This window comes from Diadema antillarum, unplaced genomic scaffold (genome assembly GCF_040938485.1).
Source record: "Diadema antillarum isolate AM-2024a unplaced genomic scaffold, OU_Dant_1.0 scf00000120, whole genome shotgun sequence".
NCBI lineage: Eukaryota > Metazoa > Echinodermata > Echinoidea > Diadematoida > Diadematidae > Diadema > Diadema antillarum.
The window spans coordinates 1,162,285-1,234,373 of record NW_027271009.1 but is presented as its reverse complement, the minus strand read 5'-3'; the positions used below and the strand labels follow the sequence as shown (position 1 = coordinate 1,234,373).

General features: G+C 38.0%; 3 protein-coding genes across 3 annotated transcripts; 1 reads left to right on the top strand and 2 right to left on the bottom strand.

Moving 5' to 3' along the window:
• Nucleotides 1-3,959: 3,959 nt before the first annotated feature.
• LOC139720042 (UDP-glucuronosyltransferase 1-2-like) lies at nucleotides 3,960-11,964 on the bottom strand. Its single transcript, XM_071631417.1, has 5 exons — nucleotides 11,089-11,964; nucleotides 8,504-8,560; nucleotides 7,564-7,729; nucleotides 6,454-6,673; nucleotides 3,960-5,137 (listed from the first exon to the last, which is right to left on the bottom strand). The coding sequence occupies exons 1-5, from the start codon at nucleotides 11,941-11,943 to the stop codon at nucleotides 4,858-4,860; spliced, it is 1,578 nt and encodes a 525-aa protein (XP_071487518.1). The 5' UTR covers nucleotides 11,944-11,964; the 3' UTR covers nucleotides 3,960-4,857.
• Nucleotides 11,965-18,552: 6,588 nt separating this feature from the next.
• Nucleotides 18,553-28,247, bottom strand: LOC139720077 (2-hydroxyacylsphingosine 1-beta-galactosyltransferase-like). Its single transcript, XM_071631447.1, has 6 exons — nucleotides 28,034-28,247; nucleotides 24,122-24,306; nucleotides 22,466-22,522; nucleotides 21,098-21,268; nucleotides 19,793-20,010; nucleotides 18,553-18,739 (listed from the first exon to the last, which is right to left on the bottom strand). Exons 1-6 carry the CDS (start codon nucleotides 28,245-28,247, stop codon nucleotides 18,553-18,555), a joined length of 1,032 nt encoding a protein of 343 aa, XP_071487548.1.
• Nucleotides 28,248-39,860: 11,613 nt separating this feature from the next.
• Nucleotides 39,861-63,337, top strand: LOC139720076 (snake venom 5'-nucleotidase-like). The gene is made up of 16 exons (XM_071631446.1): nucleotides 39,861-39,960; nucleotides 41,523-41,617; nucleotides 42,957-43,107; nucleotides 49,148-49,234; nucleotides 50,944-51,083; nucleotides 52,363-52,488; nucleotides 53,689-53,811; nucleotides 55,009-55,174; nucleotides 56,104-56,199; nucleotides 57,312-57,479; nucleotides 57,860-58,032; nucleotides 58,559-58,761; nucleotides 59,345-59,604; nucleotides 60,741-60,940; nucleotides 61,615-61,776; nucleotides 63,098-63,337. Exons 1-16 carry the CDS (start codon nucleotides 39,861-39,863, stop codon nucleotides 63,335-63,337), a joined length of 2,490 nt encoding a protein of 829 aa, XP_071487547.1.
• The last annotated feature ends 8,752 nt before the right edge of the window (nucleotides 63,338-72,089 follow it).

Here is a 72,089-nt window from a genome sequence, read left to right as displayed (position 1 = left end):
GAAGAGGAAAACATTGGAGAATGGAGTTGAGAGAGGAAAGTGAAGAAGATGCAAAATTCCAACAGATGTATCGTGAAACAAAGTGAGAGAGAGAGAGAGAGAGAGAGAGAGAGAGAGAAGTCTGTTCGCAACACAGTATGCAATGTGAAATCAAAATCAAAACTACAAAGTGCAAATGAGCTTGTTGAAGAAGGAAAATGGGGGAGATGACAAATGCAAATGTATTAGTGAAAGGGAAAGGAGTCAGAAGAAAAAAATAAAAAGCACTGAAAAGATGGTCCTTTTAGTGTTCCTGAAAAGGACCATTCTGGCTTGTACGCAAAGTACGTATTAGAAAACAAAAAGAGAAAGAAAAGATGTATGTAAATGCCTATTCATGAATTCAAATGCAACTCTGATAAAACTGAGCAGGAAATTTATACAGTGTATTATTATCATATTGACTAAGTGTCAAATAAGCATATCCCCATTTTCCCCCTCTTCCTCCATTTATCGATAGAGATCAATAAGATATGTTTTGATCCATACCACTTTGACGTCGTGATCATCAGTCGTATTGTATAGGTACATGTGTGGAAGAAAGTACAGTACCTGGATACAGTACTTGATAGAGTACTTCCCAGGCAACATGTATGTTACGTGAAAGAGCTAATAGTGTGAGTATGCATTCTCTTCATGTGTACATGTACTTCTTCAATAGTCATTCGTTTCCTTTTTCCCAATCGATTAGTGAAAATATTAAGATCATTTATATATATTGCATTTCTGCAATAACGTTTAGTCATTTGCATTTACATGCATATGTACGAAAGAAAGCTTCATAGGGATCAGCACAAAATGTGCATGTACACATACATCCGATGAGCTCGACACTTCTAGGGATATAAGGCCTGTGAATGCCACGGGTATCGGCAAACAAGACCCACGACTCCGACACTATAGGCAAAAAAAAAAGGCCCACGAGTCCGGCACTAGGCAAAAAAGGTCCATAATAATGTAAGGAGTGTCAGACTCGTGAGCCTTGTTTGCGTAGTTTATCCAAGGAGGTTTTATACATGGAGTTCCAACTGGCTGTAATTATTTAAACAGTTGTCAGATTTCTATTGATGTACAAAAGAATTCCGCAGGTGCACTTGTGCCTTTGATGATCGATGTTCCAGGCTGCCGTCTTGCTGAGCAATCTGAAGATTCATTTTGAACGTTATCATAATGTTGGCCATATTTTGCTTATTTATTTATTAAATGAAATGAAATTTCACTTACTAATAAAGCATGTAAAACAAAAGTCAATTCCGTTCAGAAATTTGCGCAAAAGTGTAAATCAGAGCTGTATTATGTGAAAATGTTTAAAACTGTACCATCCTGGAAAGCTGGTTTTATCACTTTTCCACTTAATTCCCCCAAATAAAACTAATATGTAATAATCTTCAAGTATAATTCTTTATTGACAGATATATCAGATTAGTGCCAGGGTATGCCCAGTCGAGTAATTTTCATCTTCATTTCAGCATTTTTTCCTCAATTTCTGTTCGTGCATCCTCGTGTCTGTACCACCTACCTTTTATAAGAAGGAATAGCGAAAAGTAATTACCATCACAAAGACATATCTTCGTTTGAAAGTGGCTGGTGATTATGCAATGAGACACGAGTCAATCGTCTACGTATCGGCACGGCAGATCCTGTTTGGCACATGCTTCAAATATTTTTGAGCAGCGGCTTCAAACATAGATCAAAGGGAATAACTCTGTTGTTACTCCATCTCTTCAACCTCCTTGGTTTATCGGACTCATCCCCATGGGCCTTGCCTAAAGTGTCATGTTCGTGGGCTGTATTTTGACTCGTGGGTTGTATGACTCCGTGGGCTGTATGGCTCATTAACATGGGCGCCGGGTCTTGTGACGTGCACCCGTTTTTACAACGGCCGAGGTGTCTGCATTTGTGTACAACAATTTACATGTATTTAATACAATACATTTGATCATCTCATCATTCACTCTTTCGCAGTTGCATGTCAATTAAAGGAATGGTATAGTTTTGGTTGAGATGGGAATTCAGTTCCAACTTTTCGTGAGGTAGACCCCTAATATTAAACCACTTACATTAATTGTACATGTTTAAGAAGAATCAAAGTTTATTTGATTTGAAAAAAAAAAGAACGGTGTTGATATGGCCAATATATCCACACACAAAAAGCGGAACAAACTGGTCCTAACAAAAGGTGGACTGCGCTTGAAATGTGGATTGAAAAATAGAATAAGCAATGAAATGTAGTGTTTTATATCTACTCATCAATCAACACAGCCTGGAACATTATCAATAAGGCAACACGCATGAAGAGACTATGAAACTACACACTGATACTAGTATGAAGTCGTTATTGCACAAACGTGATATTCAACCATGCATATCATTTTTGCAAACTTGTTATTGATCGCTCACAATCAAACGGATGAACCTTCCATAGTGAATCTTGTAAACTGATAATGAAATTAATCCTTTCTTATCTTAAATTTATGTTTATCAGAAAATTAAAAGCATGGGCCCAGGATTAAACCCGATAATATTGTTTGGGGGATCAGATGAATGCCCTTGATACACAGAAAACTGTCTCCGGCGCCGCAAATAAATCTATTAAAATAAGAATGGAATACGTGTATACATGTACGTCTTGTTCTATTATACTACTACTTTGACAAAAATATATAGAGCGTGACAAAGTATCGAAACTAGCCTTGAAGTCTGATAAGATGGCAGTTAGCATTCAAGATTTGATCATTATATTGATCGTACATACAAAATGTACACACCCATACAAAACAAGAATGTAAAAGTAACATTTGTTGTTGTGACAGAGGAAAATTAAGTTTTTATTAACAGAATTGATTCACAAACGTTATATGCTTTGCTTCCTAAGCAAAACGATGAAATGTATTGAAAGTCTAAACAATAATAACAAAAAAGTGAAAATGCATCCCATGAATTGGGTAAAGGTGTTGTTTGTGTGTTTGTTTGTTTTTTGAAGAAAATTATGTACAGTGGACTCCCACTATAACGAAGTCCTCGGGACCGGCAGTTTTTTTTTTTTTCGTTATATCGGATTTTCGTTATAACTGAACAAATAAACAATAGAAATACATAGAGAATATGACATTGCAGCCCAAATTTGTATTTCGTAATAATCGGAATTTCGTTATAATTGTGTTCGTTATAACGGGAGTGCACTGTATAAAAATGGACAATTGTACTTCAGCAATCAAGGTAAGAGTTGTAGTTGATGGAATACATAAAAAAAATTATAGAGATATGAGATGTTTATATATTTTCCTATGTTTTATGGGTAGAACTATAGACAACACAACAGTGAACACAACAGGAATTCCATGACTTAGACGTAAGCCTCAGTCAAGATTACAGGATTAGAGTAAGTTTAAAGGACAAGTTCACCTTTATAAACATAAGGATTGAGAGAATGTAGCAATATTAGTAGAACACATCATTGAAAGTTTGAGGAAAATCAGACAATCCGTTCAAAAGTTATGAATTTTTAAAATTTTTGTGCAGCAACCGCAGGATGAGAAGACTACTGCAGTGTATGAATAACTTGCGTACAACAATATAAGGAAAATATAAAGAGAATTTCACAAAATTCCATCTTTTGAAAAAAGTACACATTCCCCTGACTCGTTACCGACAAATGTTATGGGCAATATTATTCCCCCTGCCTTTAGAAAGAGGCAAGTCAAGAGCTCTTTTATTATGCGAAAAAAGTGAAAATATGTTGAATTTTCTTTTACATTTTCTTTATACTGTTGTACACATATGACTCACAAGCTGTAGTAGTCTCCTCATCCAGCGGTTCCAACACAAAAATTTTAAAAATTCATAACTTTTGCATCGATTGTCCAATTTTCCTCAAACTTTCACTGATGTGTTCTACTAATATTGTTGCATTCTCTCAATCCTTATGTTTATGAAGGTGAACTTGTCCTTTAAAGATAAGTGATGGTTTTGTTTACACAACACACTGATCGTATAATTATGTAAGAAGTTAACTTCAAGAATGATCGGGGTGTGTTGAAAATAACTTGTTTGCTTTGTCTCTCATTTCTCAAAGATGGCATTTATCTTTGTACACGTACTTCGTTATTTGCACTTGATATTGCAATTAAGCTGTTTTAATTTCGAATTCACAAACCTTGCATTGATTTGCAGAAGTTATTGGTTTAGTGTACCATATGATATCAGGGACATTAGAAAAAAGCTGAAGATAATGGTTGTGCCCATAGGTCCTGAAAAACAATATATTATTTTGCTAATATTTTCCTTACATCTTTATTTCAGTACACTGAAGATATGAATGCTTGATAATTCCTATTACATGTAGCAAATTTTCATATTAGCAATGCAGGTCATGCAATTGCTCTGTATAACATTTCACAAACACTGCACAATTTGGAAAATTATGTCATAAACAATGACGTCATTTTTTTTTTTCCGAAATAAAGTACAATGCAGGGGCAGACCCAGGAATTCCGTATAGAGGGGGCGCCTTTACAAAATTGAAGGAAGGCACATGCACCCCTCCCCCATTTTTTGCTTTTGCTTTAAAAAAATAAATAAGTAAATAAAAATAAGGGGGTGCCAGGTGCGTTCCCCCTGGATCCGCCACTGTCATGTAGTACTAGTATCCAATATATAGTGTGTCACACAAGCCAACAACATATGATACGCTACGCACTAAATTTGTAGTTGAAGGTACGTCTTGTGATCACGTGAAACCCTTTCGACAAATCACTAACGGACTATGTTTGTTTGTTTGTTTTTCAACCAAGACATATATTTTAAATTGTGCTATACCTAATCTCTTTTGGTTTTGAACCTTGCGCCTCGACAGGCGCAACAACATACTCTGGCACAGCATCTAACAAGCAGATAAAATGTTACTAGGGTTATGACCATGCAAAATACGATGACGTCAATATTGTGAAGCTGAATGAAGCCGAGTTCCGTAGCTCTAGTCTTGAGATGAGCCCCGCCGTATTTGATGACATGTTCAATCCAGAACACAGCGGTTTCTGTCGGCTGGAACATCCTGTCGCGATGAATTCCCGAATAGAGCCTAGCTTGGTATGTGTAACTGCAAAAGTAAATGAATACATATGAAAACTAGAAATGTCCCTATGGCGACTGGTATGCCTCCGCCATAATGCATGGTTCTCCTAATGCGTGTATAGTACAATTTCTTCACTATGTGTGATGACAGTTTCACATAACTGGCAAAATATTGAAATGACAGACACGTTGTCACAAATTTGTTGAATGATCACTTTCCTTTAACTATAGGTTTGCTATACTGCCCGAGAGTGCAGATACACACTTTGTTGATTTGAGGTTCTTTACTTGACTGACCCTGTTAAGTTTATGCATTGAGTAATTTTCAAGGTATGAAGAAAAGTTGTAATTTTAGTGTGAAATAGAAAAAAAAATGCATTTTAGCCTGGCCTTTGACCCTTAACCTTTGACCTTTTGGCAGGAAATTTTCTAGAGAATCTCTACTAGGTAATACATGTATACATGTATATTAAGTTTCAAGAAAAATCCTGAAAGCATTGCATATACAATGTATATAATATATAAGGGAAATACATTATAGTGAAATTTTTAGTTGACCTTGACCTTTGACCCCCCCTGACTTTTGACCCATAACACCTAAATTCTCCAATAATCCCTATCAGTCAGTACATGCATATGTACCAAGTTCCATGAAGATATCTTGAACCATTTGCGAGATATGGTAAAAAAAGTGAAATTTTAACATTTCACCTGACCTTTGACCCTTTGACCTCATGACCTGAAACTCTCTCTGGAGAATCCTTATTCAGTAGTACATGTCTACACTTAGTTTCAAGAAAATACCTTCAGGCATTGCATAGATATAATGGGAGAAATATCGAAAAATTTTAGCATTTGACCTTAAATTTTTGACCTCTTGCCAATTTCACTCAAAAACTACTTAATTAATTGCCCAATCATGCGTCATCCTTGGACTAAGTTGGGTGAAATTTGCTTAATCCAGTCTTGAGTAAATGCACTAACGGATACAATTTAAATGACTTGACCTTGACCTTTGACCTTTGGCCGCTGGTCGATCTCACCCAAAATCTAATCAAGTACTTGCCCCATTTGGTAAAATTCCACTCAGTATTACTCAAGTAAACGCACACACACACACACTGGAATTCAAAACTCATGACCTTCCGGGGTGGAAGAAGGGCATTGACCCTTGACCCTATAAAGTCATGAGCATATCCCCATCACTATACGTTGTACATGTATGTTTCACGGCCCCTGAACAATTAAAGAACATCTTTTTGACAATGCCGCATATAGTCATACCCGATAGTCAACACAGTATCAAGCAACCATTACGAGACTTAGATGCAACTTCCTTACCTCTGATCATCAAGGACTCTCCTGATTGCCCTGCCGACAGTCTCATACGAGACGTCTTCCTTGTTCACCACTTCCCCCATCCCCTTGGCTTTGACTTTCACTCCGATAGATTTCTGCTCTGCGAACAAAGGTATAATCACCATGGGAACGCCGTGGTAGATCGCTTCAAACACGCCATTGGCCCCTCCGTGATAGACCATGAGACGGGCTTTTGGATGTCCTGCACAATAATCAAATGCAGATAATGTGACACGCAGAGGAGAGGAGATGGGATGTGCGAAAATGATAACGTTAGTGATAACAAATGACAATAATCATCTTCATTATCATTATAACAATAAAAAAAAAGATACTAAAAGACAGTTATATTGCGCAACAATTACGATAATATGCTCTACTGCGCACTACAAGTAATTGTCATGATTCAAACTAGGTACAGTGTATCATTTTTAAGTAGATAAGTTTTCACATCAGATTCTTATGCTATTAAGACAAATCTACAGGTTTTTTTTTTTTTAGTTTTTTTTTACACCCATCAACTGCAGCTGCTTGCCTTACAATCAGAGAGAAAGATGGCTTTTCCCTTACGATTTCAGAGCAGCAGATACAGTACATAAACGTGTTTTTTTTTTCTGACGAATATTTTAACAATGTTTGATCTTGACGATTTCGGAAACGGTAAATATTGTTTGGGATGATGATTTTAACTCTTCACATTTCTGCATGGTATACGCTGGTGCTAGTACCACAAATGATAATGTAACTCCATTTGTATATACATTTGTTACATTTACGTGGTCGATCAAACTCTCTACAGTTGGAGGGAATGGATAGAGAGTTAATGGTTTACGGGAGACTGGAACTTGAAATAAGCTGACCGAAGTTGTTGACGTTGCAGAATGGGGATTCAAATTATCGAACTAAAATGAGCTGAGAAAATATCTGATACGTGGTATAATGATTTTTTTACCAAGCACTTGGGTGTTGTCATTTCTGTTAAGTAAACGGTAATCTACTGTATAAGCAAGTTCAAACCACAATGTAATAGAGCCGACAATACAGCAACTATAAAGGGAGAAGAAATGTAAGTACAAAACAGTATGACCATACCAAGAAGATCGTTCTGTGGCAGCCAATCAACCAGTTTCGTGTTGTTGCCAAGGAAACGAGGCTTGGGTCCAGAGCATCTCCAGATGACTCTTTGTGGCAGCTCGCTGAAGACTCGGGCGAACGTCTCCACCATGGACTCAATGGGGATGCGAGGAATCATGCTTCCCTGTATGGTTGATTAGGAAAAATGGAATTTACAGTCAATAATGTCTTTACCAGTTTAATGGATCCCTTTACCAAAGGACCGATTGAACGTATGTGAAAAACGAGCAGCGAGGGAGCGGGAAATTAAGTTAACAAGACGTATAACCACTCATTTTCCAACATGGAAGAGATTTCAAATAAAGATTCAAAACCAACGCGGTATATTGGAAATTATTACCTTCGTTTTCGAACATGTCTCACACCACTTAATTCATCTGAATGCCATAATTACTTCAGTTTCGGAAAACCGCCTGGAATAAACGGTGATATTATGGATAACTTGATGTTATAGTGTAAATCCTGAGACAAATTACTGCTGTGTCATTGACCGTCAATAGGTGTCAAGATTCGCTGGCCCAAACACTACAATTCGAGTCTCTATATATCTCTCTTGAAGTGCATTTCCAACAGTCTATCTACAGACATCCTCGAGCTCAGCACATCAATAGCTGAGTCTTATATAAAAAGAACTAAATAAGAAAAGTCATTTAAGTTCATTCCGAAGCGATTGACTGTGCAGTTATTGACTCAGTAGTGCAATGTCAGAAATACACAGGTCAAAGACAAATTTGAATTTGATTGTCCGTGATAAACTATACAATGCCGTTGAGATGGACACACATGGAAACACATCCACACCCATGCCTATCAAAAGAAATTGCGGATTATATTGTGAATCAAATTAGTGTTTTGAACTATTTGAGTACCATGGCCCTTAATTAACCTTAATTCTCACCAGTGAGAAGATGATGAAGCCATGTTCTCCAGCTCCGTTCACAAAATCCTCATATTCCTGCACAAATAAAAAAGAAAAGGAAAAAAGACATAATTCATATTTCTCACCCATTATTGTATTCCTTGTACGAACCCATGGATCAGCATCGTCATATTGACAAGGCTGAATTTGGGCAAGCCATCCGCGCTTTTTTTTCCATTGCTATACGGAAAATGAGTGGAGTACATACATGACATTGCAATTATAAAATGTACAGTGAAAGGCGAAACGCACACCATTCACAAACACAAAGCATCGCCGTATTGATTCCTCCCCCGCAATGGGAATATCTCCGACTGATTAGTCGTCGTGACTCATTCTATTCAAAAGACAAAACAACAACAACAGCAACACCCCCCCCCCCCCCAAAAAAAAAAACCAACAACAACAACAACAAAACAAAACAGAACTAAAACAAAAGGCTTGCGCTCTTCGATTACTTTGAAATCGAAATGGGGTTGTACAAAGAGAAATATGATGGGACCTATACATGTAAGCAAGTTTGTTTGGCTTCCGGGTTCTTGCTTGCTTGGTTGTTATTTTGGCCGCCAGTTAGGCACAAAACAAAGATTTTCTCCCTCTCTTTTTTTTTAACTCAGGAAATAGATTACAAAAAGTGAAAACATTCTGCAGTGTTGTACGAACATGATCACGATTTTCCTGCTAGCAGGTTATGACTTCCTTTCCCTTTCCCCTCTTCTTTGGTACACTGTTATAGGCAGTGAACTTTCACATACATAATTGGTCATGATAAGTGAATACACTAATAAGCGAATTCACTTATTGTGTATTGAAATGTTATAATCATATTTGTTGGAAATAAATAAATGAAATGAAAGTGCAATATGCTATTTGTGAGGTACCGCCAGGAAATAATATCTTGGCAATATAAACAATATTAAATCAGTACTGACTTCTACAATGTAACCCTAATCAGGTCGAGCTTTCTTGGCTAGGAAGATACTAAATCAGGGGAGCCCGCCATCCTGAGGTCTCGGTCATCATTGGGGCGATCGCGACGAAATTTAACACGCGAACACCCATGTCGCAATGTACAAGATTGAGATTTCTTGAAATTGTTGATTAGTGTTTAATCGTAATCAATTAATTATGCAAATGAGCATAAGCCTTAGATTTTATTTCATTCTGTTAAACATTAATAAAAAGCATTGAGAATCCAATATTTGGTTTGTATATCCTTTGTAACATATTCAGCGATTGTAAATAAATAAAACTATACAGGAAAGTCATTTCAATTCTTTTTATCATTGTTTCGGAATTTGTTACGGATTTTTTTATTCTTTAACTTTTGGTGTTCTTTATTGGAAATTGTCAATGTCGACTTTTCTACTATAATTAGCAAAGAAATAATAATTCAAAATGATAAATAGTAAAAATAGTCTTTTTTATGAGTTTCATGATAGGGCACTATTATAGGCCTACATTGTATATATGAGAGCTTGCTTCCAAAAGGCGCTAAATCCATCATTTTTCAATGGATTTAGTGCCTTTTGATTGCAAGCTCTTTATATTGTCATACATGTATATATATATATATATATATATATATACATATATATATATATATATATATATATATATATATATAGCAATAGAACAACAACAAAAGAAAGACGCATATGAATATCAGCACGGGAAATTTAATTTCCTTCTCGTTCGACTGGAGACTAATTCCGGCTCACTGAAATATGTTCTTATTGATTAATTGAAATGTTTTCCCCAAGCCAAGCCCCCCCCCCCACAAGTCCAGTTCAACTTAAAAAAAACAACAACTCTAAACCACTTTCAACAGAAAATCAAATGAAAGTGGAACGAAAAGCTGAGAGCAATGCATGCAAAATGAAGGGGGAAAAATCCCTATTGCCAGAGGAAATATCAGTCAGAAGATTTAAAATACATTATATTTTTGAAAAACTCATTTCGGTCAGTTATATATATATATTTTTTTTTTCTATATGAAAATGTGCTTGCTTATTCCACTCACTCACTTTGATATATTGATTTTGTTGTCATGACAGTCATGTCTCATATGCCCAAAACACGGAGGGGCTAAGTTATCATAGAGCTGCTAATATTACCTAATACCTGATGTTTTTGTTTTGGCGCTACGGGACTGAGGTAACATAAATGCAACATTTTTACAGCTTGCTGACTCCAAAAGCGCCCGTAGACATCAAGCTGCTAGCTGTGAACACTGATTATACATGTATTGACTTTACGCGACTTAAAAAATAAATCGTACAAGTCGCAACACCCAATAGAAAGCTTATATCCACATTATAATAATTGAAGAAGAGCAGATAGGCCCTATACTCACTTTGCTGAGCAATGATTTGAGAAAATTGTTTTTTATTTTCATATTTTTCTGCATGAACCGTTACACTCCCTCCAGATTCAGTTCACATGTTGGCAATGTACATGTAACGATATCCAGTATGTGTGTGTGGGGGGGGGGGGGAGGCAGATGAATTACTTTATTCAATGAAGCGACAAAAATTACAATGCTGACCGAGATATACCTTTACCTGAGTCAATGGTTTGCTAGGCTTGTTGAGCAATCCGCCTATGGGTATCCAGTTTGGAATACTTGGACGAGGAAAGTCGAGGGAGAAATCAGTCGCACTGAGCCACAACTGGGCTTCGGCTAGGAGGCTTTGGACGGATTTGTCGGGACGGATGCCCAATTCTGATTTTAGCTGCTCCAGTGGTCGAGTTATCATTGTTCCCACGAGTGGAAAGATAATGTGGTGTTCGAAAAAGGACAATATTCTCTCAAAGAACGACATGCGGTCAGAGAAAGAGAAGAAATCCAACGAGATGTACGATGATGGCGCTGGCATGCCAAACATTAGTTCATGGAAGACCGGGTACCGCATTGACGTTGTCACCACAACAAGAGGAACATCCTTGAGGTAACCGTAGACCAGCGCATCGCCACCATCGAAGCTGTCCGCGATCATGAGGTCGAAATGAGAACTGCGAAGCTTGGCGAGTGCTATCTCATCCCTGAACAAAGCTCGACATCCAACACTGCCGAGATGGAACACATCTAAAAGATGCTGAATCATTTTGAAATCATCAATTAACATCGTAGGATTTTCGTTGAACAAAAGGCTCAGGAAATCTTTGGGTGTTCTCCTCACTGTTTCGAGGCTTTCTTCGTCAAGCTCGTAGAGGATCGCCTGTTTATATGTATCGTTTTTAAATCCTGTCCCACCACGATTCGAGCCGGTTAGGAGCGTGACGTTATGGCCGTTTGCGGCTAAGGCAGTGACAATGGCCGCCATGCTGCTGACATGACTGGTATGCAGCGGGTAGGGCATCGATAACAATATGTCGGCTGCGTATCCGTGAGAGATCAAGCTGTGAAGGTAGATCATGACAATAAGATATGCCGAGATAGCCCCAGAGAGAGACCAGCTGATGAAATACGCCATGGTTGCGTGTCCTTGAGAAACTCGATTGGTATTACCATGGAGCTACGTAGCTCCATGGTATTACTTTGTCCATCGAACGATGCAAGAAAATATCAATGCATAATTATCACACAGAGGGAAACGGTTTGAACAGTAGGCCTCTTGTATGAATGCAGTCCAAATTCCCTCGAGGAAGTCCGCTCACAGAATATTCTGTGTAATGTTGTAGTCTATGTCTGTAGGCCTAAACATATGCTTTCAAAGTACATGCACGTACATTATACTTTTGATTCAAAGCGTACTCATTTCTGGCACAAAGGTGGTATCTCTCATCACAATATTATCGACAGCAACGGCATGAGGATGAGCAGCATCGGCATGGGAGCGTTTTACGATAATTCAGTATGTTTGTTTGGGGTGGGGGTGTAGGGGACGTACGGCAGAGGAAGAAGGGGAGTGCATGTGGGGAGGAGGGGGTATTGTCAGTCAGGGGTCAGTCCCTCCCTCGATCCCCCTCCAATCCCTCACTCATGTCCCTCTTCCCCCTTCTATTGCAAGAAATGGGACGGAGTCTTCGGGTATAGTTATGGGTATTATAAATTATGTTTGTTTTTTTAATTCATTCCTACAATTTTCAATTGTGCCTCAAATTTTTCTGAACAGCCGTAAGTATGTGTAACCCCCCCCCCCCCAGTCCTTTGTCCTTTACAATTTATGCTCTGTCGTTCACACCGTGGTCTAAAATTGTCTCTCTAATCCACTTCGCATCTTTGATTATCATTACGTCATTAACCGCAGGACGTCCCCCTACATGCATCGTTAGTGCAGGCTCGCCACGCTACAGAGCATTCTGCCTTTGAAACAAACGCAACATGATACTGGTAAGTGGAAGGAAACGGTACTCGACAAGCAACCTTTGTCACTCACTGAAAAGCAAATAGAGTATACTTTACAATCCCGGAATCCATCTTCAAGGGATGATACCGTTTTGGTAAGATGGCCTGCGGGTTTCCAACTTTGTGCATGTGGGTGTTTGTGAGATAATGAGACACCTCTTATGAATAAAAATATGAAAGAACATGTAATTCTTTGAAGAATTCACAGTATGTTTATTGAAAATTGGTCTTTAAGCATCTGAGATATATAAAAAAAAAGAAAGCTATCCAAATAAATGTGACAGCTAGGCTACAATTCTTAGGATCTCTTTGTTTTACCTTGTTTTGGGATATCTACTTCATTTCAAACCGATTTTTTTTTTCAAATAAACTTTAAATTCCCCGTAGTATTTTATGCTCTTTAACATTCCATACTCCAGTAGTGTTTTCTAAATACGTATGTACATTTTGTATCTCGCAAAATGTCAAAAGCCGAATCCTCGCCTTAACCATCAAGACTATCCATCCCATTTAAAGGTGTATAGAAACGCACTGACAAACCAAAACGTCATATATGTACTACCCATTTAAACATCATACAGGTTTATTTGCCACTGTAATTTTGTCGAGTTTGAAATACATGAGATGATTTTAACAGTGGCTCTATATACAGTATGTGTTCGAATGGAGCTATCCAAAAGGTGGCTGAAAAAATGTGAAATGCATCACAAAATTGTACAAAAAGATATGAACACTGATGACCAACCAAAGCTGACATACTCAACTTTTCCCGTATACAGTTGTTGAAAGAGTAAACCAATAGTAGGGATATGGGTATGTTTTTAAACAAACAAACAAACAAACAAACAAACGGATAAGTTAAATATACATTTTTAGTTTTCTAACCACAAATACAATACAAAAGGTGTTCATGAACAGTAAACGGAAAGTGGAAGAGGATAGGGTCTAAATTGAAAAGTTAGAAAAATGAACACCAGTGAACTTGTAGAGTCAATAAAGACATGTTCTTTTGTATAATATTGATCTATTGTCTTTTGTTCTCATTTCAGTGGTCAGTTAAAATGCCAATTTCAACAGAATTTTGGATTTGATATTCAAGCGTTCAGATGGTGCCCTGCCAGAAAAGGTTGATAGCTTATTATTTTTGTATATTTTGTTGTCCACATGAGAAAACATGAGAAAATGTAAACAATCATTCAAAACAAAAGAACATAAAATTGTTTATTTGTTATTGTTGTGAGAGTTAAAATTGAGTTTTCTAAAGTGAAATAATTCACATTGTATTGTTTTATGCTCCCACATGGTAAAAAGACTTACTAAGTAAAAGTTAGAAAACAATAAGACATGTCAAATATCTAAACAATCTAACAATTTAAGAACAAAAGATTCGAATGAAAACGTATCACAGAAGAATAAAAGTGATTTTCAGAGGAAAAAGAAGCTTTTCGAATTCAATGATACTTCAGCAATCAAGGGAAAATGTGTAATTGATGGAATATGCCTCCCTAAAAAGATATTACAACTGCATAAAGATAGACCTATAAGATGAATACAGTTGAATTTTTATTTCTTTTTGCTATTATATTTTGTAACAATGAAATGTACACAAGTACATATATTCAGTATTTTTCATGCACTTTATATCAGCTACAGAGAAGTCCATAGTTTCAGTCAAGTTTGCACGATCACAGAAAGTTTATGGAGAAGTGATGCTTTTGTTTACACAACTCACTAATCCTGTAATTATGTAAGAAGTTAATTAAAAGATAATGTTTTTTTTTAAACATTGCAAATACTTTTATTTTGCTTCTTCTCTCATTTCTCATAAGGTATACTCGTTCATCTCTGCACACCTGTACGGCTACTTCGTTTTTGCACTTGATATTGCAAATAAGCTATTTAACCCAAACTAGGCCGGGCTATTTAGGTAGATGATAGAGCCGGGGGGGGGGGGGGGGGGCCATAGGCGCCGGAAGTGGGGGGCAAAACGCATTTTTGCCCCCCCCCCCCCAAAAAAAAAAATAAAATAAAATAAAATAAAATAAAAATAATAATAATGATAATAATAATAATAATACATAAATAAATAGATAAAAATAAATGAAATAAAATGCAAATATATATATGAATAAAATACAAATAGGGCAATTTATTAGCTAAGACTAGTAATTCTAACTCTCATAAGTCATAAATGTTTAGACGTTCATTTTTTCGTAGCGTGTGAGCAGATTATCTCAACCGCATTCAACGGTAACCGTTGCAGTTTTTAGAGGCCTTTGGCTATGGAAAATCGTGTAAATATCAAAATGTTAGCTTTAAGCACTGGCAGATTTAGAGGCGGGCACAACTGGCCCATGCCAACCCTCCTTTTGAAGAAACTTTTTAAAAATTCTTATTTGTTTTGTAATTGTTATACGTGTGCCCCCCCCCCCCCCCCCTTGAGAAAAAAAAAAATCTTCCATACGTCCCGCTTCCACCGCTAGTTGTTACTAATGTGATACCTGACGTAGGTAGCGCTCCCGGAAAATAGTTTTAACCTCCCATCCCCGCTCATCTGTTTTAATTGTTATACGTGTGCCCCCCCCCCCCCCCCTTGAGAAAAAAAAAATCTTCCATACGTCCCGCTTCCACCGCTAGTTGTTACTAATGTGATACCTGACGTAGGTAGCGCTCCCGGAAAATAGTTTTAACCTCCCATCCCCGCTCATCTGTTTTTTCCACGAGTTTCGACTTGGGGTAAATCCAGAGGCTGGGAAAGTACAAAAAATTGCGCCACCCCCCCCCCCCCTCCTTTTGAAGAAACTTTTTAAAAATTCTTATTTGTTTTGTAATTGTTATACGTGTGCCCCCCCCCCCCCCCCCCCCTTGAGAAAAAAAAAATCTTCCATACGTCCCGCTTCCACCGCTAGTTGTTACTAATGTGATACCTGACGTAGGTAGCGCTCCCGGAAAATAGTTTTAACCTCCCATCCCCGCTCATCTGTTTTTTCCACGAGTTTCGACTTGGGGTAAATCCAGAGGCTGGGAAAGTACAAAAAATTGCGCCACCCCCCCCCCCCCCCTTCTAAAATCCATATCACTACACTCGTCAGTCGTCATTCTCCAGCTTATAAAACACAAAACAAATGGGGTGCCTCCTCCCTTTACGCAAAAGGTAGGGTCAAAACGCAGCCCCCCCCCCCCCCAAAAAAAAAAGAAAGAAAGAAAGAAAGAAAGAAAGAAAGAAAGAAAGAAGAGAATGAGTGAATGAAAGTAAAAGAGAACGAAAAAAGAGAGAAATAAAAGATAGAAAGAAAGAAAAAAGAAAGAAAGAATGAATTTCAATGAAAGAACGAAAGAAAAAAATAATAAAAAAGAACGAACTTTATAAAGAAAGAAAGAAAGGAATGAAGGAAGGTTAATTGTTCCTTAACTTATAAAATAGAAGCTACAAAATTAATATAAGTCAGACACTCATGATGAAAATACGAGTCTATCTGTCAGATGTTGCAGACAGGGATCCCGTGGGTGTCCACTGAATTCAATTGAATTTATTGTAATCAGGAAAAATCGACATGAACCTCGGCTACAAGTCATGTAGAGAATTATCAAGTTTTGTCATGTGCAGTGTTACTCGAACTTGCAAGAAAAAGCAGCAAGATTGGTGTGAGTTACACTACAGTAATACATTTGTTGTTAACATGATATTTTATTTGATAAATGTCATAAACAAATATTTCACTGTATTTCTTTCGTAGGTACAGAATTATAGTATTTTACTGACTTACTGTCATACGAAACGAAAGCTAACTCTAAAGTTTTGTGTGGTGACTTGTGAAATAACACCATCCTATCAAGTTGACTTGAACATTGACGTCTATAGTGCAGTAGTGCACTTTATATTTATCTTTTAAACTCTTCATTTGTTGATATATTTTGTCAAGACTTATTTCGTTGTTGAAACTTATCCTTCTTGTCAATATTTTTCTTCTCTATAAACAGCTTAAAGCAGGAATATGTAAAACAAAAATGTTATTTTGTTTTACTGACAGGTGTCCGTCACAAAGACTGGTCGTCTTCATGTTTGGTTTCATCTTTGTTCATGATTTATTGTTTCACTGCGCTCGCTCGCCAAAATTTATCACAAAAAAGATTAGAACAAAACGCGATGATGACGTGGAAATATAAAATTTTCGTCTATTTATATACTATTTTCGAGTATTTTTTCAAGTCTTCAGTTTGTTGGTATAAATCGTTATCTATAGGGCTGTCACTATATCTTGACTAGAATTGTAAGATTTAATAAGCAAAAAAATGACAATAATTCCATGTTTTGTAAGCTGAAATACAAGAATGTTCGGCTCGCTCGCTGCGCTCGCTCGCCAAAATTTATCAAAATTTATTACATTTAAATGACTTTCGAAAGTGTTATTTCCTTCATTTGATATAAACAAACAGTGCATGTTTAATTTTAATAAATATATAGATATTATACATATATATGAATATATATATACATATATATGTATATATATACTCTCTAAAAAAATCGAGTGAAAATTTTCACTCTATAAGGAGTGAATACAAAAAAGAGTGAATTTAGAGTGAAATTGGAGTGAATTTCGAGTGAAAATGTTTATTTTTACTCATTTTGGAGTGACCTCAGGGATCACTTGAAGATTTTGGAGTGATACCTGACGTCACTCTAAAACGAGTGAAAATGAACATTTTCACTCTAAATTCACTCTTTTTTGTATTCACTCCTTATAGAGTGAACATTTTCACTCGATTTTTTTTAGAGAGTATACATATATATGTATATATATACATATATATGTATATATATACATATATATATATATATATATGTGTGTGTGTGTATGTGTGTGTACGAGTGTGTATGTGTATATTGTGTATGTGTGTGTATGTGTATATTGTGTAACATATGTATGGTCTATCGTGAGCCCCCTCCAATATTTGCCCCCCCTCCCCAAATCTCGGCCGTCGACCGCGCGATCGCGACGAAAATTGGCACACACATTGCCTATGATGTAATCTGAAATACCTTGAAGTTAATTTTTCAAACAATTATCATTATTATTATGCTAAATTATGCATAATGATGCATGAAATCAGACTATTTTGTATAAATCGGAGGCCCCTCCGGCCTAGTTGGGGCTAAAAAATAAAAAAATTTGCATAAATTCGCATAAATTTTTTTGTTTTGTTTCCAATATCAGGGGCAATAGCAGACAGCTGAAGGTGATGGTAGTGCCCACGTGTCCAGTAAAAATACTATTTTGCCAATATTTTGCTTACATTTTCATTTCAGTATACTGTAAATATGAATACTACGTGATAATTCCTAGTTGTTAAACAATATTATGCAATGGTGATTTGTGACATAATCATTTTCACAAACGTCACAAAATTTGTCGTCATAAACACTGACATCATATTCAGAATAGCATACCATGGTGCGACAAACAGGCCAACAGTCTGAAATATTTGAAAAAGACATATGATCACGTGAAGCCTTTCAACCAATCACATAGAGGACTGATTCTTTTTTTTAATCCAAGACATAGTAGATTCGCTATACCTAAATTAATCTGGCTTGTTTTGAAGCTTCCACCTCGGCATGCGCAACCACATGCTCTAGCACAGCATCTAACAAGCAGATAAAACGTTACTATGGTTATGAACATGCAAAATATGATGACGTCAATATTGTGAAGCTGAATAAAGCCGAGTTCCGTAGCTCTAGTCTTGAGATGAGCCCGCCGTATTTGATGACATGTTCGATCCAGAACACAGCGGTTTCTGTCGGCCGGAACATCTTGTCGTGATGAATTCCCGAATACAGCTTGGCTTGAGATGTGTAACTGCAAAATAAACAATCAAAAAATCAGCACTGGTAACTTTATGAAATGAATCAGGACATGTTGCCATGTCGGCCTGAATCACATGATCTGAATTCACGCAAAATTAAGGAAATTTTCAGTGTTACTTTCCAACAGACGTATTCAGTTTGGGGACAAGAAACAAGTGTAAACTTCAGAAAGATGTATTAAGTATTATAAACAAGAGAAGGATACTATAGGCTTACACCAGAGCAGAAAGGACGTATCACAACGACTGCAGTCCATTGGTTACGCTAAAATGCTATGATAAAGGACTTGAGGACGACATGCAGAGTGTAGCAATTTTCTTGTCTCCATCAGTTGGTGCTCAAAATTTATACTGATCTCCTGCTCTTGGTATTTGTGTATTTTTTTCCGCGATCGCATAACTCATTATCTACGATTAATGTTTTTAAGGTACTGTAGTGTGTACTACTTTATATTGCGGACATTGAATTACATCAATGGTATATACTCTTGAAGCGGACTTCTCTGCAAGCAGGGGCATTTATAGGCCCTACTGTGAGGATTCGCCAAGCTCTGCTGCCATGTCTTATGCAGAGTGCGATATCACCCCCGCCCTGCCCCGCCTTAACAAGAAAGAAAAACAAAACAAAACGAACAAAATACAATAACGAAAACAAATAAACAAATCGGGGGTGGCTGTTTTATGGCTCTTAACCTTTTTTGGACGGCCCTGGCGCTGTTGGAAGTAGGTACATGTGTAGCAAACCGAGGACCCCCCCCCCCCCCCCGGGCCTTTTGGCTCTTCTTACAAATCATCGAAACGCACGCACGCAAACACACACAAACACATAGGACCTACACGAGAAATAAAAACCAATGAACTTCAGAGGAGGAAGACGTGCACTCACTAACCCCTCCCAGTCAATAATTAAATGTTCAATGGCCCCCGGAAAAAAACAAACAAACAAACAAACAACAACGACAACTTCAAGAGTACTGTTTTAAACTGGTCCCCCGTAGTCAAGATCAAGCAAGTAATATGAGACTTGATAGATACAACTTCCTTACCTCTGATCATCAAGGACTCTCCTGATTGCCCTGCGGACAGTCTCATACGAGACGTCTTCCTTGTTCACCACTTCTCCCATCCCCTTGACCTTGACTTTCACTCCGATAGATTTCTGCTCCGCAAACAAGGGTATAATCACCATGGGAACGCCGTGGTAGATCGCTTCAAACACGCCATTGGCCTCCGTGATAGACCATGAGACGGGCTTTTGGATGTCCTGGGCATGCAGACATCGTGAGATGCAAGGTGGAGGAGACGGGTAGTGGGAAATGATAACGATAATGATAACAACAACAATGATAATAATCATTCTCATGATCAAAATAATAAAAAGTACTAAAAGACAGTTTATTACACAGCCATTATGATATCAATAGGCTCCACTGCGCCCTATATACAAACTGTCAAAATATAGCATTATAATAAACTATAATGATTCCAACTAGGTGTAGCATTTTCAAGAAGGCCTAAATGAGTTTTCAAAGTAAAGTTTCATGCTATAAACACACGTCTACGGTTTTTAACCTCGTCTTACAACCATTAACTGAAGCTGCCTGCCTTATAATCAGCACACTTGAGAGAGAGAGAGAGAGAGAGAGAGAGAGAGGGGGGGATTTTTTTTCCACGATATCGGAGCAGCATACATGAACGCCGTGTCACCAAGGGTATTTTAGTGTGTTTTCCCAAAAAGGATAATTCAGCAATGTTTGATCCCGAGAACTCCTGAGACAACAAATTGTTTGAGATGACGACTTTAACTCTTCGCGTTTCTACACTGCATGGTATACGCTGGTGCTGATATCAGTATGACTCTGCATGTATACTAAATGATAAGTTCATTTGTCACTCTTACATGGTCAACGAAACTCTATAGTTATTGAAGTTGGAGGAAACGATTCCTGGGAGTTAATGGTTTACGGGGGACTAGAACTTTAAGTTGACCGAGGTTAATAACATGGTCTGGCCTACAAACATCTGCTTGTACTAATTTCTTTCACAGAATACAGTAATTATTAACGCCCTAACGACAAACGTCGCGGGCGGCGAATTTGTCGCCGCGGAGGGCCCGTTTGTAAAAGGAATACAGTTGGCAAAGGGTCTATTAACCAGACAATTAAAACGGCAGAATGGGGATTTAAAAAAAAAAAACAAACATCTGAGTACATAATATTACAGAGCCTTATGTGTTTTCAATTCTGAATTTTAAGTTAATAGTATTATATCAGCAAGTTCAAACCACAATACAATAATAAAGCCGACAATAAAGAGCAACTATAGAGGGAGAAGAAGTACGAAACAGTCACCATACCAAGAAGATCGTTCTGTGGCAGCCAATCAACGAGTTTTGTGTTGTTGCCAAGGAAACGAGGCTTGGGTCCAGAGCACCTCCAGATAACTCTTTGTGGCAGCTCGCTGAAGACTCGGGCGAACGTCTCCACCATGGACTCAATGGGGATGCGAGGAACCATGCTTCCCTGTATGGTTGATTAGGAAACATGAATTTATAGTGATTGATATTTTGAACATTACGATGATCCCTTAAACCACCAAAGGTCTTATTGAACACTCATAAGAAAAACGAAGAAAATCAAGTTAAAGCGAGCAGCGAGAGAGCAGTAAATATGAAAAGACAAATAGCCATTCATTTTCTAACACGGAATTAAAGAAATTAGAAATAAGGATTCGAAACCAGCGCGACGTATATTGGAAATCATCTTTGAACAGAATGTCACATCACTCAATTCATCTGAATGTTGTAAACACTCGGGAAACCGCCTGGGATGATTATTATAATTGCGATATTACGGGGTAAATTGCTGCCTCCTATTATTAGTGTAAATCCTGAGACAAATTAATGCTGTCTCATTGATCGTCGATAGGTGTCAATAGGTTCGCTGGCCCAAACACAATAATTCGTGTCTCTTTTACTCTTGAAGTTTCATTTCCAACAGTCTATCTACAGACGACTTCAAGCTCAGCACATCACTAACTTATTTAAAAAGATCGAAATAAGAAATGTCATGTCAGTTTCGTTCCGAAGTGACTATGAGCAGCTGTTGATTCAATAGTGCAATGTCAAAAATACACAGGTATAAGTCATACAAATTTGAATTTGACTGTCCTTGATAAACCACACCCTACAGGACACACGTGGAAACACACCCATACCCATATCGAATGAAATTGCAGATTAAATCTCATCGGCAACCAATAATGTAGTATTTTTGAACTGTTTGAGTGTCATGCACCTTTTGGCACTTAACCTTAAAGTGACTTTACAGTACTGGTCGACGTGGGGATTCATGGTTTGAACATTCTTCATTAAGTGAGATAATGAGAAACCTCTTATGAAATATGAAAGAACATGTAATTTTCATCAGGATTCAATGTTTATTTGATGAAAATTGGTTTTCAAATGGCTGAGATATCCAAAAAAAAAAGTGATAATAATAAAAGGCGACAGGCCACAACTTTATTAGGATCTCTTTGTTTCACCTTGTTTTTGGATATCTCAGCCATTTCAAAACCAAATTTCATCTAATAAACTTTTGATACCCCTTAGAATTGCATGCTCTTTGACATCTCATAGAGTGGTTTCTGAATATCTCACAAAATGTTAAAAGCTAAATCCTCATCTCGACCAGAACTGTAGACACCCTTTAAATCCTCACCAGTGAGAAGATGATGAAGCCATGTTCTTCAGCTCCGTTGACAAAATCTTCATATTCCTGAAAAACCCTAAACAAAGAAAAAGAAAAAAAAGTATTTATGATTTCGCACCTTTCATTAACGATTTTTTTTTTTGTGTGTGTGTATATAACCATGGACCAGCATTGCCATATTGTTGACAAAGCCGAATAAATGCTGAATATGAGCAATCTATCCATTAAAAAAAAAATTGCTTTACCACTGTACTACGGTACTACGTACAATTCCCGCACCACTAGGCATCTGACCTCTTCTTTATCACAGGATGATTACTCGTGAATTAAGAATTCACTGCAATAATTCTATCACAGTAAATAAGTGGAGTACACTGAACAGTGACAGGAGAAACGCGCACAACCGTTCTCAGACACAGCATTGCCATAAACAAAGCTAACCATGATTCCTCTCCCCTCGAGGGAATATCTCACTTTGAAAATGTGACATTACAACATACCCACTTGATCTGTGACCACATGGCCAAAATCTTTCCCTACAGAATCATTTTGCAGTGATGCATATACCTAATTTGATGGCTTGAGTACTCTCCAAGGTATGGAGAAAAGGTATAATTTCAGCATTACATTTAGCATTTTAACCTGACCTTTGACCCTTAAATCTTGATCTCATGACCCCCAAATCTCCAAAAGACTCATTGTCAGGAAGCATTTCTGTATTATGTACTAAGTTTCATGAAAATCCCTGAAGCCAATCTGCATACACGTATACACTAAGTTTCGAGAAAATGAATCCTGGCCAGGCATTGCCGTATCGGGTAGTTAGTGAAATTTTAAGAATTTGACCGTGACCTTTGATCTTTCACATCGAGCATGTGCACCAAAAATTTGATAGGCACAAATTTCTCTACTCATACATAGGCTACATATTATGCTACGCTTCAAGAGGATGCCTCAAACGGTTTTTAAATTATACGTTCTCCACAAAATTGATTACAGACGGAAAGACGGACAGTCCTAGAACATAATGCCTCCGCTGCGAGACTTCCATCAGTGACGGAACTATTAAAAGTAAACAAACAAACAAAACAATATAGCGATTACAACAGGAAATATTTCATTTAGGTGATGTTGTTTGTTAAAATCAAAAGAGGTCCGACCAATCTCTAATTCATACTTATTTCGGTCAGGTTCATGACCCGAACAAGGAGAGGGGTTATTGCGAGGTTTTTATTTCGTCCCTACGGGTTTAAGGCAACACAAATGCAACATTTTTAGAGCTTGCTGTCTCTTAACGGATCTAACTTTAATGACAATAGACGTGACTTTGAAGATTCTATAACTCTTAATACATAAGTTATGTTTATAATACGGCCTATCATTCTTTTAATTAGGCAGATTGTATAACGTCCTAGTCATTCACAGAGCAATTACAGCACTCGAGAAAATTGTTCTTTGAAAATGTTTGTTTCCACATGTCAGAACGCTAACATTTATTCATTTAGTTTGTGTGTTGGCAATGAAAATTTCAACGGTAGCCAATTTAATGTGTGTGTGTGTGTGTGTGTGTGTGTGTGTGTGTGTGCACTGGAAAACAGGTGAAAGGTTCGGCTATTCTATAAAGCGATTTAATATGACAATGCTTATCAAAATTGTATACTTTACCTGTGTCAATGGTTTGCTAGGCTTGTTGAGTAATCCGCCTATGGGTATCCAGTTTGGAACACTTGGACGAGGAAAGTCAAGGGAGAAATCAGTCGCACTGAAAGCCACAACTGCATGGGCTTCGGCTAGGAGGCTTTGGACGGATTTGTCGGGACGGATACCCAATTCTGTTTTCAGCTGCTCCACTGGTCGAGTTATCATTGCCCCCATGAGGGGATAGATCATGTGGCGTTCGAAAAAGGACAATATTCTCTCGAAAAACGACTTGCGGTCAGAAAGAGGCAAGAAATCAAACGAAACGTACGATGATGGCGCTGGCATGCCAAATATGAGTTCGTGGAAGACGGGGTACCGCATTAGGGGCGTCACCAGCTTTTTTTCAAGGGGGGTGCGTTTTGACACTAAATGTTTACGAGATTTTTTGGACAGACATTTGGAATACAGGAAGCTCTCAATCCCTAGACTTTTACTGTTTTTTGAGGGAAACCAAGCGGGGAAAGGGCACCGGCGTAACTAGGATTTCATCTTGGGGGGGGGGGGGATGTTAGTATGCGAGGGAGCGAGCAAGGGTGGGGGGGGGGGAGGGTGTGGAAGTGCTGGAGGGGGTTGTACCCCATATAAATGGATTATGGAATGACGGTGTGAAACGACAAATTACTGGCAGCGATATCAGGAGGATGGCGACTACATGCGAGCGAGCGGAGCGAGCGAGCTTGAAAATTTTTACATTTTACAGTTCAAAAACTGCCGTTTGTAGCCATATTTTTTTCTTTGTAAATTAAGGGAGGGGGGCGCACCGGGTGCAACTGCTGGCAATTACTGGCAGCAACATCAGGAAAATTGCATAACAATTAAATGCGAGCGAGCGAGCGAGCGAGCTTGAAAAATTTGACATTTTACAGTCCCAAAACTGCCATTTGGAGCCATATTTTTTCTCTTTGTGGAAATAAAGGAGGGGTTGGGGCGCAACGGGCGCAACTGCCGGTAATTACTGGCAGCAACATCAGGAGAATTGCATAACAATTAAATGCGAGCGAGCGAGCGAGCGAGCTTGAAAATTTTGGCATTTTACAGTCCAAAAACTGCCGTTTGTAGCCATATTTTTTTGCTTTGAAATTAGGGGGGGGGGGCGCACCGGGAGCAACCGCTGGCAATTACTGGCAGCTACATCAGGTGAATGGCATAATAATTAAATGCGAGCGAGCGAAGAGAGCGAGCTTGAAAATTTTGACATTTTACAGTCCAAAAACTGCCATGTGGAGCCAAATTTTTGCGCTTTGGAAATAAAGGAGGGGGGGGGGGCGCACCGGGCGCAACTGCCGGCAATTACTGGCAGCAACATCAGGAGAATTGTACATTATGTTGTTCTGTAATTTGTCTCGTATATTACATGAATGTTTTGCAAACGTTTGAACAATATTATTTAATGACACGTATACTTTGTACTATGTTTTTGATTTTCGTTGATTGGAAATTAACTATGATTGATTGAATTGAATTAATTGAATTGCATAACAATTAAATTCGAGCGAGCGAGGGAGCGAGCTTGAAAATTTTGACATTTTACAGTAAAAAACAAACAAACTGCCGTTTGTAGCTATATTTCTTCGCTTTAGAATTTAAGGGGGCGCATCGGGCGCAACTGCTGGCAAATACTGGCAGCAATATCAGGATAGCATAATGATTACATTCGAGCGAGCGGAACGAGAGAGCTTGAAAATTTTACATTTTACCGTCCAAAAACTGCCGTTCTTAGCCATATTTTTTCGCTTTGGAAATTAAGGGGGGGGGGGGCACCGGGCGCAACTGCAGGCAATTACTGGCAGCAACATCAGGTGAATTGCATAATTATATAACAATTAAATGCAATTTAATTTGAAAAATTTGACATTTTACAGTCCCCAAACTGCCGTTTGCAGCTATAGTTTTTTGCTTTGGAAATTAATGGGGGGGGGGGGCGCACCAGGCGCAACTGCCGGCAATTGCACTGGCAGCAATTTCAGGAAAATGGCTTTACGACTAAATGCGAGCGAGCGGACCGAGCGAGCTTGAAAATTTTGACATTTTACTGTCCAAAAACTGCCGTTTGAAGCTATATTATTTATTTTTTTTCGCTTTGGAAATTAAAGGGGGGGGGGACGCCCGGTGCGCCCCTCCCCCTGGATCCGCCACTGGTAGTCAAGGGTGTGGGTTTATATTCATGACTGGGGGAGGTATGACCAGCGAGGTGGCGTCGAAGTGACCAAGCGGGGGAAGGATGTCAAAAATCTGCACTTTAGAGCATCCCCTAAACTAATTGTGCGTGTTTGTTTGTGTGTGTGGGTATTATACACATGGAAAAGTTAGGAATTAGCCCAGGTCAAGTCTTTTTATTGGCAATGCAAGACATTTTTATATAGACTAGTATGTAAAGCAACACTGCAAAATCAATGATCTAGCTTTGGTATAACGAAGCGTAATGTACAAAGGTGTACATTCTACATCACATTGCGCAACATTGTAGCGATTCTTCGTTCGGATGTACTGAGTACACTGCGCACATCCTGCTTATATGCAGAATGCCAACCAGGAATCACGCTGAATCACAATCTTTTGTCAGGTTCGGGTTTTTTGAACAATGTTTCACACTATATACCTCTTTAATTATGGTTAAAAGAAATCATAGAAAAATATCTTATTTCTTGATCACCCTTTCCTTCAAAAGCAGTTTACTAACACTTGAATGACTATTTCGTTAAGTCTTTTTTTTTTTTTTTTTTTACCAGCGGATTGGGAGGGGCGCACCCCCCCCCCTCCCCTCCGTAGTAACGCCACTGTTTTTGGGTGAAATAATTGGACAGATTTCTTGAATTCTAACAAAAACGCAAGAAAATCTTTTCATCGCGGGAATTATGATTATGTGGGGTGGGGCAAATGGTGCGCTTGCCTTCCAATATTTTTATGGGGGCAACATTTTTGTTTTCTTTCAAAAGCAAGAAAATCTTCTCATTTCGGAAATTATTCATTATGGGGGGGGGGCAAAATTAAAATATGCTTGCCCCTCCAATATTTTTATGGGAGTAACTTTTTGTTTTTCTGTCAAAAAAAGACAAGAAAATCTTCTCGTCTCTGGAATTATGGAAGGGGGTGAGTAAAATGATATGTTTGCCCTCCATTTTTTTTTTCATTTTTTTTTAATGAGGCTAAGGCTCGCTCTTAGGCTGGCAATATGGATTGGTTAGAAGTAACGTACATAGACCCTACATACTCGTATAAGTAGCACACGTACATGCAAACGTGTATAAGTGCTCCGTGTCGTACGGATGTACAGTACGGTCGATAAATAGTAAACACTGTAGAATACTAGTAGATATGTATAAAATCAGTGCTGCCAGAACCAGGGATGCGAATTGTTTTTGCCGACGATCCTTTTTTTTCTCCCTGGTGCAAAATAAAAAAAAAATAGAAAAGAATAATTATTTTAGTGTCCGGCGTTGAGGTCGCTCGCAGACTGATTTTTTTTTTCAAGGATCTGAAGGGGGGTGCGTTCGCACCCAACGCACCCCCCCCCCCCCTGGTGACGCCCATGCGCATCGACGTCGTCACCACAACAAGAGGTACATCCTTGAGGTAACCGTAGACCAGTGCATCGCCGCCATCAAAGCCGTCCGCGATCATGAGTTCGAAATGAGAACTACGAAGCTTGGCGACTGCTTTTTCATCCCTGAACAAAGCTCGACATCCAACACTGCCGAGATGAAACACATTTAAAAGATGCTGAATCCTTTTGAAGTCATCAATTAACATCGTAGGATTTTCGTTGAACCCCATTCTTCTCAAATCGTCAATGGTTCTTCTCGTAGTTTCGAGGCTTTCTTCTTCAAGCTCGTAGAGGATAGCTTGTTTAAAGGTGTCGTTTTCAAAATCCTTTACCGCCCCTGTTCGAGCCCGTCAGGAGGGTAACGTTGTGGCCGTTTGCGGCTAAGGCAGTGACAATGGCTGTCATGCTGCTGACATGACTGGTGCGCAGTGGGTAGGGCATCGATAACAATATGTCTGCTGCCTGTCCTTGAGTGACCAAGCTATGGAGGTTGATCACGACAATGAGCAATGCTCCAGAGCAAGACCAGATGGTGATGGGCTCCATGATTGCTCGCAGTTGTTTGCAGTTAGAAGATTTAGAACATTATACAAATGTAGCTAGTTTTAGTACTGGGCACTTGTCAATTGAATGATGCAAGGAAATATCAACGCGATATCATACAGAAGCATGCATTTGCGGAGAATCGCGATAGAACAGAATGAAATTAAATATGGCGTACAGAAATGTCTGTCTAAATATTGTCGGAGGCCTAAATCTGTCTTTCTAAATATGTTGCTTAGATTCAATGCAGTCATACTTACTCTACAAATTCCTTCAAGAGCTCACAGAATACATGGGTATTCTGTTTTGTAAATGTATGCAGTATGACAGTTGTGTGTGGGGGAAGGGAGGGGGAAATATGGCAGAGGAAAAAGGGGTGGGGGTATGTGCGGGGTATATAGTTCGTAGTTGGGTCAAGGGTCAGTCCTCCCTTCCCCTTCCACCCCTATACCCCCCCCCCCCTCTTCAATCGGAGGAAATGCCGAGGCAGGGTCCTCATCTGGAAGTCATGAGTGCTCCTGCGTTTTGTTTTGTTTTCTCACTTTTTCCTATTAATTTTCGGCTTCTATATTTAAGTTATGTATGCCCACCCCCTCCCCTCCTCATAGCAGTCCTTCTATCCCTGCACTAGTATATCGTTCACTTCGTGGTCTTTTCGTCAGCTCTTATCCACTTCTTATCTTATCTGTCATTTTCAATACGTCCTCCCACATGACCGGATTATGTGGAGACTCGCTTACGGCATTGTCTGTCAATAAAAATGCAACTGAACATGATAGTGGTATTAGAAGGAAACGGCACGATACTCGACAAGCAACCTTTGGCCATGTTCTAAAAAGCAAATAGCGTACGTGACTGTGTAGCTTTCACACCATTGACCTTTACTTCACGCATGGACTATGAAAGGATGTCTTCTTTTTTTATCCATCATCACCGCCGCCATCTGATTGCGTGCATAGGCCTATCCGTGAGTACATTCAGATAGTAGGACAATGGCGAGTATATACGAAATCGTGCATATCGTCATTGACAAAAGATCGGTTTCCCTCATTTCGGTCTTATTTGGTTGAGAGGATTTTTTCAGATTCAACACATACCTTTGAATAAACACTATACTTAAGGACGGGAGCAGCAAACCTGAATATTTTTAATGACAAATTAAATGTCTCAAAATTGGTTAAAAAAACTAAAGTGGACACTGAACTTAATTGTCATGCTTGTTGACACGCATGTTTGTTTTCATGGTAAGACATACAATGTCGTCTACGTTTGCTGTCCATTGGATACTCTAAAACAATGTGCAACAGATGGAAAATTAGATTACAAGTCACAATCAATCATTTGAACATCATTATGGAATTCGGCAAATATTATGTTTAGCAGTGTATCTAACTACTTATTATTTATGTTTTGTATCACAAAACCCAGTCTTCATTTCAACGGTTCAATACAACATATTGTGTAGATGAATACTTTCCCAGAAGACACCAAGGAGATAACATTCCTTATTTAATGTTCTGTGTGCATAATGGTACGTGATGTTTGACTTTTACAAAAGTGGCAATTAAAGTCTTTAATCATTTTCTTTCTACTTGTTTTTTTGTTTTTGTTTGATGACAGCAGAGGAAACAGACATAGGACAGCTTGAAAATTCCTCGTGAGTGCTTAACTTTGTTCTATATGTGCCCATGATTCAGCAAATTAGTATGACTAACTTATACGAACACACACACACACACACGCACACACAAAACAACCCAGACTCTACTTTCAAATCAACATGGTCGAATTTGGTGCGAAGATTCCTAAATAAGCTGACGTGAATAATTATCAACAGTTGCTTCATATAGCATTAAAAATACACACACAGACACACACACACACACACACACAATTAAATATCACTTGTACAATGTATCATATTCCGTCATAGAATTCTCATGTTGACAGAAATAAACACATGATATTTATATTTCCGTCATTATCACACCTGACAAGATATACATTTAGTGTTTAGTTATTCAATTTCTTTATCTCATTTGTTTATTTTGTGGGACTTTATTGCTATTTTGATGTTTCTGCCATATTCCAGTTCTCACAGTGTTTTAGAATACCTTTTTTTTTTTGTTGCAGTCGCTGGAATCGAACTTTCATCATTCCACAGTGCAATTCACTCCACTCCGTCTTTGCGATGCACATATTCCCTGAAAAAAAAAATGCAGTTAACTTATACTTTGCCTATATCAACAGACATAACAGAGTACTTTCAAACTGTGAGGTATACGTACGTCTAAAGGTCCGACTCGTTTTGGGCAAAACCCGTCGGCATGTAGTGAATAATACGAAGATATATAGTATCACATTGCAGTACAGTAATATGTGTATAGAAATGGTGCAAGGCACAACCGATTTTGTATGATTTTTCAGGTTTTTTTTTTAAATCAGTAACCGTAAATATGGCGGATTCATGCGAATTTAATGATGGGAACGGGGTCGGGCTATAAGACGGAGATAAACGGGGTATAACGGGGTCCTATTTCTCATGAATGACTGAAGTACAGTAAATAACGAAAATAACGGTTGTGTAGGTCTGAGCAGAATAATGTTAATATTGGCATAAAGGGATAAGTAAACATACTGTTTACTAATATTGTATTGTTTTCCAACAGACACGCAATACAGTAACAAACGAGGAAGAAAGATAGCAACGGTATACTGAAGAGAATGAGTGAAAATGTGTTGTGGTGGAAGAAAAAACAGAAGAGGGTGTGAGAATGAGATCGAAGAGCAGACATGCAGGGTATATTCACAACAAAAATTTCCTAAAGTTGCTGCATGGACCGTGAAAAACTCACATTGAATGTAACTATGGGTATCGACTGTGATCATAATAGGTCACTCGCCATCATAGTATAATCTGATCTCGAATAAAATAATCCACAAGTCGTATTAGATTATTACACGTATGATGTAGGCATAATGTCATTCAGTTTTGATTGCGGACGTCATACATGAGATTTCGCCAATGATTTTCTATGAAGTTTACGTCCATTTCAAATTTAGGAGAGTCTCTCAGCCACATCTTTTTTAAAACCCAACGCTCAGACAGATTTGTGCTTTAATTTGGGCTTTTGAATGTTGCTTCACGTGTATGGCTATATGGACAACAAATTGAGCTATCAACCTTGCCCCCCCCCCCCCATTTTTACAATTCTTCTGCATATTGTTTTTTTTTTTATTTTTGGTCTTGTTTTGTTGTTGTTGTTGTTGTTGTTGTTCCAGATTTGGTAATAAAAAAATAATATATGAATGGTGAAAGTGATGAATAGTCTTGTTTGATAACACTTTCGTGACCTTGTATTTTGTAAACAAGCATATGACACACATTTCATCTTTAGGTCTAGCAGCTAAAACAATCTGAGTGTCTCTGTTAAAATCTAAATTAGATCTAAATTAGATCTAAACTTGTCATTACTATAAATAGTAATACAAAAAATTCTTCTGCATTAAGTAACCCTTCTTCTTCATAAGTTTTATGAACCCACTTGTCAGGGTATCCCTGCATAGGTTCTTGACTAGATTTTGGGGACTTAAGATGATATATGTCGCATGGGGGCGCTGCTAGCTCAAAAACGAGCACATGAACCCCAACTTTCAATTATTTTTCTGGAATTAGTAAGCCTTCGTCTACAATTTGGTCAAGTTTGGTGAAATTGACATGGGTTTTGAATGAACAGCATAAGCCTAATGAACTCATCTTGTCAGAGCATCCCTGCATAGGTTCCTGACCAGATTTTGGGGACTTACGATGTACATGTCGCATGAGGGCGCTGCTAGCACAAAAACGAGCACATGAACCCCCACTTTTAATTATTTTTCTGGAATAAGTAAGCCTTCTTCTATGATTTGGCCAAGTTTCGTGAAAATGACATGGGTTTGGAATGTACAGCATGAGATTTATGAACCCACCCTGTCAGGGCGTCCATGCGTAGGCTCCTGACCAGATTTTGGGGTCGTACTATAGTATATGTCGCATGGGGGCGCTGCTAGCACAAAAACGAGCACATGAACCCCCACTTTTGATTGTTTTTCTGGTATTAGTGAGCCTTTTTCTACAATTTGGTCAATTTTCATGAATTTGACATGGGTTTTGCATGTACAGCATATAAGTTTTTTGAACCCACCCTGTCAGGGCATCCCTGCATAGGTTCCTGACCAGATTTTGGGGACTTACGATGATATATGTCGCATGGGGGCGCTGCTAGCACAAAAACAAGCACATGAACCCCCACTTTTGATTGTTTTTCTGGAATAAGTAAGCCTCTGTCTACAATTTGGTAAAGTTTCGTGAAATTGACATGAGTTTTGAATGTACAGCATAAGTTTTATGAACGTTGTCCTTTTGCTCACCCCTAACAGAAAACGTCGATGAGAAGGATTTGAGAGATTTCGGTGTTTTCTGCCGCGTGAGGGCGCTGCTTGCTGAAGAATGAGAGTGTAAACCCTAACTTTAAAACCTTTTCCTCGTTTTGGGTACCCTTTTCTGCAATTCTTGCAAATTTGGAGAAAATAACGTGGATTTTGAAAGAATTATAGGGATTTACGTTTGTCATTGCAAATTTTGTTGCCAATCATGGTCTTGATCATGTAACGCTATCATTTTGGTACAGGACGGCAGATTAGTCATATTCTTCAAAGTCCCGTAGAAGAAAAACAAGTACATGAACCTATGGTTTTATTTACATATTTGGGCTTCGGATGGGTCAAAGTTACGGTATGGAAAGTTTCAAGAAAATGACACGGATTTCACTCAAACTGAGGAACGTCCTTAAACGAAAAGGCCAAGCAACAGGCGACGTTAAGGATCGTCCCAGGACGGAGCGGACGTCCGAAGATCGTAACGGAGTATACTAACAAGGAGCTTCAAACACAATTGAAGCTCCTTGGTATAATGCATTGCGAGAAATGAAAGGATAGTAGTATTACACTACGAGAAATCGCCTCTATAATACTGCCCATGCTCCCGGAGGAGCATGAAAGACTGCACAGAAGCCAACAATGACTGCTAAACACAGAAGCAGGCCCGCTTTCGTTGGCGCCATTCGCAACATCTCCGCTAGAATATTGTCATTGAAATCAATGAACATCGATGAAATCAAAGACCCCCCCCCCCCCCCCCCCCCCGTGACAATGAAGATGAAAATCCATCATCAATTATACGAGAGCAATGATTGACCAAACTGAAAGGAGTGTATGTATTGTGTGAATCTTTACCATTTGCTTCCATTCAAAGCCCCCCCCCCCCCAAATCTCAAAAGTTTTTGCAAATTTAGACATTATAGGCCCACACGTAATAGATAGGTCTATGTTTCATGGTATGGAAAAGGGTATGATAATGTAAAGTCTTGAACCAGCGCTTTGAATTAGCCCTTCGTTTCTATAGAAGCACAACAAAAAAGGTGTTCGTGAGTGGTTCAATGCAACAACTCCCTAGCTGGGTCTCATTTTTTTTTGCAAACACTGCGATGGTCATGATATTAATTAGGTGAATGGCTGTTGCCATGGTAGTCGCCATTGTAGAATCGTCTTTCTATGAACGCCCGCTAATTAGCTCCAGATGCGCTCGAGGTCCTTGTAGCCGTTCTTCAAGTCAATCTTATGCAATTTTCTTCATGATACACTGCAAAAAGTCCGGTGTTAAATAGTGAACACCGAGCTGGTGTTAAATTTTCGGTGCTCATTTATGGTGTTAAATTAACACCTCCGAGTGTCATTTCCAAATTTTAAACTGTTTTTTTAAGAGTTTCTTAGTAACTGCTCTTCTTGTTGATTTTTAATTTAAACAAGACGATCAAGAATTTTACATTAGAATACTAGATTTTTGAAAAAATGTGAAAATAAATTTACACCAGAGTAACACCAGCTGGTGTGGTCTCTTATTGAAGCTGGACGGGTGTTAAACCATTGATATTAACACCAACAAATATCAAACCAATCCCATGTGGTGTCATTTTTGAATTAACACCAGTACAGTGTCAAAATAACACCAGGTACAGTGTCAAATTAACACCACGAAGTGTCAGGTGAACACTTTTCAACACCATCACAGTGCATTTTCTACACCTGTGGATGTGGTCCTCTATTGAAGTTTGATCGGTGTTAGATTTAACACCCGTGATGTTAAATCTAACACCGATGTTTTTACGGTGTACGGTTTTCAGGTGTGCACAGCATGCCATGGCATACTTCACGTACTTGCTGCACAATCAGCTGTGATACAGTCCAATGAAGATATGAAAAGAGTGGATCAACGTGATACAAATTGCAGCATAAAAAAACAAATTAATTTCATTTTGACTTGAGCTAACTACTTTAATTAGCCACTAAGACACCTTTTCTGTAAGTTGACGATTACATTGTGTAATGGAAACTGTCATAATTGTCATAACTAATGAATATACAAGAATATTTCGATTTTAGCCTGTGTAGTGCATGTCTATAAAGATTTTAGACTGTGACACGTTTTCTGTTTAATACAGTATAACTTACAGTCTTCAAATGGCATCTGTTTCATATTCAAAATGTTTGTCGTGCGTATCCTTCACTGCAAAAAGTCCGGTGTTAAATAGTGAACACCGAGCTGGTGTTAAATTTTCGGTGCTCATTTATGGTGTTAAATTAACACCAACGGGTGTCATTTCCAAATTGTAAACTGTTTTTTGAAGAGTTTCTTAGTAACTGCACTTCTTGTTGATTTTTAATTTAAACAAGACGATCAAGAATTTTACGTTAAAATACTCGATTTTTTAAAAAATGTGAAAATAAATTTACACCAAAGTAACACCAGCTGGTGTGGTCTCTTATTGAAGCTGGACGGGTGTTAAACCATTGATATTAACACCAACAAATATCAAATCAACACCATGTGGTGTCATTTTTTAATTAACACCAGTGCAGTGTCAAAATAACACCAGGTACAGTGTCAAATTAACACCACGAAGTGTCAGGTGAACACTTTTCAACACCATCACAGTGCATTTTTAACACCTGTGGGTGTGGTCCTTTATTGAAGTTTGATCGGTGTTAGATTTAACACCCGTGGTGTTAGATTTAACACCGATGTTTTTACAGTGTTTCATTAACATTATTCAGTAACATTATTCCCGCTTTCTGAATTGCTCTTTCATTATGTTAAAACAAAACAAAAAAATTGCGATATTCACTTTTGCATAATTATATAATTATAGTCATCACATCAAACGATGGTGACCCTGGACACTTTAAATATCATAACTTTTGAACGGATTATATTACCTCAAACTGAATTCACTGATCTCTGCGTTCTATGCAAAGGCTTGTGCCGAAAGGGTGGGTTGGATGGTGGCGCGTCGCGTTAATGGGAACACCACCCTTCGTCCAAAGCCCCCCCCCCCCCCCCCCCCGGTTTTGCCGAAAGGGTGCGTTGGGAGCGTTGGATCGCGTCGCGTTGACTGGAACCCCACCTTTCGTCCAAAGCCCCCCCCCCCCCCGGTTTTGCCGAAAGGGTGCGTTGGTACTTTTTCTCATGTAATATTAACCCTATATAAGCCCAAGCTATTTTGACCCTTCCCAGGCCCAAGGGGGGGGGGGGGCACATTGTGCCCCTCCCCCTATATAACTTTGTTATTGTTTGATGTTTCATCGTCACATTTGGCACATGGGTAGAGCAACTCATAGTCTACATGACCGCATACTTTAATTTTTCAAGGTCACACATAGAGGGCGCTATTTACCAAAATATAAAGAAATTCATAGGAAATATGCTAAAAACATGATTTTTCTGTATAATTTCTTTATCCCCAGTTTATGTTTTATCATACACCAATATGTTTCATATTTGCCACAAAATGATCTGCAAGTCAAAGCTCATTATTTTTTATGGTTGAAATTTCTCAAGGTCACCACATGGGGGCGCTATTCATGACAAAATAAAGAAATACATTATGAGACCTGTGATGTATTGTTTGGGATAGGTACATGCATAGTTATCATATTTCATGTTCCCATAATATCGGAATTTTAAGTTTGCAGATTGATAATGCGAAACAAATGATATTAGAGGTATAACTTGATGGGTGAAGGAATCAAAATGACACAAAATAGAATGGCAATCTTTGGAAAATACTGTTATTTTCAAGTATCTCTATTATATCTATTGTTTTATGGCATTGTCACAGAAAAAAAAGGAAATAATAGGAAAAACATTTCAGGGCCATAATTACTTCACATTTTGCTCCTTCAGTAAATTTCAGCCTAGAAACGCCCATTTTATACATTATAATATGGTTAATTGGAATTGGAACAGGAAAAATATGCAAAATCTAACTGACATGGTTGTCAGTTTATTGTTGCCATGGCAACCGGCAATATCAAATATAGCTTAATTATATATCAAAATGTTTGGAATAAGATTTTAGGGAAAGTCACCAAATTTGGTTAAAACTGGATTAAGGGCGAAGGAGTGGCGAATGAAAATCTGATAGGGGGCACAATGTGCCCCCCCCCCCCTTGGCTTAATAGGGTTAAAAGACGAGTTTTGAATTTATATTTAACCAACTGATATTAAACAACAAATAACAATTAGACCAAACAGTAATTGGACGAAATGATGACTAGACCAACTGGTTATTAGACCAACTGATATTAAACAGTCTATTAGACCAACTGGCTGTAGACCAAGTGGTAATAGAGTGTAAACCGATCCGGACGATAGCCTCTTTGAAATGGTTGTTTGGAGGTTAAATATAAATTCAAAACTCGCCTTTTAATATTACATGAGAAAAAGTACCAACGCACCGTTTCGGCAAAATCGGGGGGGGGCTTTGGACGAAGGGTGGGGTTCCAGTCAACGCGACGCGATCCAACGCTCCCAACGCACCCTTTCGGCAAAACCGGGGGGGGGGGGGGGGGCTTTGGACGAAGGGTGGTGTTCCCATTAACGCGACGCGCCACCACCCAACCCACCCTTTCGGCACAAGCCCCTATGGCTATGTTAATTTGAGGGAAGATTATCACCCTTAAATGCATTAACTAATCTAACTAATTTGTCTCTTTGTTGTTGTTGTTGTTGTTGTTGTTGTTGTTGTTGTTGTTGTTGTTGCACTTTGACTGGTCCATAGTTATGTTATACCCACCTTCTTTTTCAGTTCCTTCTTTCCTTTCATGCTTTTTCCTTCACTGGCTTTCAGCGTCTTTTCAATCTTGCCTAAAGACTATATGTCTCCCCATCTCCTGCATTTCAAACTTCAGATTTTTTTTTTGTTTCTTTTTCAGTTTCCAATGGTTTATCCATAAATTTCATTTATGATAGTATTTTGTTTAAATTTTGACATAATATGATATGTAAGCCCTATAGTTACATTTTACGCAAAAATACAAGTTTTGTTGGTGATGGAAAAAAATGAATGAATGAATGAATGAATGAATGAATGAATGAATGAATGAATGAATGGATGAAAAGGCGTACATTATCCATGGAATGGCAATCGGGCTAACACATTTAAGTCAAGATTCATTTATAATGTTATAGCACTGAAAAAAAAACCCGTGTAAGATTTAAAACCCACGGGGTTGGAAATCTAACACCGATCAAGTGTCAATAGAGGACCACACCCACAAGTGTAGAAAGTATGTTGTGATGGTGTTGAAAAGTGTTCACCTGGCACTGGTGTTAATTTGACACTGCAGCTGGTGATTTTTTTTTTTTTTTTGACACTGCGCTGATGTTAATTCAACAATGACACTGCATGATGTTGATTTGATATTGCTATATTGTTTATGTCAATGATATAACACCCTCCCAACTTCAATGGGAGACCACATCAACTGGTGTTATTGAGGTGTAAATGTGTTTACATGCACCTTCTTATTTTTTAATCAAGTACTTTATCATAAAATTCTTGATCGTCTTGTTGAAGTTCAAAAACATTAAGAAACTATTAAAAAAAAACCAATCTTATATTTTGAAGTGGCACCCGGAGGTGTTGATCTTCATAACACTGAGCGCAGATAAACTAACACCATACAGCTCGGTGTTTCATATTTAACACCGGAGTTTTTGCAGTGTACTCACGTCGCAATAGTTAAATTTTTCATTATTGTCCAGTGAAAATTTGTTATAGATCATCTTCCCCCCCCCCATATTTATTATCTTTTTTTTTTTTGCATGACACATAGGAATACATGGGTCTACCAACCATGAATTTGGTTCCCACTTTTTAACTCTGAATGTGGCACCAGAAAAACCAAGAATGTTTTGTTTTGTTTTGTTTTGTTTTTAACCAGCCGATATGAAATCTGGAAGTGGTATAGTGGAAGCGCGCTGAAGGCTTTTGTTTGTTTGTTTGTTTGTTTGTTTTTGTCTGTTTTTCGTTTGTTTTTCGTTTGTTATTTTGCTTGTCAGCTGATGAAATTCGGAAGTGAAACGCGTACGTGTCACCATCACTGAAATGATAAACTGCCCCCCCCCCCCCTCGCTCCTCCCCAATTCGGAGTTCAAGTGAAATAGTGTCTGTTGCCTCTACTTTTGGATAATGTCCAAACCATTTTGACCAGGAATGTTGATCATTACGAACATGATAGTTACGATTATGTTCTATGATATTCATGGTCCAAAATCCAAGACCCTTTAAAAACCAATTCAGAGCAACTCAGCCTGGAGCGCCTTGATCAAAAGCTAGTGACTCACAGGTTGTTGATTTGTTTTGTATTATTTCTTACACGGACCAACTCTCTATAGCGACATGACGCTAGAACTTAGCAGCCGACAGCTGGGAAATTTCATTGATTGCGTGTGTACGTTGACGGATGGTGGAGCATGTACACGTACATGGATCGGATCGAACCATGGTCGAACCTCGCTCTCCCACTGCTACGCGCCTAGACTCCTTCTCACCACCCGCGCGCGGCCACCGCTCATCCCGCCGCTAGCTGCCCACCGCGCCCTGCCCAAGGCCGTGCATCTGCATGCTGCTGCCGGTCGGTCGAGTACGTTTGACTGTGTGTGGTATTGGACTGGATGCTCCTCGAGATTGATGGAATCGAACAAGAGGGAGAAAGCTCGCTTGGGAATTACAAGTAGCCTAGAGAGGTCGTTATTTCGACACCGTGTAACCCAAGCTGTCGCATTGACGTCCTCGATGATGAAGGTCGAAGGTGCGTGCGGGTAGCGATGACACTGGACAACGAATAAGCCTCTGGGATCTATTGTGGATTTGAAATCTCCAAGTGTGGTTGGTAACTTCATGGTCGCTGGTGAAGGAGCTGTGTCACGGTCGTCCGGGCGGGCAGGAATAGACCTGAAACTGCACTGCATACCAACGCGATAAGATTCTTATTTCTCTCATCTCAGTACTGAGACGTACCATCGACATTATGGACACTAAGCGCGTGTTTTCATTCATTGCTCCTGAGGACATGAGGAATTTGTGTTTACTGCAAACATCCAAAATGTGAATTAAAGTTTTAATACTTCAAACGTTAAAGAGGTTAGCGAGATGTCGATCAGAGTAGGTTTCTGTGCCTCGTTACGTCGTGATAAAACCACTGCTGTTCTGCGTTGGTAGTGGAGGGGTTAACATGGGCGTCGGCTGCTCTTTTCACCTCGAACCTCTCCCGCATCATTCCCTTGAAGAGCAACAAGTTTTGCGATGGCGGGGTCATGAATTGTACGACGACAGTAAGCATATTTTTTTTTTTATTTTTTATTTTTACAGTGCAGCGGGATAGATTCCCTTTGATTGTGAAGAATTACCGGTACGTCTGTTTTATACTGAAAAGGGACTGTACAGTACCGACGTTAAGGTGAGGAATTGGGTTTATGACATTCATAAGTGAGATAATGAGAAACCTCATCCCTTTGTAGGTATTATTACTGCTACCACTTTGTAGGTATTAAAACCGCTACACCTTTAAATATGAAATATGAAAGAGCATGTAATTTTTAAAAGGATTCAACATTATTATTTGATGAAAATTGGTTTTCAAATGGCTGAGATATCCACAAAAGTGGTAATAATAAAAGACAACAGAGGATCTCTTTGTTTCACCTTGTTTTGGGATATCTCTGCCATTTCCAAACCGATTTTCATGAAATAAACTTTTGAGTCCCCTTAGAATTTGTTCCTTAATTACCATCTCATGGAGTGGTTTCTGAATATCTTGCAAAATGTTAAAAGCTAAATCCTCGCCTCAAGATCTGTGCAGTCTCTTTAGCAATCGTTGTTAGTAAAGCAATTAGCAGAAAGAAATTTGACATACTGCCGTCTGGCTTGAATAAATGATAAGATACCATCCAACGGAAAAGACCCAAGTAATGATTGTACAGTCACATGGATTGTGTGGAATGCATCAATTACTGAAAATAGTAGAACACAAGTGAAGATTGAGGAAAGTGGGACAATCCGTTGAAAGGATGTGAATTTTTGAAGTTTTTGTGCAGGATTGCTGATATGAAGACTACTAGTTTTTAGACCTTTTCGTGACGTATGTACATCGCTATCAAGTTACTATAAAGAAAATTCTTCAAATAGATTTTTCTTGTTTAATGAAAAGTGAACATTCCCTGAACTTTTTACTGATCAATATAGGATTTATCTCCCCTGCCTTCCAAAAAAAAAAGGTAAGCCAAATAGTCTTTCATTATGCTAGAAATGTAAACATTTGTTGAGTATTTGTTATTCTTTCTGTATTCTTTGTGTATTAAACTGTAAAATACTGTTTTCCGTATGTGATGTCACAAGGTGTTGTAGTCTTCTCTTCCCTCAATGGCTGTAGGGGCTACCAAAACATTAAAAAACCACAATTTTTGATAGGATTGTGTGATTTCCCTCAAATTTCGCGTAATGTACATCATGTTCTACTGATAATATAGTTCACCGCTGAATTCCTGTAGTTCAAGTGAAGTCTTGTACAAAGTCTAAGAAACAGAACTTTGTATTGTGGTACTATACATGTACGGTATCACGAAACTTTAAAGCCTTGAGCCATTGTCGACGATGGTGTATCCAAGACAAAAATCAATTTCTGTTCTTTTCTTACTTCTCGGACGCAACCAATGACTTTCAAGTGCATACTTTATTTCAACTTCAAGCATGGATATTTACTTCATTCAGTTGTGTGTTTTGTTAATGAATGAAAAATTCAATCAGCTTGGTCACTACATGAATTTTTAGAAAAATATAAATATCATGTGGTTCGTCAAGGTCTTTGTTTGAACGGTTTTGTATTGTGCTGTCATAGGTCCTGATTCAGACCCATCTCCAGGAAGTATCAGTCCAACTCGTCAGCGACTTTCTGAGGAGATAAGGGCAATGTATACTTGCAACCAAACAGAGGTAAAGTGTAGTTCCGTACAATGGACTTAATAGATTAGACTCAATTGTTAAGTTAGCTTCTTCTTCTTCTTCTTCTTCTTTCAAAATAGATTCCCCTTGCAATTGCAAAGTCAGACAAACAGAAAAGTTTCAAAAAGAAATTTAAGAAAGATTTATGGAAAGTTGTATTAGAATTTTGAAGTGGTATGTTTTCATGAAACACTGATAATAGTCATAACACCAGTGATCAATCTCCCATTGGCCCATACAATAATATTCACTAAATCTCTTTTAACCCCCCCCCCCCCAAAAAAAAAAGAAAAACAAAAGAATTTTAATAAATTGATCCTTTCAGTCAAATCATTGTACAAATAGTCTTACAAGAGCACTGAAATAGGAAAAGAGTTGTCGTTGGCTAAATCTTCAACCAACAGCGTGATACTTGTATGTACAGTGCTCATTCAACGTACATTTACTAACTTATAGGAGTTGAGAGGTGGTGACATGTGTATTAAAGGGACCGTGCAGTACTGGTTGAGGTGGGGATTCATGTTTTGAACATTTTTAAGTGAGATAATGAGGAACCTCTTATGAAATATGAAAGAGCATAGTAATTTTAAGAAGGATTCAACATTTATTTGATGAAAATTGGTTTTTAAATGGCTAAGATATAAAAAAAAGTAATAATAATAAAAGGCAAAAGGCCACATCTTTTATTAGGATCTCTTGGTTTCACCTTGTTTTTGGATATCTCAGCCATTTCAAAACCGATTTTCATCAAATAAAGTTGATACCCCTTAGAATTGCATGCTCTTTGAAATCTCATGGTCATAGAGTGGTTTCTGAATACAACTCGTATCTCACAAAACTTTAAAAGCTATTAAAATCCTCACCTCAACCAGAACTGTACACACTCTTTAATGTGTGTGTCACATAATCGCTGAACCAAGATGGCCTTGAATAGTGTGATCTAAGATGATACAGCCATGACTCGGTATTTCATTTCTCTACTAGCATGTTTTTAATGTCTCATGCGGTTCATGATATTTTGGGTAGGGTTACCACTCCATTAATCATTTTTAAGTACAATTGTACTCAATGATCTTTCATATTTCATGATTTCTCTTTTTCTGTTTCGCATTGTCTAAACCAATACCTGAGGACCTGAGGAATGTAACCTGTACTCAAATTTTACAACCTTTACAGTATATCTTTTAAATCAAACTCGTAATGTGCAGTGTGATTCATTTTATCTTGCCTTATCAGTATAATCCCTTTCTCTGTCTGTCTTTTTCTGTCTGAATGTCTGTCTGTCTGTCTCTCTCTATCTCTCTGGGTTGGAATCTTCTATGGCCTGCAGGTGATCACCATTATTCATTTCAATGACGTGTACAATATTGAGTCGGGGGATGCGGTCGGGGGTGCTGCGAGATTTGCCACCATTGTGAAGGAGTACATGGACAGAAACCCACTCATTCTCTTCAGCGGAGACTGCCTCAATCCATCCATTCGTAAGTTTGACATTATATAGCATTGAATTGGCACCAACGTCGTGTTTCGGAACTTGGATGCATATCAAAGGTTCTGTTTACCTTTGGGAGCAGTGATTTAAAAAAAAAATCAATGCATCACAAATGATTCAGTAAGTAGGTCTGTTGTATCTCAGAACACCCTACCATATAAAATTTTTGCCATAAAGCCTGAAATATAAAGAGATATCAGTATTTTTCTCAATGAACTATAACTGGAGAAGGTTTAGTCTGGAAACATTTTTATTATAACTATTGTTCACATTTTGTGTACTTTACAATACTTGACACCAATTATACAGATTCAAACTTTTACAGTGGTGAATTATTTCTATCCCTAACTCACATTTAAGAATTATTTCAAAGCACTAATGCTGGGTTTTTGTTTCATATGCAAGTGGTATTTTTATGCCTTTAATACACTTACCCACACACACACACACACACAGAAGAATTAAAAAAAAGAATCAGATTTGTTAGTCCATCTATCCTATATGTGCAAGTAGTGAGAGGGTAAGTGAGTGGTGTAAGACATGTATTAGATTCGAGATGGATAATTGATCTATGACTGCAATTTAAAGAGGAAATCCAGTCCAAATATAAGTTAGTCTTATAAAGAGAGTAAGATATTATTAGTTCAACTGTAAAAATTTGACTGAAAAGGGATGAAAAATAAGGAAGTTATGGCATTTTGAAGTTTTGCTAATCTTTTCAAAACAGTTCTTTTACAGTGGATATATGCAAATGAGTGAGCTAACTACAGTATGTGTTGTTTGAAACACGCTCAACAGTCGGAACATCACATCAACTGGGAAGACAGCAAACTCATCACATCCATCATCAAAAACTGGAACACACGACGCATCAGAGAAGCCATAGAAATTCACACACACGACACTGTTACGCAGGTTACTGGACTCCACATCAACAACATCTGGCTTCCTCTCATCAACAAACCATCGAATAGCAACAACGACAACAACAACACACTCTCTCCACTGCACATTCCCTCCTCTACTTCTTCCTCTCATATCTCTTCCCCCACCTCTTCACAACAGCGCCCACGACGTCAACCGCGCCTCCCACTCACAACCACACCTATCACTGGTTCCAGAAGACGCCCTCTCCAACACAAGTCATCCACACCACCAGCGTCCACCCCATCAAACTTGGACTCCAATCTCCGGCCACGACCTACTAACAGCCATGTTACCCCTCACAGATGTACTCCACCATCAACACACTCTGAGAACAATAGAACGCATCAACGACCGCAACACTCCACCAACAGCCGACGCTCAACCCGCCTGGGAGCCCACTTCAACCGACCACTTCCATCTAGGTCCGCATTCTCCATATATAGCCCGCCTCTTCTCAGATCACGCTTCACATCTGACGAAGGACAGTCAACCTGCCCGAAACGTCAGGTTCCTCGGTTCTCCTAGTTATAAGTTGACATCTTGCTCTACTTTCACTAGCACCTTTACTCAGTGTTTCATTTCTCCTTCCTCTCTCTCCTACACTTATGTCTGTTTCTACGCTACTTATCTTATCTTTTCTTTTCTTTTCTGTTCTCTTTAAATTTTTTTCCTCCTTCTTCTTCTTTTTCATTTTATTTCTTCCTTCCATACAACCCAACGGTCCTTTTCAGGACCACTTGTATTAATTTACACATTTCTTTACAGGTTATTTCTCTTGTCTTCTCTCCTCAAGTCTACACTTTCACCTTATTTTAATTTCTTATTTTTGCTTTTCTCCCACAGGAACCTTTTCAGGATTTAACTGTCATCAATTTTCCTCTCCATTTTTCTTTCTCCTCCGCAGCATTTAATTCTAGGATCCACCCTAGCTCCCTCTCCTTTACTTCTTGAATTACAATTTGGTTTTTTTCTTTTTTCCCCCTTCTCTATCTCTCTCTCTCTCTCCCTTATCTCAACATATTCTCATCTCTCCTCTACTTACCTTTCCTTCGAGGGATTATTCGTCCTTTCTCCATTGATTCCGCTTTCCACAGCCACACTGTTCGCCGACTTCGCTCTTCTCTTGGTTTCATGAATCTTCACTTCTCTCCCCTATCTCCATGATTCTCCAACATTCAACTCCTTCCTCCTCTTCTTCCCTTCTATGTCATCTTTCCCCTTCCAACGATGTTCGAACATCTTACTTGATTCTCACACTGTTCTTCCTTACCACTCTCTCTGTTCCTTTCTCTACCATCTCCACTAGTGCAACTTCAACTTCTAGCCCATTGCTGTCCCCCACTCTTCACCTTTTGCCCTCCTCACAACTCCCATATGTCGCTTCCCTCTTCATTTCTCCTCTTTTAGGCTCTTCTGCTAAACAACGATCCGGTTAAGGACTACATACACATGGTGTCACCGCAAATCTTTCTCCCTTAACTACAGTATGTTATACCCTCACAATTTTCCATTGATCATGTACAATTTTTTTTTTTTTTTTAAATCAATGTTTCTGTCATTGAAGTCTGAAACATGACGTTGTTCTTGGTTGAATAACTTCAGAATAATGGTCAGTTAGATATACCAGGATTTGAGCCTCAGGCATAATTGCGTTTGAATGAAAAAGTGGAAATTTCCTAATTTTATGTACGAACTATATGGTAAGTTGTGAGGGAATGACATGCTCACTTTGCCATTTGCATATAATTGACTGTTCAAGAATTGTTTCCCCCCAAAATAGCGAAACTTCCAAATGTCATAGCGTCCTTATTTTTCATCCAATTTCAATCAGATTTATACCATTGAACTCGTAATATTTTACTCTTTCTTATCAGACTAACTTAAATTTGGACTGGATTTCCCCTTTAAAAATTGCCAATGTTCGGCTTTTATTGAAATAGACTGAATTAAGACTATGAGGCAGGATGTAATATTGATGAATGGAAACAAGGCAGAAACAAGGCAGACACAGGGAGCAATTACCATGAAGGCTATGCCAGCCAGTATGGAATACTGAGACTTGCACAGTAAATTACAGACATGCTCCATCCCATCTCAAGGTGTGTTTATCCATGGTATTAGGGTTAGGAAATTTGATTTGTGGTATGTGCTTCATGTTATGACAGCATTAAAGATGCAATGGCAATAAAATACATTAGGTATTACTAGATTAACTAATAATGTTGTTTTTCAGTTTTACAGTTAACTGCTATTCTTGAAAAAATAGATGGCATTGATAGCTTTCTTACCAACTTTTCCTCAATGAGTAAAGCTAGGAGTTTGACTAATATCCAAATTCTATTTAGATTGTATAGTGACACCTAACAGAAGATTAACTAATTGGAGGCAGTTTATGAGCCAAGAAGAGTGTCCTCTAAAATTAAATCTGTTTTGTATTCATTTGCCAGTGTGTTGATATTTGGATGTGTCCTTTTGCACTTTGGTTGGAGGAGATTTGAAATTGTAAAGGAAGAAATTTTCACAGCATGAAATTTTTGTGAATTGGGGCTGACAGCCTTTTTTTTTTTCAGCATAAATTTATGTGAATTGCCGCTGGCATTAAATGTATAACAAAGTGTAGACAAGAACTTTCGCATACAATTTTTTCATGAATCTTTCCTCTCGCAGAATTTGCTAGATTGGAATTCACATGTAAATTTCTTACAGTGCCATATTGATGGCAGAAAATGTTGACTTGGCTTTTGTTGAGTTAATTGCATACTTGTAAGTACATCTGTAGATTTCCCTCAATTTATTCGAACTGCAAGTATTTTGGTGTGTTATGTTAGGGAGAATGAATTAGTCAATGGAGGAACATGTTCTCAGGTAGCCAGGAGAGACTTAATTTGATAGAGGACTGTTCTATTGTTAGGACTTTTCTGTCATATTTGTCTGATAACAGACTGAATTATAAAGGGATAGAATAGTTTCCATGGCAACAGAAGAATATGCATCCCTAATGCACTTCTTTATAAATTAATGATCCATATACACAGAAGAAATTACTAGATCTGTTTTTTACTGCTGGTAATAACAACATTATATGCCAAGGAACCAAACTAATCAATGTAATAGCATTCATTCTTCTCTTTTTTTTTTCTTTTGAATTTGGTTGGCACTGGTGTAGAGGAACTTAAAAAGATATATTTGATGCAGCTGAAATAGTGGTGAGACTGAAAGGAGAGAAAGATGCCATGGTGACAAAACAGTGAACACTCAGTGCCTACAGTGCTACTGCCTGTAATTGCATTTCTTTTGGGGCTATGAGAATTCAGAAGACAATAATATCTAGCACTGCTTTGTGAAGACTGCATTCAACCGTCTCACCTCCCTGATTTACCAGAACTCTGCCTGATGATCAAGCATGTCCTTTGCGGGTCAGTTGGGGAAAAAAACAACAACTCAGAATTTGCATGTGTTTTTAATTTAACCTTTCTTTTATTTAGCTGTCTCCTTGACAACATGCAAAATTAAATCTCTCCATGGCTGATGCATGGCATTCAGCAAGAGGGTGACGTTGGGGCCATTCAAGCTGTTACAGTGACAAGGACTGCCTTCTATTGAGTGCCTATGAACTATTCATTTGGAGGGATAGTGGTGTAAATGAGTTGCAGTTGAACCACTTTGGCTCTTAACATGCAAGTACATTTAAAAAAAAGTGCAGCTTTCTAGACCTTCCGCACAAAATGGAATTACATTAATAGTGCAGAAATTCATTCTCTGAGTGATTGACAGCTGGCGAGTGAGGCCTGTGCTATTAAATTGTTTTCCCTAAAGCAGAGGATTAATTTTTGAAGCTTAGAAGCTAATGTATATTTTATCACACGCTTTGGAAGCTAATGTATATTTTATCAAACGCTTTGGAGTATTAAAACATTCATTGCTAGTGGAGGAAACCTTGACAGTCATCTGTTTGCGTGCTGAAAAGGAAAGGTGGGCTTTCATGCACCTGGGAACAGGATGCGTTTGCCAGATTAACAGCATCAAGAACAAGGGGGAATGTGCTACAGAAAGCATTTGAATGGCAGTGTGTCATTGAAAGATAAGTGATGCAAAAATTTAAAGAAATTTAGACAAATACAGTATAAGGAAATAATGGAAGTTACTATACAATGTACATGTACATTCACAATTTGTTTGCATCATGCGTGAGGGCAGAATTACTGGTCAGATCATTTAAGTAGTTATTACATCAGCTTGATATTCAAAGTAACTTCTTGTACCACCACCCAAAAGGGTTCTGGAAGCTTAATGTTTTTAAGTTGTCTATGTGTTCATTTGTGTGTCCTACCACCCCATTTCATTTTATGATTCCTTATAAAATGTAAAGGTAGACTTCAGTGGATTTTAGATAAATTGATACTTGTCCCATGCATGCTGCATGAGGTACAAATGTAATGTATGAGCTTATTAGATGTTACCAAACCCTTCAAGGACAATGAATCTACAAAGGCCAATGAATTATGGATTGAAGTATTGATAATGATAATACATGTAATTTCTATAGCACTGTTCTCTACTTTGATTGAATGTTCAAGGCGCTTTACATCAAAGTAAAAAGACTGAAATAAAAGAAATGTCTGAAATTGGTTGAAGATCGGCCCTCGAGTGTCAAAGATTATCATCTTGTAATCTGGGGCTTTCATTTTTGCACACAAAATATTGGTGTGAGAGCAGAGGCACCTCAGTGGACTGCTCATGGCAGTTTAATATGCTCTAGAATTATTAATGATTTTCCTCTGTTTTTACTTTTTTTATTCTAAAGCATCTTCATTATTATTCTGCGCATTTCAGATGTAGAAAGTCTGTTAGGATCGTCATATGCAGATGTTTATAAATACAAGAATCTCCTCACAGAAAAGTTGATCTCACCAATGTAGAGTATAAAAAATATTTACTCAGACAAGCAATGAAAACTGGTGTGTACATGTCTTATGTTTTATCATTGAAGTCAAGTTCCCCTTTCACTGGATCACTGTATATAGGTTTCCTGTGTTGTGGATTGTGCCTCATGTTGCATTATTCTTTTCCCTCGATCCTTCTCCATTTTTGTCTGATTCCAGTTAGTGCATTTACCAAAGGTCAGCACATGGTGCCAGTTCTGAATGAAATCAAGGTCAACACAGCTGTTTACGGCAATCATGATTTCGGTAGGTCAGCCTGTACTTCCTTTCACATTCATATATGGACGATGGAGCAAGTTTTGTGGCAATGTTTCAATTAAGATTTACTGCATTGTAAGATATATTTTGCCAGTATGATATTTTATGAATCAGGACTTTAATGACAACTGTACAAGTGGTTAGATCTCACAAATTTGAATCCCAGCGACAGAGTGAAAAATATGTGTTGAGTATAGCCCTATTCAAGAAGCAAAGATAGTAATTTATTGCCTTATGGAGATGATAATTCACTGTGTCTGTTAGGGGAGGCATCATCTTGCCCTGTCACTTTCATGAATATCATTTGACTTCTGCAATTCACCAAAATGAAATCACCCCTCAATACTGTATATATGCCATTTATTTTGCAGATTTTGTGAGTCAGGTGCTAGTCGTAACATTAACATGCAAAATTAATTTCTCTGATCTGGATATGAATACAAAGTGCACACATACATTTTTGTTTTGTTTTAAGTACTGTCTTCCAAATTGTGAATTCAACCAGCACTCACGACATTGTAAGAAACTCCCAATTCGTGAAGAATGAGACTCACTAAATATGTGCCGTATTCATCATCAAAACATTGCAAATATAATGCATAAACTGACATTTTCCATCCAAGCAATGCAAACATGCTTTATGTAAAAAATATTGTTCATGCCTCAGAGTACTTTTATTTTCACAAATGTTAGAAACATTACAGACAGACATTCCACTCAGGAGAGAATTTTTCCCATCTATCTCTCATACCTTTGTTCAAAACAACTTTTGCCAACCAGGGCCATCAATTTCAGAACAGAAATAATACAAAAATATATACTGGACGAGCTGAAATTTTCATGAATTTCGCGAATCGCCTTTGAACCGCAAAAATAACAACCCGTGAATAACTAAGTTCAGTCAGACCCTCGCAACCACAAAATTGACAACACGCGAATATGTCCTCCACGTAGCAATTCGTGAAAATAATTGTACGCAAACATTTCAGCTCGTACAATAGATACATAAATATTAATGAATAAATGAGCAAATAGATAAGTGTATGTATGTATGTATGTATTTATGATAATATGATACGTATATATCATGATATTTCAATTGGGAAGAATTTTGTGTCAGTATATCTTTCTTTGCTATAATAAACAGAAAGAACATTTTGTAGGAGTAATAAAGAATCAGAAAGAAGTTTGTTTAAATGATCAAGCAAAAAAAAAACACAAAAGTTTTTTGCTTAAAAACTGCTGTAGTCAAATTCCATTGGATTTTATTGTCCTTACTCTCAAATATATTGCACCATTTGCCAAGCACTTTGCAAGATTATTTCATAGTCTAATAGCTCATCGAATTTAGTATCACAGTAACCAATAGAGTGGTTTGGTTGAATTTACTTGTACATGTAAGTCATGTCATTTAGGACTATGTAGAGCCCACTTCTTTTTGAGTCCTTCACTGCATATTGCGCAAGTGTGGTCCAACTACCCTGTACCAATCCAAAATGCCATCCGCTTGTCAATAATATCTTCCTCTTTTATGCATTTTTAAGCTGCTGTTATATGCTAATCAGTACATTTTAAATGCTCTTCTAGATGAAGCCTTTAAAAATTATAGTCCAGTAGTTCATGCAGACTTTGCACAATTTATATGAAATTTCATGTCAATCAAAAGGCTTCATCATTCATTGTGATGTTTCCTTCAGACTTTGGAGTTGATAATCTGGAGGACATTGTGAAGGAAACCAAGTTCCCATGGTTGCTGAGCAATGTCATTGATGACTTCACGGGCCAGATGCTAGCCGATGGTCTTGTGACAAGGCTAATCACATGGCAAAACAAAAAGGTAATACACCAGGTTGACCAGATTTTGTCATCATTTAGGCGCTGGGTCTTATCTCTCCTAACCATATGAGAGCAGACTTCTCAATTCCACATGTAAAAAAAAAATAATTACAAAGTATTTCTATCTATTTTATGAGTGAGTGTTCTTATGTAAAGTATTTGATATGATTTAAAGGGGATGACTTGTAACTAATCAGTGGGTATGAAGGGGGATGATTGTTCCAATCCTTGTAGGATTCATTTAAGAGTACATTATGTATCTATTGTTGTGTGAAAATTATTTGCTTCAGAATGGTCTCATATTCAAGTATTAAAATGTGCAGTTTAATGCCCCATCACTGTACAGGCATGCTAACCTGGAAGCATTAAACTACACATTACTTGAATATGAGACCATTTTGAAGCAAAAAAAAATTGCACAACAATAGATATATAATGTACTCATAAATGAATTCCACAAGGATTGGAACAATCAGCCCCCAGCATTCCCACTGATTTCTACTGATCAGTTACTAGCCATCCCCTTTAAGATAAATATGTAAATATTCAAATGTAAATGACACATCTCTTTAACACAGGAAAAGCAACAACGAGGTAATGAAACAGAGTTTCAACATTTTGATCCAGCTTGAAAGGGGTACAGTGTACATTTTCTTATGTACAGAAATTCAGTGAAATTCAACTTACAGTTTGTTCTCACTTGATAAAATTGGAGTAGTGCTTAGTTTTGAATTGTCGTTGATGAGTCTCACAGAACGTAATGAGAAATCGTTGGAACATATCCTTCTGTTGATAGTCATAATATTTGCCATTGGTTTTGATTACCGGTACTGTAAAACATGATATATTCGTGGCATGAATTTTTCGCGAATTGGAGCCGACGGCCTTTTTTGCGGCATGAAATTTTCGCGAACTGCCACTGGCATTCAATGCATTTAGTGTAGACAAAAACTTTCGCGTGCATTTTAATTTCGTGAAACTTGGCGCTCGCGAAATTCGCGAAATTAAAATGCATGCGAAAATTCGTTGTTTTACAGTAAGTTATGTTTTACCACGTGTTACTTCTGCAGAGTTGTATTGTGCATTATTCATGCCAAACTTGAATTAGAATGTCAATAAATGTATTTTGATTTTATGAATGCTCACCTGTATATGAAAATGAAGGGATAATGCCTTTGATGTCAGAGGTAAGTCCAGTGCTATTTCATCCCCTTATGCATAATGTAGACAACTACTGTTACCTGTAAAAGATCTCTGATTCTCTCGTTTGTTTTACACAGATTGGACTCATAGGACTTGTGGAGGAAGAGTGGCTGGTTACCCTAGCAACAGTGGACAGGGAGAATGTCACATATCTGGACTATGCTGAAAGGGGACAGAAGTTGGCTGAAGCATTAAAAGATCAGGTAGATTAAAATCTATTAGCCATTTTATGTTCTACAGATGATGAAAGGTATTACAAGTATCAGATATGCCCTGATGAACAGGATATTTTTGAGGTGTAAAATTTTTGGTTTGTTTGTTTGGCTTTTTGTTTTCAGATGTTGTGCTCCTGTGCAGGAGTAACACTACGATATTTTGAAGTTAATGATAGATAAACTAGTGCAAAAATTATCAGGCAAGAGTTTCAAAGCCATTTCCCAATGTGACAACATGTCTACTGTACTTGAATCCAAGGTCACATCAAAATTAAGCATTTAATCTCAAAAACTTTAGCATAATCAGACAGTGTTAGGAGATTCAGGGATGTTTAACCTGTTGAGGACGGTTTGATTTTGCTACAACACGCATTTCCCATAGACGCTTGCCCAAGTATACTCAGGACTTGTCCTCAACGGGTTAAACAACAAGGAGGAATTTTACATATAGCAGCCTTGACCTTTGCAACTGTTTTGATCCCATGACTGAAATGATTGAATTGGAAATGATTGAAAAAGTGTTTTATTCATCAATATCTATCTCAGCCCGGAGGCTGAATTACAGGCATTGTTAACAAATGGCCATGAATACATTAGAAATACTCACAAAATACAGTGTAGCAATGAAAAAAAAAATGCATAGAACAACAAAGGGTCAATTTTATTCATCTTAACCATTGCACAATGAGATCAACCCATAATACAAAATGTCACTTGCTTCATATTTTGCATATGTTGTCATGGGAGATCATAAGTTTGAGATCAATACATTTTGGCTTGATTGTGCTGCATATCATGAAGTCGAATCACACGATATGTTATTGTAATTACAAGATCTGGGCATAGATGTTCGATATTATTGACTCAGGGTCTGAAAAAACACATTAACGGCAGTGACATCACACATTCATCAATCACAGGTGAATGCTTGCCAGCCAGCCAGAGCTAAACAAGTGACTTGGAGGAGTCACGAAACTGTCTTCTCTGTTATTTTCACAAGCAAGTCCAGTCCAATAGATTCAATTACGTGTTGCTACTACACTGCCTGGATGAATCAAAATTTACATCGATATATATAACTTGTTAGCTTAAATTTATTTCTAGGAGTCATCAGCACTTCTGTGTTATATTGCAATATCTAATGCTAGATGACTATTTCTGTCTTTTGCCAATGGACACTTCAAACAGGGTGCAGATTTTGTGATCGCGCTCACTCACATGCGACTGCCAAATGACCTTCGGCTAGCGGAGCAGACAACGGCCATCGATCTCATTCTGGGTGGCCATGACCATGACTACTGTGTCAAGAAAGTAGGTAGCACCCTCCTGTCAGGTTTTTTCTTTGTTGAAAAAGACAATGACACTGTTTAAGGAGCTATTATTGCAGTTTGGCATAATGATATCACATTCTACAAAGCTGACTTGCAGGGAGCTGTTTTCACAGAGCTGTGAAGTACTGCAGCCATTTTCCCTCATGATACGCTTTGATTCAGCGCCCCTTGTAATATAGAATTAACACCCCTTATGTCTCCTGGCTACCAGCTTAAAATTGCACTTTCTTTTTTCTCCTTTGTTTATACCAGGTGTAAAATTCCAAATTAAAGGACAAGTTCACCTTCAGAGACATGTGGATTCAGTGAATGCAGCAATATTAATAGAACACATCAGCAATGGTTTGAGGAAAATTGGACAATCCGTTTATAAGTTATGCATTTTTGAAGTTTTTGCTTAGTCACTGCTGGATAAGAAGACTACAACAACTTGTGATGTCACATGAGTACAACGATATAAAGAAAATACAAGGAAAATTCAAGATATTTTCACTTTTCTCGCATAATAAAAGAACGCTTGACTTCCCTCTTTCAGAAGACAAGGGGAATAATATTACCCTTAACATATGTCAGTGACAAGTCAAGGAAATGTGCACCTTTTTCAAAAAGTAACATTTTGTGAAATTCTCTTTATATTTTCCTTATATTGTTGTACGCATGTGACATCATACACTCTAGTAGTCTTCTCATCCAGCAGTGACTTTGCAGATACTTTAAAAATTCATAACTTTTGAACAGATTGTCCGATTTTCCCCAAACTTTCACTGATGTCCTCTACAAGTATTGCTGCATTCACTCAATCCATATGTATATAAAGGTGGACTTGTCCTTTAATGACTTAAAGATAGAAAAGTGATAAAAAGTAAAAGATGATGATGATGATGATGATGATTAGGAAACAGCATTTATATGGTGCCATTTATCTGTAGAAACATTCAAAGCCGCCCGGCTCCCACAGTGTGTCACACATCATTCACGAAGTTGCTGGAAAAGAAAAGTCTTCAGTTCAGATAAGTTCAGATAAAAGATAAGTTAAGATGGTGAATCATGGTGAAATGTCTTCTTCAAAAATTTGTCATGCTGAAATATTTTTGCTAATACTCAGATAAAGATAACTCACTTGAAACTAGTGACAACGCGTTGTTCACCGACTTTACTGCAATCCTCTTCATCTCAGGTGAACGGTGTGAATATCGTCAAGAGTGGCTCCGACTTCAAGAGCCTGTCAATCATCACCCTGGAGTTTACCCCTCACAACATCAACATCCTCATTGAAGAGGTCGACGTTGACCTGAATGTCGATAAAGATCCTGAAATGAAAAAGATTGTGGACGGTTTCGGAGGTGAGGGCGATATCCATTCACATCCATCTGGGTGTTTTATATTGCTTTCAGGATTGTTACATTGAGGTGTACATAGTCTATGTTGCTGTGAATGGATCTGAGATTATTAGGAAGGTTCATTCATCACTTTGATAGAATGATGAGAATGTGAATTAAGTGTAAGTATCTAGAAATTTCAAAATAAATGTCTTCAGGCAAGCATGATTACTTCCATTCTTGCATGTATCAACATCAAAAAGAAAACCAAAAATAATCTTTCCATTTTCTGTTTTTGACATCCATCTAAATGTTATTCTGAACAGTGTGTGTTTTTCTCAAAGGCTGATGGAGGGATGTATGACTTTGGTTTGTCCTTCCATCCATCATTCCCAGTTTTGCCACAGCAGGGAAAAAGAAAGAGAGGAAGAAAGTAATTTCTCGGCAATAACTTAATAGCTAGGAATATTCAATGGAAATATCGTTTTGGAGAAAGGATAGAAAATGAATGAACAATTATTCTGATTTAAAATGATAGGAGTTTAGGGTCAATGTCAAAGACTTTTATTCAAGGGAAAGTGGAAGGCAAGGCAAAAGGAAGCAAGGAAGACCAATAACAATTTTGACTGAAAACATTACAAAGTGCGCAGGACTTCGTTGCCCAGCTGCACTCCATGCGGCAACAGATAAGGAAGGTTGGCATATTCATCTGAGTGTATTCAACATCTCATATTTGTGACAACTGAAATGATGATGATGATAAGGATGATGATGATGGTTTGACACAAAAAGTTCTGTGAGAGTGATGTCACCCTAAAGTGAGGTCCAGTGCCCCACATGTGCCCTCTGCACTGTCCTGGTACCATTTTGATTAATCTCTACTATATTTATGACAGATATAACGATGTTGAAGCACTCATATATTTCCTCCCTATTATTGATATTCTGGACAGATGTGATAGCCAGGGAAATGGAAGGAAAGCTTGGTTCGGTAGAAACAGACCTGGATGCCAGATTTACTGTCATCAGGACACAAGAAACAAGCCTCGGTGGGTTAAACTCTGAACTCTCTTCTCACTTGAAACCTAAGCCTGCATGACTTTTAGCAATAGTTTTGAATAAGATAGCAATTGTAAGTAATTGGTAAAATGGTCTGAAATGTTAATGTTAAGTACTTGGTGTGACCTAAGCTTTGTATTCCAACATGATTAATGTCTTTTTTTCACATTGGCTTGAGAGGAAACCAATATGTATCACAATTTTGTGATCATTTCCTACTACACATATGTATATATTTGGGCTTTGAACATCCAAGGTTGGTGCTATAATGTTTTTCTAAATCAAACCTGTAGAAACTAGAGTATTTTTTTTTTTTAAATCTCATTACTGGATGCTTTTTTCAATCTGTGCTACTTTGCTGCACATTTTCACCCAAAACTACAGTCTCAGTCAAAAACTCACTAATGGTTCTACTTCTAAAAATGAAAATTTGGAGGTAATTCAAACTTTATGCTCTGATTTCATTATTTGCATGGGATGCTCCTTGAGTTTGAAGGCTGAGTACATATATTTTCAAAAATAACCAGTGGGGAAACGTTGCAGACTTCTTTTTTTTTTCGGGGGGGGGGGGGGGGGGTTGCTCTTTGTACTAAAGAAAGGTAAACAGTCTTAGAGACTGTTACCAGTTGATAGGACTGTGTGAAAAGAAGGTGACTAGTATAGACTCTTATCCATAGAACAAAGACTCAATGGCCCGAATTCATGAAGGTGGTTTAAACTGGTACAAATTTAGACCATGGTCTAAAATAAGCGTTAAATAGGCGTACCAATACATGCGCGCATCAATGCCCGTATATTTACTGGATGCCTGTTAGCGTACGCAATCTATCAATCATATCTACGCAGTAAAAATTTACATAAACCATGGTTTAAATTTAGACCACCTTCGTGAATTCGGACCAATAAGTTTATCTTGTCAATATTTGTGAAGAGAGAGTTTTAGAATACAAAATTAGTAAATCTGACCGTAACGTATTTAATATTTAAACTTACGCAGGGAATCTTGGCAATTATCTTCTGCAATAAGTTGCATAAAACATTCACATTCCTGGTGGTGAAAAATAGTTATACATTTCCCTGTATAATTTCTGTGTTGGGACAGGAAACTTGGTGACAGACATCATGCTGTCTGTACTGGAGGCAGATGTAGCCCTACTCAATTCAGGAACTTTCAGGTCAGACAGAGTCCACTCGGCTGGGGAGTTCACAAAGCGTGACCTTATGACCCTTCTACCCCTCATTGACCCTCTCATGGTCTTGGAAGTCACAGGTGACAATCTTTAAATACCATTTGTTAGTATGCTTTTGTGAATGGTTGTCTGCTGGATGTAATTAGATTACAGATTTACATATGTATAGAAACGAATATTGCTGAAATTGTGCAAAATAACAATACTGTGTGATACCATGTGTACAATGTTTGATAAATTGTTGAAAATTGATAGAATTATAGAGCAATGCCACACAGGGAACAAATAAATCAAATCAAATCAGATTGATTGTTACTTACATTGTTCTACAGTCTGTTTCGTAGTGATCATCAGGTGATTCTTAGCTGAATTTAATTGATATTACCTTGAAGAACAAATTCAAAAATTATAAAAGTGTTCTTGAACGCAATTTCTCTTTCCTTTCAAACACGATACAAAGGCATGCAGCTGTATGAAGCCCTGGAGAACGGCGTCAGCCAGTACCCCAAGAGGGAGGGCCGCTTTCCACAGGTGGCCGGCCTTGCCTTTGGCTTCTACTCCTCAGCCCCTACCGGCCAGCGGGTTGATCCACTCTCTGTCCGTATTGATGGTCAGTGCCTCTTGCCCCAGAAGGTAAGTGTCACCATGGGAACTATGCCTTCAGTTTTTTTTTTTTTTTGCTCTTTCATCTGTCTTGGTATACTCAGCCAAAGTTTTATGACTGTCTTTACCATTCATATAAAAGTAATGTTATTTTCAGTGTATTTTTGTGCACATGTGTTCATGTGTACATACAGTTTGATGTGAGTACAATAATTGATTAGAGGGTAGAAGGGCAGCAAACTATGCCTGCATGAATAGTCTGGGTCTCCAATTACTATGACATTAGCAAATGAATTTTAAGTTTGAAGAAATATACAAATCATTGTTTGCGTCGATTGAAGCTACGTGTGCGTTTCATGAGAATGTAGATCCTGATTTCACCTCATAAAAACCCCCTCCTCTACAGAAAGCACTCGGATTGACATGACTCTCATTACAAAAAGTGTTGTGATATGATATATGTCACACTATCACAAGCCCAACACAGCACAGTACATCACTCACTCTTATCACCGCTGTTTGTGTATGTGCATGTGTGTGTTTGTGTAAACCCTAGACCTATAGACTGTGCACCAAGGAATACATTGCCAAGGGGAAGGATGGTTACAAGGTGTTCTGTGACTGCCCTGTCCTAGTGAATTCAGAGGAAGGTCCCATCCTATCTACAGTTGTGCAGAACCACTTCTACTCAGCTGGGATTGTCAGGGGCCATAAGCCGTGCAGGTCTGGCCACAGACAGAGCCTGGTAAATCTGTCAAGGTAAAGTCTGTCTGGTTTGTAATTGTCTGTCAATGTTGCTGTATATCTTATGTCTATTTTGTCTTCTGTAAAATCAGACATTTTCCTTTGCTTTAACCTTTAACGTGGAGCCAAGATTCGCAAAATAAAACGCACATGAATGTTTTTTCTACACAATGCATTGAATGCAAGTGGAAATTTGTGAAAGTTTCATGCTGCCAAAAGGGCAATCGGCTCCAATTTGCGAATGTTTCATGCTGATTTGAATGTTTTTGGTTTTACAGTATCTCTGTCTTGATATATCTTCCGTCTGTCTGTCTGTCTGTGCATCTGTATATCCATCTATCAATCTATATATCTATCTATCGATCTATTTTTCTATCAATCTATCTATATGTCCACGTATCAATATTATCTTTCTATCACACTACCAGTTTTTGTACGTATCTGTCAGTCTGTCTGTCTTTCCATCTTTCTGTCAGTGTAATTATCTATTACATTAGTAAAATCCATTATACATGCATGGACTGGATATGTCTAATTCTATATCTGCCATTTTATAATCAAAACAGCTTTCACACTCCACTCTCATGACACCTCTCAGGAAGTCCAGTCTTGCCGAGTCGGCCAGCCTGGTGCAGATTGAACAGGCGAGGGCTCGCATCGCCCCCAGAGTGGAGGGACGGATCGTCATCCTCGACGGGGAGGTGGAGGATGGGAAGGGAGGAGAGGCAGAGAGTGACGATATTCTGAGAGCTCACAGGGAGTTGTTCATGACGGGCTCGGACGCGGACATCTTGGCTGAGTGGAGCCGGCTGAGCAGGGTTGCGGAGGAGGAAAATGCAAACGAGATCAAGAAGAACAGTAAGTGCAAGCTCGTTCTCCCCAAGTGTTTGTCATTCCAAGACCTGTGAAACATTGATTGCAGTGCACTCCCGTTATAACAAACATGGTTGTAACAAATTCCGGTTACAACGAAGTAAAAATTCAGGCCGCAACATCATCCACACTATGTATTTTTATTGTTTGTTTGTTCGGTTATAATGAAATTTCGATACAGCAAAAGAAAACTGCCGGAGCCGAGGACTTTGGTATATTGGGAGTCCACTGTACTAACCAGCAACTGGTGTAGGAATTTCGCTTGTCAAGTATTGGACCAGACTGCCCCACGACTTGAAATTGTAAATGAGAACATTCCTTCCCTTGTTGCAACTGACTGACAAATTGTCCTTTGTGGATGTAAATACACACCAATTAACAACTCAATGCAAGAATTGCTCTTGTGAATTCCTGCCCTTTTGCTTTATTGCTTTGAGTCATCAGAAAGTGTTTGAGTTTTGCAAGATTTCAACATATCTGTGTTTTCTCATGTATGGTATGATTATTACAATCAAAACCAAATTTGCAATTGTGTGACAGATTGTTAGTATAACAACTATAGACATTAGCAATGAAAGTTTCAGAAAGTTATGCATTACAACCCTTGCAATATCTGTGTACCTCATTATGAAGCAGAAGGAAAACAAAACAATTATTTCTTGCTCTGAATTAAAAATCTTCTGAATTTTGTTCTGTTGAATATATACCAATTACATGAGTTGTCAGAAGCAAAGAATTTTGCTAACTGATATTGACCAGGCAGGATTAAAGTATGATGAGACTTCAAGTGACTGCTGTGATGGGTAGATACTTTGCTTGAAAGTCACATGTCTCTGTTTGGTAAATAGACATAAAACATTATTGTGCATTACCATTGCAATATTTCAAATGTATGTAAAGAAGAAAAGAATGATATGAACATCTAGTGCAAGTTACATTCTGACATATTTGGCAGTGTCTTAACACTATGTTTCATTTTGAAAAACAAATCAAAACAAAACAAAAAGGAACAGATTACCCAAAATTTGTATTAGTACTGTCAAGTAAATGTGAAGCAGAATTATGTATGTACGTTCCTTTCATAATTGTTATTTTTGGTTGTTCCTCTATATTTTGTGCAGTGGCACTGTACAGCAGCAGCAGCAGCAGTATAGGGCCGGCACACCCAGAGATCATCATCAAGGAGACAGAGGTCAAATCAGAGAAATCAGACAGTCAGGGGAGCATTGCATCACCCTCAGCATCAATGGTGTCGATGGTGGTCGACGACGAGGGACTCCGGATTATCCAGAGTGCTATACGCCTGGATGATGTGGACACGGTGAGGCATAGTGTCAGATCACTATAAGCAACATGGCTAAAAAAAAAAAGCAAAGAGGATCATGCAATCATTTTTTTTTCTTTACTTTAGTCTGCAGTTTGCATCACTGTATTGTGTTTAAGCACTTAACCTGTTGAGGACAAGTCTGGAGTGTTAAAGCAAAATCAAACCATCCTCAATGGGTTAAGGGACTTTTGTTAACAGATTAGCCTTGCACACTGCGTAACTAGCACTCTGTCAAGTGATCTGCTGAAACATGCACTATAAGTTTGTATGAAAGGGCAGTCTCCAAGAACAGATAGTGTTTATTTTATTTTATTTTTTTTTTTTGGGGGGGGGGGGGTAGTAACGCCCATTAATTTTGTACTTGCTAGTCCAAAAATGCAGTGATCAGGCTTGGAGGCTTGTACAAAGTTTTGCTGATTTTAAATCCCATCCACTCCCTTTCATCTGATTGTGAAAAAGAGAAGAGACAGTGTAATCATGGAAATGTGCACTTTAACATGCTAATGGAAGTTAATCTGTATGTGGGTTATCATCATCAATACTATCATATTTCTCTATCAATCACTAATGGACTATGTTCTGGTTGGAGATCCCTGAGAAATTTAGGTTCCTTCCCATCATGCAGTGAAAGAGAAATGATTGTGCCGACAACATTTGTTTCTTTTCAGCTGTCACGTTTGTGTGCTGATGCAGCCAATGCGGACGTGAGAGGCTTCTGTGAGAGTGTAACAGCACTGCACCTAGCTGCCAAGTACAACTCAACGTCAACCTTGAAGTTCCTCCTTCATGAGCTACATGTTGATCCCAATCTGCAACACTGCAAAACCAAGGTAGCTGAATTTTCAGTGCATTGGCCGATGCTGTGCACCCTACTAGTCATTGCAGCATGGTATATTTGTATGAAATTTTTGATTGATATTGGTTATCCTCCCTGTTTGCTCCGTAGACATTGAAGAGCAAACAGTTACACATATGATGTCCGTAAGAGTTAGAGAAACTTAATGTGTGTGTTTGCTTATTTCTGTTTTTGTTTTGAGCAATTTTCTCCAAAAGCTACCGTTAAGATAGGACAAATCATTGCAGAGCTTTTGGCTTTATTCAAATTCGTACAGAACAAGATGTCTTGTTATCTCGTAAGTGCTTGTAATGTGCATAAAGATAGGTTGGTTTGAAATTATCTTTAATGATTTTTGTCTCCAAAAATGCTTAATCGTACCTTGTATCAGGCTAGTCCACATGATTAAAGGACAAGTTCACCTTCATAAACATAAGGATTGAGAGAATGCAACAATATTAGTAGAAGACATCAGTGAAAGTTTGAGGAAAATTGGACAATCGATGCAAAAGTTATGAATTTTTAACATTTTTGTGTTGGAACCGCTGGATGAGGAGACTACTACAGCCTGTGAGTCATATGCGTACAACAGTATAAAGAAAATGTAAAGAAAATTCAACATATTTTCACTTTTTTCGCATAATAAAAGAGCACTTGACTTACCTCTGTCTAAAGGCAGGGGGAATAATATTACACATAACATTTGTCGGTAACGAGTAGGGGGAATGTGTACTTTTTTCAGAAGATGAAATTTTGTGAAATTCTCTTTATATTTTCCTTATATTGTTGTACGCATGTGACATCTAAGTTATTCACACACTGCAGTAGTCTTCTCATCCAGCGGTTACTGCACAAAAACTTCAAAAATTCATAACTTTTGAACGGATTGTCCGATTTTCCTCAAACTTTCAATGATGTGTTCTACTAATATTGCTACATTCTCTCAATCCTTATGTTTATGAAGGTGAACTAGTCCTTTAAGAATAATCAGAAGCATTTGTGATCACCCAATCAGAAAAGAAGTAAAGATTTCTATCAAGAAGCAATCATACAGCCAAAACTTTTCCCAAACTTTAACAACATTAGTTCAATCAGGGGAAGTCATTTAAAGTGACATACTTTTTCATTCTTTAAAAAAAAGTTATCTATATGTTTTTCTTTAGCCTCTAAATGCACTCATCTGACAATATCTTTCCATTGGTTTTATTGAGTTCATTTCATAGAGGGAGGTGTACAGCACTGGCATTTCTACAGAAACCCAAAGAAAATTATATAGAACATAAACAATGCAAAACATGTGTTTGCCATGGCTACAGATGACTGCCTTGATGCTGGCTGCAGACAGAGGGCACACTGGATCCGTTGAGGTGCTTCTGGAGGCAGGTGCAGATGTGCGATTGGCGGATGAGAAGGGGCGGACAGCCATGGACATGCTTGGGGACAGGCGGGGATTGGATGGGGCATTGAGGAAGAGGCTGGAGGAATCAGCTCACAGGCAAAGTGGAGACAATGCAGCCAACAGAATTGTCCGTGAAAATGGGGAGACGAGGTTGTGATCTCAACAGATAGAATGTCTAGCAGACCACGTTGTTGTGAGGGACAAAGTGCAACCTGGAGACTAGGTTGTGATGTATGCAGGACATCATGGGTGATTGGGTTGCATTGAGAAAAAAAAAATAATGTTGGATGAGGATGTGATGTCATACAAAAAGGTAGTTGCCTTGAACTACAAGGAGTTATAGATGGGATATATGCCATAAAATGACCGACTGTGAAGGCTCTCTCTTGCGCATTGAAACAAGTGATAGCTTGCAGGCAAGTTCTGTTGTGATCAAAGTGATGGAAACTTGACATCATGATTTTGGTAATCATGTGCCAGTGTACCAAGAACAATGTGGAGTTCAGATTTATGCAGGATTTGTTATTGTTTGTTTTCTATTTTATCTTTGGTTCTCAAGTTCATGATAAAAGTGGCAGTACTGCCCAGTGCTCCTTCTTTATGTAAAATACCTTGAAATATTAAAGTGTATGTGTTGGTGAAGATCATCTTATTTCATGGTTACTTGCTTCTCCCAGCATATGCTATAATTGGTCTGTGAGAAAAGACTGCAATCATGTGTAGGTTTGTAGCAACGATCATACTGTCCTTTTATGCCGTCTCATTCCCTTAGAAGTGCTGGAAATAACTGAGCAGTTGGAGTGGCTTTATGCAAATATTCATGAGAGATGAGTACAAGCCACATGCCTGTTCACAGCTTAATGAAAATAGTTATGATATCTTCAACATAGATTAATCTGTTGAGAGAATGTTATTCATCTAACTTGTCAAAGCAATAGAGGGCCTGCAAAGATCCAACTTGATCAGTTTGGAAATCTCTACCCTTGCACTCGATACCTGGACAAGTCAACTTGTGCACAGGAGCTTGTTCTTTAGGGAAATCAGCAAATATCAATTTGTCTGTGGAGCATCCAGTCAGAAGCAGAAATGGCAGAATGAGACATGAATGGCCTTCTTCTGCAAAGCAGAGTGTACTAATGGTGAAATGATTGATTCACCGTAACCCATACACAATAATGGGGTTTTACTTCTAACAAGTATATTCAAGATTCAACCGAGTTGAACTTCATAGTACTGAATGATATGCGATATGAAGCCTTGAATTAAGTTCCTGGGTATATATAACAGTGCACACAGCTAACTGAACTGTGAAATAGTTGCAATATCTCATAATCGTCATCATAAAGACATCATTGTCTTGCACTGCTTATGAGCTGGCGATCCTGTGCTAGTGTAACAAAACAAAAAGGCTTCAATTTGATGAATGTGTGATACTTCTGGATTTGTATACAGGGGAACCTCTCTATAACAAGGACCTAAACACCAAAATCACTTTATTTCAGGTTTCTTGGTATATCAGGGTATAAAAACAAAGAAATATAAAAGAGTCGAGACCTGCAAATCTCCTTGTTATAAGAAGGTTTTGTTATATCTGACTTCTTTTTAACAGGGTTCCACCGTATCATGATTATTGAATATAACCTGCAACAGTATGAAGCTGTATTTTTGTGTCTCAGTGTTGAGATAATGCCTTGAAAGAACTTCTGAATATTCTTAGCAATACAAAACTGTTCTCCAAAATAATTGTGTTCACAGTGTTGCCTTCTCTTGCCTGTTTCTATTGTTAAATATCAGTTTTATCATTGACACCATATATACAGTAGTAGAATCATAGCTGCTTGTAAGCTCAAACCCTTTCACTTTTTCTAATTAAGTGGCCCATGTTTGATGGTAGGTAAATATGATGCCATCTACCGAAAGTGTGGGTGGCACTGTGTTTGATAAAAAGTGAAAGCTCATGCAAGCATTATGATGATGCGTTACCGCTACTTGTGTAGCTTGTGTATTTTAGACTCCTGACTCCATGGTAAATGCCTTCTTATAGGACCATTGTTCATTCCAAAATATACAAAACTCAGTGTTGTTTTTTGTTCTTATGCTTATACTGTAAGGTTCCCTTCAGGTTTTATAGTGGAGAATAGCTTTTGGTGAGCTGATTGTACATAGCAAATTTCGGAAGGGAGAATTGCTACTTTTTAAGTAATTTTCGTAGACCTCATCAGAAATAACATGCCAATCATTTATGAGATTAACTGTCAATGCAATTCTTGTGACACAAGATTTGTAGAAAATTCAGCCAAACTTAAAGCTTTCATAAACTCTGGCACTGTGGTTTAGTAGTGAGTCTGGACCCAATATGCCAATGGTCATGATAGATGTATTCATTCAAACTTGGTTTAAACTGTACGAAGCTTAAACTGAAGCTGTTGTGTGCTACTCAAGGTGTGCTCTAACAAAGCTGCAAGTAGAGTATATTACAATACATCTCAGCTGTATGACATATGACCTGTCCGATACAAAGTTCAAACTCATTAGAGATCAGATTTGGGGCATATGCTGTCTTGAATGTTGGAAAGATTGAGTTTCTACCAGGTGTTCTGTCTAAAAGTATTTCACAAAATCTGACCATTTTGGAATGGGATATCAAAGGGATTGGGCAATCACTGAAAGGGTACCCTCCAGCAGGGACTTTGTTTTTGCTATATTACAGATACACCAATAATATAGATACACTGTAAATATTACAACAGTATTTGTTACAAGAATTTTTACCGACTCAATGAAAGAACAATATGCAAATTTTTGGCCTGTTTGACTCTCTGTAATCTGTAATCATACATCACTCGATACAATCGATGTTGTGTGGCATGTAGCATTGCTGGCCCTTTCATGCACCCAGTCGCAACCTCTGCCCATGTATGCGCCCACGTATGGACGATAGTGTGACTAGTCTATACCTATTGGATGTGCATGTGTGCGGCTGATGCTGAATTATCATCAATGCAGTGCAACCAATAATTTAGAAGCAATAAGTATTGAATGTACTCGTAGCATTACATCCACAAAAGGATTTTTTAAAAGGAAATTTATGATATACTTTATGAATTCCATAAAATGCCATAAATATATTTTGGTTTTCTCTTTACAAAATCACAGCCATACTACATATATTTCATGACATAACAAGCAAAAGCATATACTGTAAAACCAAAAATTTTTGCGTGCATAAAACATTCGTTGATTTCGTGAGGAACCAAGTTTTGTGGAAATAAACTGCATGCGGAAGTTTTTTTTTTTTTTTTTAACACAATGCATTAAATGCTCGTGGCAATTTGTGAAAGTTTCATGACACAGTAAAGGCTGTCGGCTCCAGGGTGCGAAGGTTTCATACCACAAATGTTTCTGATTTTACAGTAAACAAGTCTTCCTTCCCTTAGCAATTCTCTGTGATAAACCAATAAACTTTGTTGCTTGATTTACCTAGTCTAGGACAAATTTCAGGTTGGAACACTATATGCTAATAGGCATATTGTTTCACTAATTCTGACTTTTTCTTTCTTTTCTTGTCTTGATAGAGCAATAATTTCACAGCTGCAGTTTGCACTGACACTGCCAACAATGCTCTATGTAGTATTGTGTATCTTCATGTATTACTTGATCCACAACAAACCCATATCAACTTTGTAGAGAACTCAAATTTCAAGGACAAAGATGTAACAATTTGCATGTGCTGAACATTTCTGTCTAAAGAAGATATCAGTTTTCTTCTTCTTTTTTTTTGTTTATAGGCATTTCTTATTTGTGTAATCTTAACTTGCAAAATGACTGCACTTATCACACACAGGAGTCCCGTTGTAGTAATTTCGGATCAGGTCAGATTCAGCAAGAATCTGCACTTAACGGGGTAAACCGCTGGGTCCCAACTCAGCTTTACATATTAGCATCATATTTGTTGTCAAAGTCTTGTGACAACTTCTCTAATTGTATGTTGCTACAAATATGTTAAATACTTGACATTGCAAGGAACTCATGGTATTAGAAGATCTGAATATTGGTTTCTTGAAGCCAGCTAAGTTAGTGTAGACTAAATTGCAAGTCTCAATTTATTCTGCTTTTACATCTAAAGTTATACAGTGCACTCCCGTTATAACGAACACGGTTATAACGAAATTTTGTTATAACGAAGTAAATCTTCTGGTCCCAAAATTATCACCATTAAAGTCTATGGTAAAAAATTCGCTTATAACGAACACGATTATAGCGAAATTTCCGTTATAACAAAGTCTTTTCCGAGCGCCACTGACAAAGAAAAACAAAAGAAATGTGCTCCGTTATAACGAAATGCAAATTGCTTTCGAAAATTTTTAGCGGAACGAGCATTATAGCGTCTCTGCATGGGTGAACACTTCACACCACTGTGTGTTCGCTCTTTGTGTCACTCACAGTTTCTGAGGGGAACTTGCGGTTATTATTGTGATACAGTTATCCCATCACATTTCACATAGCGGCTTTCCGGTGTATGATGAGTATTCAGCATACAGAATATATATACGTGGTTTTCTTGTTTTCGTTATATATTGTATTTGTTCGGTTATAACGAAATTTCGTTATAACGAAAGAAAACTGCCGGTCCCGAGCATTTCGTTATAACGAGAGTGCACTGTACCATGTATTACCAATCTCACAAATGCTGTCATCATGTGAGCAGCAACATGTTGTGGTGCCAATGAACTCTTTTGAACAATGGCAAAAGATATCATACAAAAATTGTAATATTCACTGTACATGTAATTCCCTCTTCTTAGTATTTCCATGAATGGAGCTATTTGTGAACAAATCGTGTGAAATCTTTAAAGTCTATGCATATCTGTACTATCCTGAAGAGTCTAATTTACATTTTCTTAAATATTATTTTCATGTGACATTTTATGGATTTCAACTTGAATATCTTTATATTTGTTATTGTTTGGCTATAACAGAATTTCAACGTAACAAAAGCAAACTGTCGGTCCCAAGGACTTTATTATAATGGGGGTTGTCTGTACATGTTGTGCAATAGAGACCATGAGAGATGTGTTCCTACATTGTACCTGTAATAACTTCTAAATGATCTATGCATAAACTCTCAAAAGTTTCTGATGTTTTGAAATGTACCGGTATTTATACTAATGTTTCTACCTTGTACTGTTGTATTGAATCTATGCAGGACTGCTATTTTCCATTGCATCAGTCCAGTTAAAGTGTTGTTCTTGCCAGTTTATGTGCATTATAAACAGGCTACTTGTATGTGCAGTATGATCCTTGATGACAGTGTGTTTGACTAACATATTTTAAGTGCCTAGAGTTGTACTATCTCACAGAAGTCATGTCTCAAACCCTGTAGCGTGAGGATACCAAGTAAATGGGAAGGCTTGCCTGACTCAAATATACTGTATTAGGGAATCCCTGTAATGACTCGTGTACAGCTTTATACAAAGCACACACGCAACAGAAGACTCTCTACTGGAGTTGACTGTTATTGATGAGCGTACATATAAGTGACCTGCTACAGCAAAAGGATCCGAAAGTCAAGGAAAATCAATTTTCTGAAAATGACATATTCCCTTACTCTTCCGCTTGAATTTCGTATATAACACAACTCATAAAAGTATCTGGTTGTGGAGATATTGACGATTTTATGAGACCGTGTCGAGTGGTCTAGGCAATCAGTGTTTTGAGAAAACCGCCTTAAAGTTTTCTTTCTGACGCAATCATGATCAAGGAGAGGTAATAAAGTGTTCACCTCTTGACAATGTAGCAACCTCCGCGATGTTCATTCAAGCTTAGTGCCAGCGGTCTATGCACGACCAATCAGTAACCAGGATGCCATGCACTGACCAATAACATCACTCCCTCATTGCTAGGGGTAGAGTCTATGTATGGCGCTAAATCCAAATATTCGGACACGTTTATGTTACTGTTGAGAGTCAGAAAATCATGGCCCAGAAAAACGCTAATTTCTTACCTTTCCTTAAATCATTTAGCTTCAAAATTTTGGCAGATGATAGATGAGATACGAGATGACAATCTTATGCCAAAAACAGAGATTTGATGGTTTTGACCAATTTTGATGATCTGACTTCAAACTCGGTTTTCTCGGCTTAGCCGTTGAGATTTTCGGATCCTTTTGTTGTAGCCGGTCACATATAAATATTGCTGATGGGCAATTCTATACAGGCAGGACTGCGCTAGTTATGTTTTTCAAATGTACCCTGGTGGGTAGTGAATGAAGTTTGATTTAATCAGGCCAACCTGCTCTCCCTACACTTCTGGGTCATTTTAACCCGGTGAGGACGAGTCCAGAGTATACTCGGGCAAGTGTCTATGGGAAATCCGTGTTGTAGCAAAATCAGTCTGTCCTCAACGGGTTAAAGGAATATGTGACAGTTCTGTATCCTATTGACATCATTTGTGATCTACAATATTCATACTTAGTATACATGTATATACATTGTACTTTCTACACAAAAAAAAAGTACAAGAAATTTACATCCATAACACAGGACACTTGAAATACAACTGGCTCATACGTCCATGTCAGCTTTACTATAAATCGTTTATTGGAATAAATTATTTTTCAAAAGTTGCCTTGTTTCCCTTGCTTAATGACATGTGGTACAAGTGTGTGTGTATTCTCCAGTTCGCCTTCACCCTTGTCATGTAGAGAGCCCTGAACATGCTATTGCATCACATCCATTATTTTAAAGCCCTAGTATGTTTTTTGAGAAACCAGCTCCAAAATAATGCAGTTTCCATTCTATCAAGCAGCCAAGCCATCTCAAAGAAATCATTTACAAAAAAAAATGTAATATTGATAATGAAAAATAGAATTTAAAAAAAGACAAAAGGAAAAAAAGTACATTAGTATCAATTTTGTCAGGGTCCAGAAAAAGAAACAAATGTTGTCAGTTACATTGACGTTATATCACTGGTCATGCACAAAATGCAACCTTGACCTGTGCTTACAGCTTTAGAATATTCTGTACAGTTGTTTACACACTTTTCTATTTTTGTTTGTCATGTGTTTGTGTGTATTTTGACAATTGATCCAGCAAGTTTACTGCTCTCTGGGAATTTACATATTTACTGCACACTCAGTCATTCTTTGACATTATGTACAAATTTTGTAATAATTTTTGATTATCTTTTTTTTTTCTTGCTGTCAACATTCCATATATCATCGCAACAAGCTCATACAACTGTATCATGAGAAGAGTTCAAAGCCTCACATATAGGCCTACCATACAGGATTGATTGTCAACATCCACGTTTTAAATCATTCAAAATATGCAAAATATACAGAAAATTTCCATGCCATGTACATCCATTGTACTTGACTCTTGTCATAAAAAGTTGCTTGATAACTGACATAATACATGTATTGAAAGATAGTTGAAGAAAGTACATATGTAGATATGCATATAGTGAGCTGTTTAAAGAATTTGTTTCTGCATGTAATACATGCGCAACAAGCTGTTTCATACATGTAGACATACAAAGTGTACATACAAAGTTGTAGATGAATGATGCTTTCAATGGATAAAGAATGATATATAAAGTGGCAGGCATTTGTCCAATGCAATCTGTGCTATACAAGTACATGTATACACTATTAGGACTGGGATTTGCTGATGTGCTAAAAACAATAGATCAAATGCAAAAACTTGTATGTTCTGTAACACTGTCATGTACATTTTGTCTTTGTCCCACAAACCAGTGATAAGATCTTTCAACATAGAAGAGGCCCATAGTCTACAAACAAAACAGTATGCGTATTTTCTTTTCGTTTTTCTAGATTGTTATGCAGTCACTATTAGTCACTCCAATGTACAGTTGTTAAGCACTGTTTAACATACATAGCTTCTTAAGATATGAAAGGAGACTTGAGGATGAGACCATGAACAGCTGTAGAGAAGCTCATTGAATGGGGCTCACTGTGCACCTCAACCTGCATGGATAGGTGAAGTGCAGTACCCTGCAAGTACTAGAATCGATGATGCTGAAATGCTGCCTGCCACAGATGATCCTGCTAGTGTGCAGGGTTGTCTTCCTTGAGCGAGACACGGAACACTGAACAGGGAAACACTCGGGCGCTCTCATCCATCACATCACATGTGGTTGCTCATCTGTACGAGGCAGGAAGAGGCTTGAACGAGATGGAACTACAACGGTGTATTATCTTTATCATAATCTGATGAGGTCACCCTTCCTAATGACCGATGAACGTCCACACAGCTATGGTGCTGCCATGCCATCAAATAGATTGCACATTGTACAGACTGTCAGGGTGAGAACTCATCCACTGCTCCCATACACAGGTGTATCCATTCAAATAAGCAAAATGGCTTTGATCCCAGCAGTTGCTACGAAACTCAAAACTACTGCCCCACACCCTTAAGACCAGATTGTACACATCATTATTTCTTGGGGTTTTTTCGTATCACTGCAAAATTAGCATCACACCAGATTGTAACTTCAACTCCCACACATGAATCAGAATGCTACATACGGTACAAGTGGAAATTTTTGTGCATTTTGAGCGACCAGAAACCAACGCGAAAATAAAAACATGAATATTTTTGATCATCATATTATGTTCCATTAATAAATGTCTTGATTCCACGGAATTAAAAACATGAAATTCATCTCAATCAGCCAAGCACAAAAAATTACTCGCGCAACAATACTGGTAACCACTTTTACAGTACATGTAGAGCTTTAAATACAAAGAAGTTATCAGTAGCACCAGTACAATACATTCAAGCCTATTGCTGTGGGTCTAAATCATAAATTTACCCTTTGCAAAAAACAAGAACAGAAGCTGTTATAAACATTTTATCTTTTGTTTCTGTCTTGATTTATAACCAGTA

Coding starts and splice junctions, on each gene's coding strand:
- LOC139720042 (XM_071631417.1), bottom strand. CDS start 11,943: ATGATCTACCTTCACAGCTTGATCTCTCACGGATACGCAGCCGACATA. Junction 7,730..8,503: donor GCTTCATCATCTTCTCACTG/GTGAGAATTAAG, acceptor TCAACCATACAG/GGAAGCATGATTCCTCGCAT. Junction 6,674..7,563: donor GCCACAGAACGATCTTCTTG/GTATGGTCATAC, acceptor ATTATTGTGCAG/GACATCCAAAAGCCCGTCTC.
- LOC139720077 (XM_071631447.1), bottom strand. CDS start 28,247: ATGGAGCCCATCACCATCTGGTCTTGCTCTGGAGCATTGCTCATTGTC. Junction 20,011..21,097: donor AGAACGATCTTCTTGGTATG/GTGACTGTTTCG, acceptor CTGCATGCCCAG/GACATCCAAAAGCCCGTCTC. Junction 18,740..19,792: donor AGAGTCCTTGATGATCAGAG/GTAAGGAAGTTG, acceptor TTTATTTTGCAG/TTACACATCTCAAGCCAAGC.
- LOC139720076 (XM_071631446.1), top strand. CDS start 39,861: ATGGGCGTCGGCTGCTCTTTTCACCTCGAACCTCTCCCGCATCATTCC. Junction 53,812..55,008: donor ATGACTACTGTGTCAAGAAA/GTAGGTAGCACC, acceptor TCTTCATCTCAG/GTGAACGGTGTGAATATCGT. Junction 60,941..61,614: donor GCCTGGATGATGTGGACACG/GTGAGGCATAGT, acceptor GTTTCTTTTCAG/CTGTCACGTTTGTGTGCTGA.